The 71,185-nt window shown below is 36.5% G+C and overlaps 8 protein-coding genes across 10 annotated transcripts; 7 read left to right on the forward strand and 1 right to left on the reverse strand.

Moving 5' to 3' along the window:
• Positions 1–8,551: 8,551 nt before the first annotated feature.
• LOC116203237 (transcription factor HHO6) lies at positions 8,552–12,145 on the forward strand. The gene is made up of 5 exons (XM_031534914.1): positions 8,552–9,006; positions 9,502–9,761; positions 9,859–10,234; positions 10,600–10,676; positions 10,812–12,145. The coding sequence occupies exons 1-5, from the start codon at positions 8,793–8,795 to the stop codon at positions 11,100–11,102; spliced, it is 1,218 nt and encodes a 405-aa protein (XP_031390774.1). The 5' UTR covers positions 8,552–8,792; the 3' UTR covers positions 11,103–12,145.
• A 6,212-nt stretch (positions 12,146–18,357) lies between these two features.
• Positions 18,358–21,169, forward strand: LOC116203238 (la-related protein 6C). Its single transcript, XM_031534915.1, has 10 exons — positions 18,358–18,813; positions 19,097–19,178; positions 19,272–19,366; positions 19,460–19,531; positions 19,611–19,690; positions 19,785–19,863; positions 19,959–20,006; positions 20,080–20,148; positions 20,242–20,361; positions 20,629–21,169. Exons 1-10 carry the CDS (start codon positions 18,472–18,474, stop codon positions 20,881–20,883), a joined length of 1,242 nt encoding a protein of 413 aa, XP_031390775.1. The 5' UTR covers positions 18,358–18,471; the 3' UTR covers positions 20,884–21,169.
• Positions 21,170–22,357: 1,188 nt separating this feature from the next.
• LOC116203240 lies at positions 22,358–28,185 on the forward strand. 3 transcript variants are annotated; one of them, XM_031534918.1, is made up of 3 exons: positions 22,358–22,959; positions 26,605–27,025; positions 27,534–28,185. In XM_031534918.1, the coding sequence occupies exons 1-2, from the start codon at positions 22,901–22,903 to the stop codon at positions 26,990–26,992; spliced, it is 447 nt and encodes a 148-aa protein (XP_031390778.1). In that variant the 5' UTR covers positions 22,358–22,900; the 3' UTR covers positions 26,993–27,025; positions 27,534–28,185. The 3 variants fall into 3 exon arrangements, 2 of the variants coding, with proteins under 2 accessions (XP_031390778.1, XP_031390777.1); XM_031534917.1 differs by having other exon boundaries at positions 22,359–22,959; positions 27,640–28,185; XR_004156230.1 differs by lacking the exons at positions 26,605–27,025; positions 27,534–28,185 and adding an exon at positions 23,968–24,619 and having other exon boundaries at positions 22,388–22,959.
• On the forward strand, positions 25,326–26,598 carry LOC116203239 (putative F-box protein At3g17480). The gene has a single exon (XM_031534916.1). It carries the CDS (start codon positions 25,556–25,558, stop codon positions 26,345–26,347), a length of 792 nt encoding a protein of 263 aa, XP_031390776.1. The 5' UTR covers positions 25,326–25,555; the 3' UTR covers positions 26,348–26,598.
• Positions 28,186–31,396: 3,211 nt separating the features above from the next.
• Positions 31,397–32,538, forward strand: LOC116205591. The gene is made up of 2 exons (XM_031538223.1): positions 31,397–31,753; positions 31,996–32,538. Exons 1-2 carry the CDS (start codon positions 31,501–31,503, stop codon positions 32,262–32,264), a joined length of 522 nt encoding a protein of 173 aa, XP_031394083.1. The 5' UTR covers positions 31,397–31,500; the 3' UTR covers positions 32,265–32,538.
• Positions 32,539–33,514: 976 nt separating this feature from the next.
• LOC116202251 (sodium channel modifier 1-like) lies at positions 33,515–35,393 on the forward strand. The gene is made up of 3 exons (XM_031533723.1): positions 33,515–33,743; positions 34,141–34,569; positions 34,709–35,393. The coding sequence occupies exons 1-3, from the start codon at positions 33,567–33,569 to the stop codon at positions 34,754–34,756; spliced, it is 654 nt and encodes a 217-aa protein (XP_031389583.1). The 5' UTR covers positions 33,515–33,566; the 3' UTR covers positions 34,757–35,393.
• A 16,159-nt stretch (positions 35,394–51,552) lies between these two features.
• LOC116204971 (CDPK-related kinase 5-like) lies at positions 51,553–57,005 on the forward strand. The gene is made up of 11 exons (XM_031537371.1): positions 51,553–52,056; positions 53,825–53,955; positions 54,219–54,260; positions 54,353–54,461; positions 54,761–54,839; positions 54,946–55,242; positions 55,333–55,445; positions 55,708–55,815; positions 55,893–55,955; positions 56,082–56,249; positions 56,477–57,005. The coding sequence occupies exons 1-11, from the start codon at positions 51,553–51,555 to the stop codon at positions 56,615–56,617; spliced, it is 1,755 nt and encodes a 584-aa protein (XP_031393231.1). The 3' UTR covers positions 56,618–57,005.
• Positions 57,006–61,846: 4,841 nt separating this feature from the next.
• On the reverse strand, positions 61,847–63,396 carry LOC116202510. Its single transcript, XM_031534087.1, has one exon. It carries the CDS (start codon positions 63,269–63,271, stop codon positions 62,282–62,284), a length of 990 nt encoding a protein of 329 aa, XP_031389947.1. The 5' UTR covers positions 63,272–63,396; the 3' UTR covers positions 61,847–62,281.
• Between the last annotated feature and the right edge of the window lie 7,789 nt (positions 63,397–71,185).

A 71,185-nucleotide genomic window follows, 5' to 3' on the forward strand; every position in this document is an offset into this window, starting at 1 on the left:
ACTCGACCCATTGAGGAGTATGGAACCACAAATGGTGGTTTTGTAATTTCGATTAAAGAAAAGATTTTGTAATTAATTCCCTTTTTTACTTTAGTTTCCCATGATCTATGCTATAAATTGGCAGGTAGAAAAAATTTTGGGCGACTTTTCGGAGAAAATATCCTCATCTTTGATTTCAAGTTGACTAATTTATAAGATAGAGTTCATATTTTCCATTTCATATTTGTCGTGTCAACTCGTTCATAAGTCCTCATAAAAAAAAACCCGTTCATAAGCCCGTTTATTGATTGACTAGTGATATTGTTCAAGTATTAATCTAACAATTCCATCGGTAATCTAGAAACTTGCTATATAACTTTGCGCATAATTAAGGAGATATTAATAGTATTTGATACCAAAAGGTACTCATTTATCTTCTCCCAATAGACAAATATTGCACAATGGGAAGGATTCAAAACCCAACAACTGAGATTTATAAATTTATATGCAAATGGCTGGTGTCACCCTTTGCATAATAAGGAATTCGGTGGAGATTTTGCAGAAATTGAAGTGTCCATAAGACTCTTAGCATTCTAAATTTTGATCTAATTAGATCATACTTATCGATGATATAGCATACTAACTGAATCGAACTCTTTCATTTAATTTTTTAAAAGAAAAATAAAACGAACTTTTTACTTAAGAAGATGTGTAATCTTTTTGATCATTTTATTATTGTTAGGAAAGCTTATGTAAGATATGGCATTCAAGGAAAAAAGGACGTGGGAGAATATTTCAAGCATTTTCTTTTCCTTTAAAAAATAAAAGTAAAAGAAGAGCAGTCCTTTCACGTATTTTCAATAGTTTTGCATATTATAACTTTTTATTATTTTTTTTGTGTGAACTATGATGTTCGAAAGCCCAATTCGACCTCGACTATTTTAGTAAGGTCGGGTCAGCCCACTAAAAGGTAAAATTCTCACAGCGTAAAATTTTCTGTATTCATAAGGACTCGAATCCGAGACCTTATTTAACCAGAATAAGCGTCCGAACACTTGAACAGGCTCACGTTGATTTTTTTTTAAATTTTTAACAAGGATTTTATTCTCCAGAGCACATAAACAATCCACAAGTCATGGATCTAGGTAAGTCAATATGCAAGTACCTATGTGGGTGGTTTCACCAAATATTATGTGCGTAGGGAGAGATTTGGATTTACGATCTTATAAATTCCTCAAAATTTGATTTTTTTTTAATAATTTATTATTATTTCTCCTATTATTTCTTGGGAAGTGTCTTGGTCGGTGGGTAGGTGGGAAAAGGGGAAATGTCAATGAGACTTTATGAAATGTACTAAGCAATTTCATCGTTATTGAACGATTCATTACTTAGCATAACCTGTTATCAATATTCATAATTTGAGGACCGAATAGGATTGATCTCATGGTTAAAAGAAGCGACTTTCAAATAATTTTGGCAATTAAATTACTAGTAAAGTACATGAATTTTGGCAATTAAATTACTAGGAAAGTACATTCCCATCAATGTGAGAATCTACAATCTACACCACCTAATAGTAGTCTATATTACCATCGAGTGGGAATGTGAGAGTGGAAATATGGATTATCGTGTCCCAACTAAACATAGAAATCCTATGAGCCTAAGGAATTTAAATCAACTTCCCTAGGAATTCAAATAAAGTCTCACGTACCAACGCTTCCTTAGAGAAATTTCAATGCCAAGTCACCTAAAAAATCATGTAGAAGAATAATCCTTAGTGGGCCACTTGTACAATCTGTGTGGCCGAACTAACCTATCTCGTGGATTTTAGGATGTCACCTGAACCGTAGAGATTAATTAGGCAAAAACCAAAACCCCTCATTACTAAGAAAATACATATTATTCATAGTTTTTTCCTACTTTTATTAAGGTTTAAATTACGTTTTTAATCGTGTATGTATAGATGATTAAAATACATTTTAACATGACAAAAGAAATAGTTAATTGAGCTATAAGCTTCTTTGGATAGACCCTTCATGCTTTTCGATGGGCAAAATGAGTAGTATAAATTAAAGGGTAATGCTATCATGATTGATAGTAAAAATAACCTCCACGATTTTTCTTTTAGTCATTAGATCTCTTTATGTAAAATATGAGTTGTATATATGATTTTTTTATATTAAGATTCACCTCTCAAGTTTTACTATATATATTTTTGACCACACACCTTCTCGTCAACGGTCAGTCTCACCCGTGAATGAGCCAGATCCTCTTCGATATTATATCGAACTGAAATGTACCTTTCAATTAAATTAAAATATTTTAATCAATTTAAAAAAAAAAACACCCACGTGAAGCGAAATTTCAAGAGAACTCACATAGCGTAAAAGTTGTATTGAGAATTATGTATCAAGGGCAAAAAAATTAATAGAGTAGCTGAAGAAAAGGAGGAAACAAGAAATGAATTCATAGGTAAAATTTCATGAGGCGAAATGCTGTAATTAGGCCTTGGTTGTATGAGCCCTTAATTGAAATTTCTTTGCTTGAAAAGGGTTGCCATCCTCCCGGTCATTTGCTTTTCTTTTCTTTTTTTTTTTCGTTTTCAACATTTCAAGTTCTCTATTCAAAATTTTACTATTTGATGTTGGATGTATGTCTGTCTTCATCTTATGCTGGCATTTTCCTGATCGAGTCGCAGTTATTGTTTGCGTGGTGTTTGTTTACTATTTCTTTCTTTTATTAAAGCAATTAAATAGTTTTTAGTTTAATTGAACCAGTATATTCCGATCCAGTTTAATATCGAAGCATATATTGTTTGTTCACTGGTAAGACCAATCGTCGAAGCAAAGATATGTGGTCAAAAATATCAAAAGTAAAGAGAAATGTCTCCAAGGATTATCGGCGGTCTCGGATGTCCTTCTTTTGCAGCCAAGAGAAATGTCTCCACACTCTGGATTGGCGACAAAACAAAATGGCAGTAGGCTATTATACCAATTAAGCCGCGTGCCCTTCTTACTTCTTTTTCTCTTTCGGTTTTGCGTGTGTGTATTTAATGCCCCAAATTAATATATAAAACATATCCACATATATTTTACATAATGACTAGGAATCAGTTTGCAATTCATTAATTAATTCACAGTTGATTAATTTATTGTCAATATAATATCGTTACACACATAAGTTATCTTATGACCAAAACTTTAAGAGAGAAATACTATTACGTCCTCAACATATGTTTCCACATTTAGAGTTTCTAATTATGGAGACTTTCTCCCAAATAAGGAAACTCTTATGTTTCCTTATAAGGATTCACCTCAATATTGGATTTGACTTTAGCATGTGCTAGCAACCCTGCATCTATATTGCAAGTCTAATTCGAGAATTGATTCCTAATTAATTGCTTTAATAAGACTCAATTCATCATCGGTTAAAATACGTCCTATTGTGTATGACTAATTAGGTTTATCACTAAGTGGCAATGATATTATAATGCCAAACTCTTTTGACATTACCAGAAACTTTTTTCTGTGACCAAAAGCTTAATTTCCAAAATACCCTTGGTTTCCAACAATCATGAGTGACACCTAACAGCAGCATATCATGATAATCCAAATAGCGACGAATATGCTAATTATACATTCTAATGAACTTGTGACCATATATACTATGCACTCAAGTCCCTTCATTGCAGATTCCGATCTAATCAGAGCCATGATAAATGTCAAACCCTATTAACTGATCATATGAAATTTCCGAGCTTCCATTCATAGATCATCAGGACATAAATTCAAAACCCCTTTCTATTTTAAGTCCAACCATCTTAGCCAAGGATTTCCTGATCAAGAATAAAACTCAAACCTATAGGATCTTTCCCTGTTTACTCAGATTAATGAATTCTTTTTCGAATTGTCACTTACCTCCATTAACCAAGATCACTATTTGCCGAATGCCCATGCCTACAACAAGTATATAAGCATGAGTAAATCCTAAGTACCTATGTATGAGATAACCATGCCATCTCAAGTCTAAGGACTATATGCACTAATATGGTCTAAATATATCCATTAACAACAGTAAAACATCATGTGAATATTATCTATACATCACGTTCGGTTCACTTATCTCCAAAAGTATCTATATGTTTGTTTCGATATCTATTATTGAATAGCATGTGACCCACTACTCTATTTTCATTTTTATCTATATACTAATCATGGATATAGATAGAGGTAACGATCTAGCCGAAATAATAATGATTAGCTAAGATTCCATTGATCGTGAACAATTTAAAGAACTTATACCAGATAACTACGTCACGCATATTCTTAACTCTTTGATAATAAAGCATCTACCAAGTATCTTAAAGGATTATTCTAATAAACAATTCATGAATAATATAATAAATTTTATTGCTATAAATAGGAATTGTCCAATTGTAAATATTGGCTCTAGGGCATATAACTAACGGTGAATATATCGGCAAGTTGGTGCTTGATGGAAACATGGGGGTTGATAATACTTTTGGCCTGAATATGTGTTTTGTCCACACCGGGTGAGAACCCAAATATTACTTTAAATATTCACAGTCAAAATATAATGATATGTTTGATTTGTTACATTTACTAAGTCATGGCATTTGTTTTTCCTTTCGAAAGTTTTGAAGTCCACATTTCGGTTTTGAAAGCTTTAATTAGGAAGGTACATGTTGGTTTCGATTCCCACTAGTATGAGTATAATCGCATTCTAATCCTCGAGCTTTGCCAATGTCTATATTTATTATATGCTCCATGGACAATTGGACATGAATAGAAAAGGGGGAATTGGGGAATTGTTTATTCTCATAGACAATGTGCGGCTTGGCATCAACAGATCAACGGTTAGCATTGATTTCTAATGCTTTGTTGTTTGACCAGCTGGGATTGACCATTGACTTCTTCATCAAGCTTCCTCTTGTTTTCTTTTTCTCATCTATTTACGTATTCAATAATTGTTTTATTTTCTTTGCTTACGAGGGAGATCTACGAGACTATTGTAAAAAAAAAATCTAAATAAAGAGATTTAAGTAGTCCTATTAGTACTGAAGATCGAATTAGCATTGAACATCTTGATTCTTAGGTAAGAACGTACGCTACTGTACTCGTCATTTTCTCATAAGTTCTCGTATCTTTTATGTACTTCATCAAGATATCATCCTTCTAATAACAAGAGAAATGAAACTTTGAATAATAACTAACTTAAAACAAGATATTTATGCACTTAAAATAAAATATTTATGCATAAGATTAGTGTTTTATCCGTTTAATTAGAAGATCGGATGAGATGAAAATACTTATCGCTAGGCATGGTTGTGCTACTTTTCTTGAGTTAATTTTTGTTTTGGTTAATCCTTTGCCATTTTTGTTTCAATAGATAAAAGTATGTTAAAATATCTTCACTCGATAGATAAAAGTTGTCCCATCTTTTATTTAATAACCTTGTTTTGTGCTGAGCTTTTGCAGAGCAATGCATAAAAGAAAAGTGATAGGAAAAAGAAAATGTGCAAATTAACTCAAATATGGTAGAAATGAAAGATGCCAATCTTCATATAACAAAGAATTGCTTGAAATTCAGTTCAAATTATTCCATGAGACTGCTTGTTTTGTACAGAAGAAAGAAAGGACGTGAACTGAGTAAATGCTAATCCACGAATAAGGAGAAGAAAAATTGAAAATGATGGAGAACTATATGCAAGGCCCCTAATGATGGAGAAATTTAGTTAAAGTTATTTATTTTGCTTTGTCTTTTTTTTTTCCTTTTATTATATAAGAGGCTTATGAATCTAATGAAACAAAATAAAAATTTCTAATTGCTAGTAATAACTAATAAGTTACCGGTAGTAGTCCTACCATGAGAAGCAAAACTTTCTGTCGTCTTTTTTTTCCCCAATTCTTCCATTATTTATTAATTATTTTCTGTGTCATTCCGTAGATCTTTTTTTATCTTCAATTATCAAAATATATTCCTTCTAATTAATATAAGAGAAACTTGATCACACTAGTTCTTGGATCCATATCCATCATCCAAGACTTCTAGTCAATGATTTAACAACCATATATATCTTATATCTTATACATTATTTAAGCGAAAAATTCAATTATGTAACCATCACTTTATTTATCAGACCACCTTATTTATGAGACGTGGTTAAAAAGTTGAAAGTATTAATTATTTTTTTCAATGTGTAGCATGGTATTCAGAAGTCCAACGAACTCCGACTAATTGAGTTTGAGCCGGGTCGGTCGACCCACTAAGGGGTAAAACTTTCTCAGCATAAATTTTTTCCATTTATAAGACTCGAACCAAGACCTTATTTAAGGGAATCAAGTGCCGGATCATTTGAACCAACATATATTGATAGTATTAATTATTTTTAGTTTGAATATTATACAATTTAAAATAATAGAGATGAGTTGAAGTACAATCTTATTTGGTAAATACGATTCTCCTCTCTCTACCTACCACGTGTCAATCTCTCATTATTTTATTCTCTTCTCTTAACCTCTCAATCACTCACGTTCTATCTATTATTTTTCAAATTCTATTTCCAATTATATCTTCTTATTTTTTCTTACCCTTAATTTTTTTTCTTCCTCTCCCAAATTAATATATGCATGAGCATACTTGGAAACTTTTTTAGCATATATGAGACATTACACTCAGATCAGTGCCCATAATTTGTGGATTACATGCGTCGGACGGAGCAATCTGTGGCGTCGGGGCTGCCATGGCTCCACGTGAACAGAAGCACCGACGCGGGTAGGTGCGTCAGGTGGAGCAGAGATCCAACGAGCTAGGGCATTAGAGGGGGCAAGCAAGGGCGTCGGAGGGGCAAGGAAAGGTGAACATAGATGTCAGAGCACCGATGAGGGGCGTCGGAGCTATTGCGAGCACATGCATTGGTGCGTGCAGGTGCATTGTGTCGGGTAGAGTCTCGGCAAAGGCAAGTGGTGGCGTCAAAAGGCGCGAGCAGAGGCATCGAATGGAAGGGGTCTCGGGCGAGGTATTGGTGGCGATGGTGAGACGAGAGAAAGTAAGGACGAGGGAGAAGGAGAAGGAACCCAACTTATATGTTTTGCTGTGACTCTTCCGGGGTTTGCCAAGGGAATTTTATCTCAAAAATTTCCAAGGAAAATATCCCTCGACACCTCTCTCGAAAATAATTTTCTATCAGAATTTGGATCCAATAGAATACAGATGAAAAATTCCGTTATATTGTCAAACCATCTTTTTTATTTTCTATGTATGCGAGAGAACTCCATGGGCAGTTCTCTTGGAAAATTTTGAAAGGTTTTCCGAACAAATTTTGAAAGGAACCCAATTTCTTGAGCATTGAAAGGGAGAGTATGAAAGAGTTTTTCATACTCCCGCAATAAAAAAGAAAAAAACTTTCTCTACATAAGTATTTTATTCTATTTGACAATTTATACTTTAAAAATTTTAATTATTTAATTAAAAAAGCAAAAGAAATACTCTGTCTTATCTTTTTTGGTATTAGAATTTAGAACCCCTTAATCAACTGCATTTTTTTTTATCAATATTATTCTTCCTATGCTATATGGTATAGCAAAGCACAAATATGTGGAGGAGTTATACGCATTTTTGAACAAAATATTCTTGTAGAATTTTTGAATATATTGTACACCCGTGTAAAGTACGGGCTGCATTCTATTTCCCTATATTTTATTGACACTAATGAAAGCATGCCATTTGAAAAGAGCCTCGATGGAAATTCTGAAGGAGAAAGCACAGTTAACCATAATAAATTAATTCGCGTCGAAACTCGATCTCCATGAACTTTTTTGCGATATGGATCTCGTGACAAAGTACCTACCTTATGGAGGCACAAGTAAGGTGCACCTTGCAGCCACGGTTCCGACTTACTCAAACCGTTAATCCAGTCGCTCGATGCGCAACAATTATAATAGACATATGGCGCCTTGTATAAATCAAAAGCAAAAAGGCTACATTAAATCTACATGTATATATTGGAAGAATAGTACTCTCATGTGTTAGTGCAAGTAGATAGTGCAAATATATGCTTCGTCAGTAGTCTACGTGTCCGTGGTTTTTGAATCTCCTTCATGCGTAGCCTCAAACGCATGTTCATTTATTAGCTTGCCTGAATTCATGGACTTGTCAGATATTTACGAACAACGAAAAGGATAATACCTCGTTTGTCATATAAAAAAAATAATAGTTAATAATAATGATTTACCGAGAGAAAATAGCAAGAAAAACCGGAAAGTACCGAGCTGTACCTATTGAGGAAATTTATTTTTTTTAAGAAAAGGAGAAAAAAGAGCAAAAAAAGGTCCACCCGAAAAGTCATCGAGTTGAATCGGTGATTGACTCGCTCCCTCCCAACTCAGAGAGAGAGAGAGATTCTGTTTGGGGGGAGAGAGAGAGAGAGAGAGCATTTGCTTGAAATCTCTTCATTTTCTCCCACTCGGTTCGTCGCGTATTTTATCTCTCATCCGCCCGCCCGCCCCTTCCCCTCTCTTTGCATATAATAATCCCGTTCACATGAACGGTACTTCTTTCTCTCTCTCTCTCTATAAATAAACATCACAGATCCTCTCTCTCACTCTCTCTCGCTCTTCCCCCTTCCATTTCCTTCTTTCTTCTTCTTCTTCTTCTTCTTCTTCGTTTTCACCTGATTCTAGATTCGATCGAGGAGCTCTCCCGCAAGATTCCTTGAGGATTATTATCAGTCAGTCGATCCATTGGTGTTGGCTGGTTGTTGTTGTTGTTTTCAATCGATCCTGTCGTCCTCCATGGGTTCGCTTCCGCCGGAGCTGAGCTTCGACAACCGTCCGGCGTTCGTCCCCAGGACGATCAGCGACCTGGTGCGTGACATCGCCTCGGTCGCCGATGCTGCCGAGAGGTCGTCCAAGCTCGGTGATCTCGTCCGGCGCCTCGAGGACGAGATGAGGAAGATTGACGCCTTCAAGCGCGAGCTGCCCCTGTGCATGCTCCTTATCAGAGACGGTTGGTCCTCAGCTCGATCCTTCTTTTCTTTTTCCCGTCCACAGTGTCTCTGATTCCCGACGAGTCGGAGATCGCGGTGGATTTGCATTTGATTATAGTAGCTTGACTGCCTTTCATTTCGATCGGCGAGAGCTCAGCGGTTTCGTTTTTCCGCGCTTCTGGAAAATCGGATTCAGATTTTTTCCCCTTAAATTGTAGATTTCATTTCCTCACCTATCGTACTCCCATGGGAGATCTGCAAACACCGCCTTCTAGTTTATGATTCTCAAAGGGAAGCTCGACGAGCTTCTGCTCGAGATTAACACGATGAGGCTGATGAACACGTCGCATGAACTCTTACTTTTCACTGAAAATTCTCTGGCAAACTAGTCCATCGAGTCCATTATCTTTCGGAGAAAACTATTGTCAGGAGTTCAGTGGTGGTTTTTCGATGCAATGGCTGTTTTGTTTATAATTTTTTGGTTTTTTCTTGTTCTTTTCCTGCTGTTGTTGCAGCTATTCTGACGTTGAAACTGGAGTCGGTGCAATGCTCTGCATCTGCACCACTGGTTACTCAGCCAGTAACAGCAGAATTCATTCCTTTGAAGAAAGACTGTGACGACACTGAAGATGCAAGTCCCAAGGAGAAAGAGAAGGACTCCAAGGATGAGAGTTTGGGCCCGCTTGATCTTCAGCTTTGCACATTTGATAATAGCAAGCCCTCCACTGTCAACCCTCCTGATCATCCCCAACAAGACGCTAAAGTCGAAACTAAGGTACCCGAAGCATAGATTTCCCCAACTTGGCCCCCCTTTAACTGAATGCGAATTGGTCTGTTGGGAATATATCTGATCATGGACTTGCTTTTGGCAGAGACATGAACTTCTACCGAATCAATCTGCAGCTGAGGGTGCTCTGAAAGCATGTAAAAGCAGGAATGGGGCGAGGGAATTCATCCAGTTGAGGACATTTTCTCCTCCGGCAACTGCAGTTTTCCCGAGGAAGGAAGATAAGGTGGAATTGCCCGTTCATAGCCTTTCACTTCTCACTCCTGGGATAAAGAATTCAAGGGAAAAGCCTGTTTCTGCTGATACAAGAGCAAATTTTGGCCGATCACTCACGCAGACCGTCCAGTCGAACTCGAGGAGTGGGGCTCCGCAGCAGAGTGCGAGGAAGCAGAGAAGGTGCTGGTCGCCCGAGTTGCATCGGCGGTTCGTGAATGCTTTGCAGCAACTCGGTGGCTCACAAGGTTATAACTTAAAATGCTTATGTGTTGCTTATCAGTGTTACAGTTCTGATACTTGATTGTGCTTCTTATATTTTGTTTGGTGATGCTAGAAATTCTCAATCTTGAAATTGAATTGTGCCATCCATCCCTTTGACTAAAGCTACAGAGAAGTAGTGAACCCCTGAATCGTTGAACTGTATTGAACTGAAATCTGCTGGTTATATGAGCTTGTCGTGTTGATTCTCTTCTCTTATACCATTTGCTTCGGGAGATTGTTCCTGAGATTGATAAATGAGTCTGGGATCACCAAATGAAGCTATAATCTATATTCAAATCTTATCTGGGTTTCTCCAGTAATCTGACCTCAAACTATTAAATGCTTGCAGCTGCCACTCCTAAGCAGATCAGAGAACTTATGCAAGTCGATGGCCTGACAAACGATGAAGTGAAGAGCCATTTACAAGTGAGTGAATTTCATTTTCTTCTGTTCAGATCACTTCCCATCTTTGTTCATCTAAAGTTTGATGATTCATATTTGTCAATTCTTAATGATCATTATGGGTCGGAGACTAACTATGGAAGCATGTACCATTTTCAGAAATACAGGTTGCACACCCGAAGATTCCCAGCTGCTGCAGGTTCCCCCACAAACCAAACCGTATGTGTTTTGGGGAGTCTATGGCCATCTCGTGACCAATCAGATGATGCTGCTGCCTCAAAAGGAAGCACATCCCAGTCAGGATCTCCCCAAGGCCCCTTGCAGTTATGTGGAAGCGCAGGGGCTGCTTCAACTACAGGAGGGGATAGCATGGAAGATGATGAGGACTCCAAGTCCGAGAGCTTTAGCTGGAAGAACCACATCCAGAGAACCGGGAAGGTCGATGTATAGTACTAGATCTTTACCCCCCCCAACCCCCACCCCGTGAATTTTGCAGATAAGATTATACCTGGAGGAGTTAAATAGCTACGAGAAAATAATTACATCATTATTACTATACATATATAATGAGGAGGACCTTATAGTGCGGCTTCGAAATTTTGCAGGATTAGTCTTTCAGCTTTCCGTTTTGTGTCGAGAAGTTGAGCTTTCCGTTCATTCAGAGCTTTTCTATTGCAATCGGGGTTGACAGATATGGTTTGAGAGACCCGTTAATCCCCCTTTATCAAATTATCCTAAAATTTTCCTTTTATCGCATCCCTGACTAGAAGCTAGCGGTCTTGGCACACAACCAATGATCGCAATTGATCTGGTTTACGGGAATCTTCTTCGACATTACAAACACGGGGAAAAAGAGGTTTCTTGCCTTCTTGGGTGTCTTGAAGTTTTTCCTGATTGACGGATCACCAACCATTCTTCTCTCTCAATCTTTACCTCCCCCTCCCCCTACTTCAAGGACGGTAGGGGCTGTTTCGGTAGGAATATTCTCTGCTCCAGCTGTTTTTGAGGAGGGTTCCTGTTTCTTCTCCTGAAGGAGGAGAAAGTTTGGTGTGAGAGCTCAAGTATGTTGAGGGGAAGATCTTCTAAGATCCTCCATGTGATTGATGAGGAACATAGCGGAAAGGTACGGGAAATTTCCAATTCCTACAGCTAACTTTCCCCGGGGGGGGGGGGAAGGGACTGCAAAAGATTCTTCAGTTCTACCTACCCTTTGAATTTTACTGTCTCCTCGTGCTGCTCGGTAGTCGGTAGTCTGTACCGGCATCGGTCACGAGTCGAACCCAATTTATGTGGCAGGAGTATAGTTCCAGAACATTATAACTCGGTTGTCACTCAAAGGATGAGGTTTCGTGGGAAGCCAAGTCTTGGGGGTCAAAGAGCAATTTCATCTTATTGGCGGTGCGAATGGTGAGAATGATCAATCTGGGGAATCATTTCTTGTTGGAATTGGAATGTCACTGTTGAATTTCTTATAATGAGTGGGGGAGAAAAAAGAATAGTATAATAATTGAATAAGAAAACAATAATTTCAATTGTCGTGAGGTGGTGGTCTTGTTGGAAGAATCAAGCGATGATTTTTTTTTTATATTTATTTTTTGATAGATAGAATCAAGCGATGATGACTGGGCAAAGATCCGGCGTTATCTTGACCATGACTTTCCCTGACGGCCACGCCACGCGACAAGAGTCCATAAAGGCGTTTCCTAATTCTTAAGTAAAAAACTAAAAAAGTCTTTGTCCTAAAAAAGGATTTACTTGAGAGCATCTTAAAGATATATGCTATATAAATCACCGAATTATTATTATTTGTTTTTTTTTCGGGTAGAAACCCCGAGTTAATTTTTTGGCAAGAAATATGCTCTCAAGGCCCTGGTAGGAACTGATTCTCGCTCATTAGCTTAGCCTTGATTGCAGAGTTCATTTTGTTCAAATAAGAGCGATATGTCAAATGCATCGGTGTTCATTGTTCGCAAAGTTAATTGATCAAAGATTTACGTGGAATTTATTGTTACAGTAATAAAAAAAAATACCGAATCATTGGTCGCTTCGGAGTTTTTCTTTTAAGTTGATGAAAGAGCCTAATCATTTGGACATCCCAAGTTGCATGGTATTAATTCAAGCATTTAATATTAAACGGATGGGATAGATTCCCGTTTATATCATAAAATAGATAGATAAGAAAATGAAATATCCTCACTCGTCCAACAAAAGAAAGAATCCCCATCATTGTACGTGTGAAGTCATATTCAAATATTTAAAAGAAAAATATTGGGGGATTGTATCCGATTAGATGGAATTATTAGACCCTTCTGTTTTAGGCAGCGTGAGCTTTTGTGGATTCGTATCCGACCGCTAGATTGGAGGGAATCGATCGAGTCGTTCCGAGACAAGCAAAGTACCCTTAATTATTAGTCTACAAAAAAAAAAAATAAGTCTCTTTTTATAAAATTAAAAAAAATAGTCAAATCATATCCTTAGAATTTAATCTTTCCACCTAACCCCCAGCTATATGCCTTTTCTTTTTTAGTTTCCCCCCCCCCTCCCCCCCCCCCTAAAGAATGAACAAATATGAAATAATTACTTAAACATTGACTATGGAAGATGCTCATGGGGCTGCATGACGATGAGTCATTTTCACAGGCAATATAATAGAGAGAGAGAGAATCTCACAGACAAGATAATAATGAATTCATTCATCTCCACATTGATGGATCCTTTTCAAAAAAAATTTATGCCCTTTTATTTTCTTTTTTTTCCTTTTGGCTTGAGATTAAAGTTATTTAGCTAATTCATCATCGGAAGGCCAAAGACATGCCAGATCAATGGGAACTTCTCCATTTTTTTAAATTTTATATAAGATTTCGACGGAAATTCTATAAATTATTGAATTAACTTTATCTGATGAAATCCACGTTAAAAATAATCGATGATATGACAATTATTTATACCCAACCAAGCCGAGTCTGATTCCGGGCAATTAAGGACCCTAGAACTGATTATCTCAATAAGGCATCAAACGAGGGCACGTAGGATCATCTCCAAGACCCATAATCCATGGGTTAGCAAGTTCGATTTGTACTCCCCTTAATGGCATGGGGACACGACCACTACCCCGTCACTCATGGTATCGAATCCCACAACCTCTCTCTTTGGATGGTGATAGTTAAGATCACCAATAATCCATGAACGTTAATCAAACGCAATACGGGTGACCTGAAATTCGAAAGTGGTATACGACCTCAAGCACTCCAAAAACACGACAAGCCTCTAAAGTCACAGGACGGGGTCAACGGGATCAACCCCTCGAGCTCAAGGCCCTCGACCCTCTGAGGATTGAAGGATTCAGGGGATCAAGCCTCAACCCCTTGCCCAGGCTTGCCTCGAGGGACCCGACCCATCGCAGCTCGAGGGGTTCTACCCCCCGAGCTTACCTTGAGGCCCTCGACCCTCTGAGGTTCAAGGGGCTCGAAGGTTGGAGCCTCAGCCCTCTCCTGGGCTCACCTCGAAGGGCTCAACCCCCAACGGCTCGACCCTCCCAGGGTCGATGGGCTCGAAGGCTCGGCTTTTGACTCCTTGAGCTCTCGGGCTCGTGGCTAAGGGCCTCGAAGACCGGCCTGACATTCAAGAAGAGACCTCATCCCTTGCCTTGAGGGTTTTGGTTCCCCCCACCAACATCGCCTCTATCACCATGGGATGTATGATCCCAGAACACTGACCCTTTTGTCGGTGACCCTTTAGTCAAGCTATCTAGCACCGATTAAACCTGAGCTTTCTATATGGGCCGCGGATCCAAACGAGACCCATAACATGCCTAAAAAGAGAGATAAGTAAAGAATCTCAGCCCGATTACTAGATGACGACTAGGGAAAACCCTGTAAGTACTATATATATACAAAACTCCTTATCAAATTGAGGGTTTTCTCCTATATATTATCTCTACGCGTACTCTCTCGACCCCTCTCTGAAAATCTGACTTGAGTGTTGGAGAGGGCTCTCGAGGCACCGATTAAATCGGGGCATTCTATATGGGCCGCAGATCCAAACGAGGCCCATAACACGCATAAAACGAGGGATAATTAAAGAACTCTAGCCCGGTTACTAGATGATGACAAGGAAAAGCTTTATAAGTCCTCTATAGATACGAAACTCCTCATCAAATTTAGGGGATTCTCCATATATATTCTCCCTATGTACACTCTCTGTACGCACACTCTCTCTAGACTCTCTTTACCCCTCTCTACAGGTCTAATTTGAGCGTCGAATGGGCTCTCAGGCGAGCACCCGCGAGCCTTTCTTGCAGTTGCAAGATTGCGATCAGAGTTGCATGGAGTAACCCGAACATTTTTTTTTTGCATCAGATTCTATGATGAGATCCACATGCTTTTTTTTATTTTTCCCTAAATATGATACGATCCTTTGGCGTCAAGATACTAGGGGTGGCTGTTGGAAGGGATTGCAAAATTTCTCCCCGGTTTTTTATAGTAAATAATAAATGACAAGGATGATTGTGTTAAAAGTTTAATGAAAAAAAAGGGAAAAAAATATTTTCCGTCCTGTACATATGATGAAAATTGAAATATTACAATTTTGTACCTTTCATTTTTCTTTTTTATCAATTTTATCATGTACATTACTATAATCAATTTATTTACTCCATTAATCGAACTGTTAAGAATTTGCTGATGTATCAGCTAATTTCGTGCACATGTGCATCTCTATTTACATAATTTATATATATATATATATATATATATATCTTTAATATCAAATAATCAAAAAGTAATTGAAGAAAATCCATCATGAAGGGAGGAGGGGATAACGGTGGCTTGTCACTACAACCTCTAGCGTCCTCGATTGTGAGGTGGTGGCTCGATGACAAGCCACGCAATCGGATTTGTCCTCCTCTTCACTCGATCAAAGAGAAAATGGGCGCCCAAATCCAGTGGATGAGCAAATATAAAGAGAGGGCAGAGGGAGCGAGACCATTCACCCTCTTCTATCATGAATTTTTTTTAAAAAAATTTCTGAATTATTTTTATTTATTAAAAATTAGAAATAAATAAATGTATTCATTAAAATTACCATGCAAGAGAATCTATCACATCAACAATTCTAAATAGTTATATCGAAGAAAAAAATAAAATGAAAAGAACAAATTAAACATTCCACCAATCGTGAAGGACCAAAAATGTCCTTAAGAAAAAAAGGAATGCAAACATTAGAAGGGACGGTCACCTCTCACCCCAAGAACATCTAATTATAACGTCTTAAGTGTTTGAAAATTAGTAAAACAGTAGGGTATCCTACCCGCACGATGTGGCAGGTCGAAAAAATTTCTCATCAAACTTTTGCTTATCATAATAGTTTTGTGTAAAGACTAATATAGAATATAACTTAAATTAATGAGAATATTATGTATACCTAAAAATCATAAATTTCATGATTGGGAAGTAGATCGATCTCCCTTGAACCTAGATTAATTAGATCTAGTAGACTTTCAAAAATCAAGTGACACGCATAAAAAAAACTAGAAATAAAAAGAGGCTACTTACTTAAGTAGCTAACGACTTGATATGTGAGCTATTTTTAAGTGAATCGACCATTGTTATCCTTAGTATTTTTAGGTGAGCCTTTCAATTGGAAAGAATTTACAATATGGAGAAGTTTATTCCTTAGTGGGTCAACGGCCTCACTCGAGTTTAGATTTATTGGATCTAGTGAACTTTCGAATATCAAGTGTGCACACGAAAAAAGTTATATACCTAAATTTAATAAAAATCTCAAAATGTTGAAAAATTTAGGTGAGTCGGCGCTTGTTATCCTAGGCAATGCCACAAGTGCAAGTCTTGCTATCGGAAAAAATTTATGATTGGGCGAGATTTATTCTTTAGTGGGTGAACGACCTCGCTTGAGTCTAGATTGATTGTACGCAGTGGACTTCCGAATATCAAATGTGCACATGGGAAAAAATATTTATATACATAAATATAATAAAATTAAAAATTGTTGATCTTTTTTATAAAGAAGGGGCATGTCTTGTTATCGAAAAGAATTGACAATCGGGAAAGGTTAATCCCTTAGTGTACGCTCGAGCCTAAATTGATCGAATATAGTGGATTTATGAATATCAAGTAGGTACACTGACAAAAATATTTATAGACCTAAATTTAACAAAAATAAAAAGAATTGTTGAATTATAAAAAAAAGAGGTTTTTGGGGGGGCGCACCTCACTCGCCCCTCCTTAATCCTACCAACAACAGGTTTAGTTTATAGTAATGATTTGTTATGACGAAAAATTGAATTTGGTGTAATGGAGGAAGAAAGGGGGGGAGGAACATCAGGGCTCAACCCAAAACTAAAAACTTAGTCAATAGATTAAGTTGAATTCAAGAGTTACCGTTGGTCATGAAAAGTCTTATCGATGAAAATCGAATTTAGAAATTCTTAAGTCTGAATCGAGGACCAACATCACTATATTGAACAAATATTGAGTCGGTATTATCCACTCTCTTAGATGAGCAACACCTAATCAGAATATATGTAATTTGTAAACATTAAACCGATTCCCTAGCAATCCCACGGGTTCCCAGTTACAGTTATTTGGAATGGTTATTACTAATTTACCGTGAATAAGAAAAACCAGCTGAATATTTTTAAGACCCTCTTTCGGAAGCTTTACTTGTCGTGACCCTCTCTGATATAAAAATATTGGAGTGCGTTTCAATACGCACCGACAAGATAGGTAATCATAAAAAGGGCCAAACCTGGGCCTCTTCGATAGGAGCCCTCACCCAAGTCGGAGTAAGCTAGGCCCAAGTGAACTTTCAAACTGGGCCATCATCCCCTATTGATTTAATTGGTAAATCCGTGGGGTTTTTAACTTCACCTGATAATCTCATTGTCAAATTCTCACGCATTATAACATTTTCAGGAAAATTATTGTGGCAAACACTAGCCTAAGTAGAACCTAATGTCTGGTATCGTCGGTTATAATTGTGATATGCAGTTATGTATAAATTACAAATCCTATAGTTAATGCAAAAAGTATAAATATTCTTTTGGTGCCAGAGATCCGAAAGATGACGCGTTACGGGTTCGAATTTGTTCGTCATCTAAATGCAATTGATCATTCAGTGACATGAATACCAGATTGTGTATGAAAAAGGTTTACCATCCTTTAATCGGACGGCTCCTTAGTAACTCAGGATCTTCAACTATTGATCCAACCAATCCCAAGATTGTACGGTCGGCTGTACATTCATTCTTATATTAAAGGGTGCAATATTCAACAAAATCAACGTGGCCTAGTAAGCCCATTAAAAACTCAAATTTCTTTTCGTTACTATAAAGAAACTTCACTAGTCTAGTACAAATAGTTGAGAATCTAAATAAAAAGACACGATAATTTAAGAATAAAAATTAAATTGCTCGGAAATTAAGAACTCTTGATTCTTAAGCGATGGCGTGTGTCCCGTTCTCAAATAGGCATCGAAAACAAAACTTGACGAAGGTGTTAATTAGAGATTTTCGCTCCTCTCTCTCTCTCTCACACACACACATTCAACTGAAGAAGAGGATGTCCATATTTGCGCGGGAAAAGCGGGTTCAACGTCCACACAGTTACTACACTTCAGGAGAGCAAGCCAAAGCACCCAACCAACCCCCCTTCCCCTCCCCCACAAGAAACATTAACAACATCACCCCAGAGGGAAAAGAAAGAGAGAACAATGCCGACGCCATAATTCACGAAAGCCATCATCATCATCATCATCATTCCCTCCCTCTCTCCCTCCCGGAAGCATAGCAGCCCCTCCAACAATGGCGCAAGCCCAGCCCTGCGAGAGGGACCAAGGGATTTCGGAGACGGGCTCCTCCATCAAGGACACCTCCACCTGCGCCGTCTCCTTCAAGTTCAACGCCCAGGCCCCCGAGTTCGTCCCGAGGTCGTCCCAGGCCACCCTCCCCGATCTCTCAGCTTACTACTACCCCTGCTTCCAGTTCTTCAGCAGTGAGACCGGTGGGTCCGACTGGCTCTTCGTCGGGGACACCACCGACTCTGGCTTCTTGATCCACGGAGGGGCCTCTGCCGGCACAGCGGTGCCGGCCAACTGCTCGAGGAACGTCCTTGGCGACCATCTCCAGCAGAAGATAGTTAAACAGGTGCCCTCCGGGTCGCCCTTATTGTTGTTCATGTTGAATAAATTCCCCTGCTAATGTTTAGGATGTTTCGTGTTTATTTTATCCATATGCTTAACAAGAACTTATATAATCCGAGTTTGTTCTCCAACTTAGATCTATCTGTTATTACTAAAAATTGTCAGTCATATCACATCGAACCAAATTTTGTGAACTATTATTTTGCATTTTGCCTTCGATATTTTTTTACAGATAGAGATGTAATGATTTAATTTGGAATTGTTTCTTTTTCTCGTGTGGAAATTAGGTGGAGTATTTGTTCAGTGACATGAGCTTGCTCGCGAATGATTCTCTGTCCAAACATATCAGTAAAGATCCCGAAGGATATAGTAAGTATTCTTTGTTTGGAACAAGCGATCGGATTTTCTGTCGTGCTGCTTCTTGGTTTTACTAAGACCGCCTATTCCTGCGAATGGCAACAGTTCCGATATCTGCCATTGCCACCATGAAGAAAATCAAGTCCCTCACCACCAATACCCATTTGCTTGCTCAGGCACTCCGATCCTCTTCAAAGTTGGTTAGTGTTGATTCGGCTTGTCCACGACCATTCTTAACAGGCCATGGATGCAGTGCAGCTATTGATACCCATTAACTTATCCTCTTCTTGAAGGTTGTTAGCAGTGACAGCAAGAAAGTTAGACGCAAGCACCCCTTCACTGAGAAAGAGAGAGAGGATTTGCAGGTCCGTGGCTTGACGCCTAATCTTAGTAAACCAATGGACCGATATTGATCTCTCAAAAGTTTTTTCTTCTGTTTTGCAGTATCGTACTGTTCTCGTGGAGAATTTGCCGGATGATCACTCTCACCAAAACCTGGAGAAGATATTCTCTGTAGTTGGAAGGTTAAAAAAAACTTTAAGTGATTTGGGGTACAAATTATTTAGTTAACTTTATCCAGCAACTGAATCTCTGTCGTTAAATGCTGCGGTTGTATAGCGTGAAGAACATTCGAATATGCCATCCCCAAGAGTCCAATTCGTCCCTTTCAAGATGCGACTTTTTTATCAGCAATAAGGTAGTATTTATCAATCTAGAGTGAGTCCAACAGAAAGGGAGTCGCATTAATACATCCTTTTCGGTATTGATTATCCATGTGCTTGGTGTTCACAGCTTCATGCCCTGGTAGAATACGGGAGCACGGAGACAGCTGAGCTAGCGGTAAGCTCGAGGAAGCTATATATTTTACAGTGACTTTCTTTTTGCTGGCTCTGAGACGAGATTGTTTCGCTAGGCTGAGAAATTAAACGATGAAAGGAACTGGAGAAAAGGGCTCCGAGTGAGGTTACTGCTGAAGCGCTCGGTATGTCTGCTCTGGCTTTGAGATAAGGACTTACTGTGCTAAGTTGGCGGCTACTTGTTTGAATAATTAAGTACTGATACATGAAAAGTGCAGCCCAAGTCTGTCCTGAAGGGTAGGAGATCCGAGTTCGATTGCTTTCTCGACGATGATGATGCTCTAGATTCTATCGATGATTTCCATCCAAGCAACCCGGACAGTGCCCTTGAAAGCAATGTAAGTCTTCCCTTCAACTTGGTAACTGCTTGCAGTCCTGCTTTTAAAATCAGAGAACTGAGTCCGAAACTCACTCTGTCAAATTCCTTTCAATTTAGAGATTACTCAAAACGGTCATGTGAGCTTTGCTGGGAAACAAATTTAACAGGAGAGAGATCTAAAAGAATGTTTCAAAACAAGAGAATTTGGAACGTTTTCCGGTTCTCTAATTTATCGAAATCCTGAACTGTGGAATGTTCACGTGTCGAGTTATGAAATTACTGACAGGCTGAAGACAACGCAACTGGGTTGAGGAAGGGATGGGGTGCTAGAGGTCGGGGCAAGGCACGCGGGCGGGCCCTGAGCCACAGTGGTCGGGGCTTGCTGACTCCTATCCCACAACCAAACAGCAGCATTCAGTGTGAACCTCACCCGAAACTGACCGTTAAGGGCCCGAGAATGCCAGACGGGACCAGGGGCTTCACGATGGGCCGAGGAAAGCCAGTATCTTCATCATCTTCTCCAGCTTCACCTACCGAGTGATGTTGTGGCTCCCATAATTCTTCTATTTTCCTTAAGAATCTTACCGTTATTCATTGGTTTCTTTCACATCGGATACAGACTTACTTATTATCAGGCTGCTCGACGATTCCATAGTAAGGAGTCGATCGTACACGGAGTGATCTGTTATCACCAGTTAGAGAGATAGGGATAAATAAACCTATTGCGGTTAGTGACAACAAAGGATATTGATCCTGAGAATGCGCTATATTTTTTGTATGGATTCTTCTGCTAGTTTGAGTTTTAATCTTAAAATGGAATTCCATCTCTTTATAGCTCGAAACGTTTTGCTAAATCAAGTCAATTCCTTCCACGTACCATGGATTAAGCCTGAATTAGATTTTCCATTCCAAGTGTACTAAATAACAGTTAAACAGGTATCGGGATGGTTCAAAGAAGTCATAGTTAATAAATATCAATTAGTTCGAGTGATTCCACGTTTTTTCCCTTAAACAGGTTTCGGATTCACTTATTGACCTAGAGGTCACAAGTTTGATACCTAGTCGACCCGTGCCCATTTATTAGTTATTTATGATTTTTCTTTCATTGTATTAGGAATTGGACCTCTTTTGTAACAAAAAAAAAGAGTCACCGATTCGAGTCTTATCAATGAAAAAAATATGATTGAATGATTATTAACCTTAGTGTGCCTACTCGGCTCGAATTGATTAATTGAAACAGTTAGGCTTATGGGTATTTTGGTGCACACCTAAAAAAAGAAAAAGAGTTACGTGCCCACTCCTATGTCGAATCCGCGTTGTGCATCCCATACTTGCAATGTTCTTAATTATAAATGATATAAGATAATTGAATATTTCATATAGAAAATTGGTCAATGATAATGAAAAGAATTATTTTATAATATAATATTGATAGCAATGTAATAACATTGTCATAATATATTGGTCAACACCGTTAGAACTGACATAATATTTAACTATGTACTAAATTTCAGATTAAAATAAAAAGAAGTGACTTTTTGTGTTATTTTCGAAATGTCATGCCAGAATTAAAAATTTGAGCAAATGTCGTAACTTTTTACGTGATTAACCCGTAAAAAATCCTATTTATTAAATGTTATTCTTGGTGTTTATTCAAATGTTAATCACAATTTCAGAAAATTAAAGTCATTTTTAATCTCGCTCGTGCGCGGAGCGCAGAACGCTCCAATAGGTAGGAAAATAACACAAGTTTAATTTGGAAAATAGATTATAGTAAAGTTTATTTTTGGAGATTATTTTAAAAGAGAAGTCTACTTTGGAGTTTGGACGAAAGCTTTTTCTAGGGCACTCGATGTAAATCTATCCGAAAAAAGAAAATAATATTCCTTACCAAAGAAAAAGAAAAATAATATTAAGGAAAATAAAGAATATGAATAAGAATTTAGAATAGGCTATATAAAAGAAAATAATTCAATTTGATTGATATCTATCCACATGCTATCCTATTTTCCAACTATAGGAAAAGGCTCCAATTTTCCGGTCCACCGGATTATATCCAGTCTATCCAGTTAGAACATTCAGTTATCCTTAACTTCCATTTGTACCCCCGGATGAGAAGCCACCAAGGGTGACTTTCATGGTAAATCTGGAAGAAAGGCAAGGGCATTAGCGGAACTTCATCTTTTAGATGAGTACAGAAATTTTCGCCGTTCTCACTCTCGTCTTCCTTTCCGTGCTCCGCCCGTTACCCCTTCCTCTCATCAGTCACCATCCGCCCCGAACTGTTATAACGGCACAAGTCGGACGGAATCCGACTGTCTGTCGCCGGAGAAATCCCTTCGGCACCGACTGTGGTCGTAGCTCCCAGCAGTTTGTCTCGATCGACGCCCGCGAGGTTAGTCCCTGATTGCCTCTTTGGATTACCACTTAGACGAAGGACATGCGAGCCCTAGAGGAAGAGTTCTGGGCCATCTTTGTTTGCAAAGTGCGGAATCGGTCTGGTTTCCGACGGTGATTTTCATCAGCGAGCTGTGACGGCAGGCGATGGAACTGAATGGATGGAGCTTGGGGGATTTGATTATATTGACGTGCTTGCTGGTCGCGGGTGGAGCGAGAGGTAAGATTAGTTTGTGATCTCAATCTTGTATATAACTAAAATTTACTTGAGTAATCAACGTGGATTGGTTCAAGCATTTCAAGGTTAGTTCCGCTTAAGCAAAACTTGGTTGTACGCTGGAATTGCTTTACTCTTTAGTGGGCCAATTTGGCTCGACTGAACTAGTTGGGATCGAATTAGACTTTCGAATAACAGAGTTCACACAAAAAAAAATTTGAGTAGCGAATTGCTACTCGATAAATACCCTCAAATTAATGCAATTAAAAATTATCTTGATCTACTGCATCTTCCCACAAGTGATCATTCATTCAGGTTTACTCTGGTTTGGAACTATGATCTGTTAACATGTCAAAGGGTCCGTTTGGCTTGTGCAGAAACTTGTTTTGGGTTTCTCAATTGAAACCGGTGGTGAGAAACAAATAGCTACTCAACTTTTGTAGTGTTTGGCCTCGGAATTCTGATACATCATATTCTTTTCCGAGCAGCTCTTTCTGAGTGATTTTACAACTTCAGTCAATTTTCTACCGATAAAGAACACATACATTCTTCACATTGAAATTTAAGCCCTCTGTTTCTGTTAAAGAGTGGCCCAAAGGATTTGGCAACGAAAACGTGCACCTTGATGGACCAATGGAGGTTGCACGGGCAGTCGCCTATGACATTCCATCAGTTTCTTCTGAAAAGAACCCCCATATATATCCTCCTACATTCTCATATCGAGGATGTCTCAATCTATCTCACCGACTTCATATTCTGTTTCTCGTGGCGATGCAAAGTCCGATGTAAAGTGCTTTCCAGATGAAAGCAATTCTTCGCAATTGTATCGAGCATGAGGTGTTTGAAATAACCATAGCCAAACAGTTCAGGAGCTTAATTAAGCAACTGTGGTGACATAACATCAGTGATATGTTAACTATGTTCTATCCTAATCAGTTTCATAACCTCAGATTCTGTTTTTTGATTGCACGATTGACAAGTTAAGCCCTATGAGCCTCTTCTTTTCCACAGACACAAGTCCGTCTCTTTGCCTGAAGTGGAAATGAGTCGAGTCTGTCTGCCACTTTAAGACCCTGCAAGGTTCTCCAGGAATCAGACCATCTTGATCTCTCTGCTGCAAAGTTGGTTGCTTTGGGGAAGAAACTCACTCCCTTTGCCTCCCCATTGGTTATTCCTTACAGCCATGCTCCGCCCTTCTCTCTGATATTTGACCCGGGAAGAAAGCTGAGCTTTTGCAGTCTACTCGTCGGATTCCCTCCAGGGAGCATGCCCATACGGACTAAGAGACTTGGGTGGGTGTGAGAAAGTTCACTCTTTTATCGTTTCATCAGTCTTTGCTTGGAGCATGTTGTGACTGCAAGCTCTTTAATCATTCTCCGTTGTAATCGGTTTGGACGAAGCTGCTTATCCCGGTGGCTTCTTTGTTCTCCGAGAACTGGAGCATTCCTTCTATGTTATCTATGGGTAATTTAGGTATAAGGGCAAGTCTCGTAGGGGATCAGGCATTGTACCGTACTTCTGTTGTAGTGGTATTAGCGTTCGACAAGCTCGTCTCGAACTACCCCTCTTCCGGCTTATACTGAGGCCTAGTTACACACAGAGTGGCCGAGCGGTAACATTTTATATCTAAAGAATTTCAAACTTTCGCATATAGCCTACAAAATGCTCGTGCGCCTCCTTGATAGTTCTTCTTGTCGGCATCGGACTGTTTCCTAGATTAGCTCTAGATAGACGTCGATGAATATGAAGTACCCCAATTGATATGTAGGATGTTTTGACTGTTCCCAAAAAATTGTTATTTGAGTTGGCTTTCAGAACATCCTACAACTGCATATCAATTGGGAACAGTCAAAACTATATCTATGTATTTTAAAGAATTAAAAATTTAACCTAAAAAAATCGAGAAAATTCCATTCAGCAGTCCGAGCATTGATAGGCCATCTACATAAAATATTTTTATATTTTAAAATATTCAAAAAATAAAGAAAATTTCACTCAGCAATCCGAATATTGAGAGACCATCTATATAAAATATTTTATATTTAAAAATATTCAAAAAAATTGAGAACATGATGACTGGTCCTTAAATTTATATTTTCATGTTAAAAAAATTTAAAAATTTATTATTTATAAAAATTTCAAAATTTGAGAAAATAATAGTCGGTCCAAAAAATTATATTTCTATGTTTTAAACAATTTAAATGAGAAATTTAAAAATTATTTCTTTATAAAAATAGAGAAAATAATGAATGGTTTCACAAATCATATCTATCTATATATAAACATATCAATTAAAAAATTAAAAAAAAAATTGTTGTTCTAAGTACACTGAAAAAATCGAGAAAATTTCATTATGTATATGTAGGTATATAGATATACACCATATAGCTATATAGGTATATAGATATAGATATAGATATATAGATATAATGATAAGATGAGAGAATATCTTTCCTTCCAAATAAACTTAGAAATTATATTTTCTTCGGACATATATTATATTATTTGCCATATTTAAAATATATTGCTAGGAACCTACCGAAATATATATATATATATATATATATAAACACATGTCTCTAGGGTTTTGCTCACAGCTATGAAGACTACATCAGAAGTCTTCACGAACACATCGGACATGGAAGAACAGCAAGAGCAGTGTGCTACAGGAGTTGTTATTGACGAATTCGGCCTCATCGAAGATATACTTCGGAGAGTTCCCATCAAGTCTCTCGTTCGGCTACAGTTCGTCTCAAAGCAGTGGCGTTCTCTGATCTCCGATCCCGCCTTCCTCCGGAGACACGCTTCGGCTACCGGAATTTCGGTCCTCTGGAAGCACGCAAGGATCAGCAGGTCGCCTCGCCAATTTGGTCACCATGACAATTTCTCCCTCTGCACCATCGACGGTAATGGGGAGCATGGGTTTTTGAGCCTTGATAGCATGAATAGACCGGACGTGACTTTTAAGCCTGCGATATTTGGCTCGTGCAATGGCCTGTTGCTCATTAGGAGTGCCGAGTCGGAATTCGCATTGTGGAACCCATTTACCAAATCATCCAGGAGGATAACAGGATTCTGTCCCGACATGCTCCGCAATGCCAAAATCCTCTCTGGTCTCGCATATGATAGAGCAAGCGAAGATTACAAGGCGGTGGTAGTCCTATTTCCAGACAAGGGCCGTGGGGGTGCCCATCCCCTTATATTCTCCTATAGGAGGAACTCTTGGACAAACAGTGATACGGGTGGCTTCCCATTGCCTTACTGGCCATCAGGCGCTTTCTCTAGCGGACCTACGGTCAATGGGTGCCCTCACTGGGTCGTCACGGATTCTGTTTTTGATGACTCGAAGTTGCTGGTGTGCTTCGATGCTGTGAAGGAGGACTTGAAGTGATGACCAGTTAATTTGCTGAGGATCCAGTAACAGTTCTTGCAGTCTGGGTTATCTATTTGTTCACGCCCTTATGGTCAACCGGTCTCGAACAAATATATATCATTCAAAGCACTGAGGACTCGAATTGTTTATCGGTTTTGGTTTATCAGAGAACATTAGTTAAATTTACTCGGTTCTATGACTCCTATGGTTTGTCAGATATCGACTGTTCTGTAATGAAATTCCTTAATCAGTTGATATTTGTTTCCGTGGATCAGGGAGGTGCCCTTGCTGCCCGACATGCTCAGGAGGGAGGACCACTTTGAGGTCGGGATGCTAGACGGTTGCCTGAGCATCGTGGTGATGAGCTCAGTACGGAACTCCCGAGAGGTCAGGGTCTGGTTGATGAAGCAGTATGGAGTAGCAAAGTCCTGGACTAACGTGCACATATTGAAGGTTCCTTGCGGGACAAACTTCTTGAGACCGGTCGGTTACTTGACATGCCGAGGCCTTGGAGGAATGGTAATGGAGAAGGATGTGAAACAAGTGGTGGAGTTCAATGTTAGGAATAATATCCATACAAGGAAGACCATAGCACATTACGATGATCCAAATGAAAGAACTACTGTGTACGTCGAATCGATTGTATCTCCATGGGGACTGTGACCAACGATGGAGAAAATTGAGTTGATTGATTAGGTATGTACATACAATATATATACATCGACCGATCATGTCTTCCTTTTTCGTTGGAACGATATTTAATGCACTTTAATATATCAGCCAAGTCAGTCCAGCAGGGAAAAATTCATGTGTTATAAATCACGGCAAAGAAACAATTACGATATGCATGAAAGCATTGGCCCCTGGAACATCAGATAATTTTCCATCACGTCTTCTAAGAAAAGAAAGGAATCGCCGGAGCCGTCGATGAATATAAAGGCGACGGGGAGGAACATGCCTCTGGATCTATTATCTGAGCAGTGAATGGGGGGAGTGTTTGAGCAAGTTAGTGAGCGGTTGGCTCCCTTGCTGAGCTTTGTTTAGGAGGTTCTTCACTCCCTGTGTCATCTGTTAAAATCATTACACGTATAAATTGTCATCAATTATAAGATCAATCGTCATATATTGATTAAATCTTGCAGTCACTGATTAAGAGCTGAGCAAACAATCCTTGCACTGATACTCTTGAAAGTTTCCATTGCAGACTTTATGCCCAAAAACTATGTCCGGTGTATATGGACAACATTAGATGCTGGATCACATTTGGCCATAGTCTTGGCATAAACTGAATCTTCTCCTGGTTGTTGCAGAAGATCAAACCTAATGCTTCATCTGGCTCACCAGCATGACAGCCCAAACTGTTCCAGATACAAAGTAGCCCGACCACGACATCTGCAACCCTCAAGGAAAGCAGCCGCTCATTCAGTCCCCTGTCATCTATTAGCATGTTTCCATAAATCTATTTCTCGCATAAGTGCTATCTAATCTTATTGAGATTTCTTTTCGGTTTTATTCTTTTTATTTAAGCTCCTCAGGACTATATTGTCAACCATTCAGCCGTGGAAAATAGCAGGCCATGAGACAAATGCATCTCATCTGAACTATTAAACTGAACCTCAGTTTTTGAAATTGAGAGACTGCTGAGGTGGGACAGCTTGGGTTTGCTCGATTGAGAAGTCATAACTTGCGTTAGACTGGAAGTGGATTATTTCCATTCGTTATGCTTCAGGATTATGGCTTCTTCATTTCTTTCATTGGATCTATGTGCAATGAAAACTTATGAGGTGTCGGAATTAATCAACAAACAACTAATTTATCGGAACTAAATGCAAAGATTACATAGGTCCAGTAAAGCAGCTCTGTTGAGCTCAACATCCCTTATTTGACGTACATATTTTATAAGTTTGAATACAATGACCACATATCCGCTGTCTACGAAGTCAGAATTCTATTCTGTAAAATCATAGTTCTCGTACCTACTTCTACAGTCTCGGAGTTGAACTTGAGCCCCGATAGGTATCACAGGACAGTTCGATATTCCCCTGAAAGCCAAGAACAGGCAGTCCTTTCAGTGTTCTTATTTGGTCTCGTTCATTTTTCTTTTTCTTTTTCTTTTTCTTTTTTTGGTCTACGTACTTGTTTGGTGGCTTAGTTCTGCTTTCATTAAGTGTAGCATGATTGTTTGCATATTTCTCCTTACTCGAACGTAAACACGATAACTTACCACTCTAACAATTTATGGAAAGTTCACTGACAAATTTTCCTTTTTTTTGGAACTTTTAGTCATTAAAAATTTGTATACAAGTTCTCTTTGTGTTTAATATCATACACCATACTCCTGAACTGGTCCAATTATATGTACTAATCCGAACTAGTAATGAATGTTTCAGTTGAGATATTCATATATATTTTTCTTTTTCAAATACAAACGTTGAACAAAAATGTGATCTCAAGCGCCTAAGCTATACCAATTCAGTTGTAGTATTTCTAAGAGATGACACCTTGGTTTAAATGATCATGCTCCTAACCTAGCGTCGATTTTAATCGTATTTTCTCACCTTTGCCATACAATGTTGATGAAATAGTTCGCACAATTTTGCCCTCAACTGATCGTTGGTGAGAATCTGATCAATTTTCCTCATTTCTTGACTTCGAGGTTAAGGAATACATTAAGCATGCACAAGATTCTCATTATACAACTGTACAAATCTGAACTGTTCGGATTTTGATTTGAATATATAGAAACAATTCAGCATTTGGTTTCAAAGTATGATTTTAAAATCAGATTTTGATTTTGAAAAAGAGTGGTATAAATGATTATATATGGAGTTCGTCATTTGACTTTGTATGAGTTATTTTGTTTTGTTGTGGAAAAAAGAGTGGTATAAATGGGGTTCACCCTTTAACTTTGCATGAGTTATTTAGTTTTGTTATGGGTAGAATTAAGTTAAAGTGTGAATTTTAAAATCACACTTTGAAATCAAACAAGCCAAGGATCCAAACCTTCTAACTTCACTTTGTAACTTGTGGCTCTTTTGAGAAACGTATGTTGGAATCCTATCATTGTGCTTGAAGTTCTTCGGCCCTGAATAGACAATCTTTTTATTAAATGCAATAATATTTTGATCATTTGCAGTGAGATCAAATTACTGTTTGTTTGTTCAAATTGATTTTCGATGAAAGCGATACGTGAGAGAAAGAAAGTGTAGTTCAGTGGCTAACACTCTCGCCTGGTAACCTAGAGGTTCTAGGTTCGATTCTTATCATTGGGACTACCGTATTCATTTATTTAGATTTCATTTTCATTTTCTTGTAATAGGTCATGAGCATCCTATTGTAATCGAAAAAAAAAAAAGCGAAATAGATTAGGGGAACCCATTAAGGGTGTTGTAGGCCCCTTGCTATTGCACAGAAATCCTCTAATAAGTTTGCCCGACTGCCAGTGGCAATTTACTGCTTGATCGGCTAAAAGGTTGCAATAATCCTGATCAAGGTGGCACATCCAAGCCCACCTCGACCCTAACCGAGGACAATGTAGTTGTTGGAATATGTTAATGACCTTAATTAGGATCAGGTGGCTTCCCGGTCTAATAACGGGGGCAGTTATGTTCAATGCATTCCGCCAACGGTTACCACATGAATCGGTCCAAGCACGAGGAAGTGACTGTCATCAGTTTGGCCAAATGCCGAAAATAAACTACTTTCAGGAAATTAGCAAGTCATTTATCTATCCCTACCAAGGTAAGGAACCGGCATTTGATATCACATAACTTTTACACATTTTAATTCACTCAATTGCGTATTCGGGAACTAATTCTGCATTCAACCGAGTTCGTAATTGAAAACTAATTTTGCCTTGTTAGTGGGCGATTATTATGGCGTCAGTCTAATGTCACAAGTTCATCACAATCATCTGACTGGATTGACCCTCTGCCCACTGGAAGTTGAAAGTCAGAAATGGTAATTTTATTAGTTAAAGCTCCAATACGTCCATCAGACTTCTGCCTCCAAGTTAAATAAATCTTTTAAAATTAAAATGTTGAACTGTGCTTGGCCTTGATCCTCTTGAGTCAAAGCACTCCACTGAACGAAGGATCTCGAAATTACTAATTTCCAATTAAACCAGTCACGTCAAATGATTTTCTTTTTAGAAAACGAAATTTCGTATCATTCGAAGACAATCGAAATCCTTGAGCCATCTTGCTGTAAAAATGCCCTTGCTAAGTGCCTCCACGCACGAGAGATTCCGTGGCCCTGCCGAATCGAGATTGTGTATAGCACAGCTCTTTCAGAATTCAAATATGGTCCAATATCACAAATTTCTCTCCCTTCTGGTATTCATGTATTTGGAATATTTCTGAGCAACTTTTCTATGCGTTTGGGGTAGAAATGGGGCCGAAGTCAACGGCAGTCCAAATTTTGACTCGTTCCTGACAAAAACACATTATGTATATATCCCTTTCTGTCAACCCAAAACCCTCGAAAAAGGTTCGATTTGGTCGTTTTTCACTTCCCCCGCTTTCCTTCCCTCGAAGAGTTCATTGTCACTTTGGTATTCCAATTTTTCAATTTTCGCACTTCACTACATGAATTTTCAAAATTAAAAATTTGATCCTTCAATTTTCAAAAACTATAACAAAATAGTTCTTTTAGCCATTTTTTGGCCAACAGTTCGGTCCCTAAAAGTATCATTTTGTTATGATTTTTGAAAATTTAGAGATCAAATTCTTGATTTTTAAAATTCACGTGGTTAAGTACTGACAATTGAAAATTTTGAGAACTAAAGTATTGGTGGACTCCATCACCAAATGTCGCTAATGACTATGAAATTCATTTCCTATTCGTGTCATTGGCTGAACAACATGATATGACGGAAACTCTACGCATGGCGAATGCTTAACGGTGATCGACTAACTGTTTATAGTGCTAAAACTGTTCATATTCTCAACATGCGCATCATATTTTCTCGATGACGTCGCAATTACCAAGCAACTAAAGGCAAGTGCACGGAAGGAGGGAAAGTAAACTGTTGGAGCCCTATATTAACCCTCCCAAGGGATGCAACAATAATTCACCCAACTCAACTTACAATCAGATCATCTCTCCATCCCCCCCAATTGCCATCACTCCTAATATTAATTCTCTCATCTTTCTGTTCTTCAACTTCAGTCATGGGCTTGAAACTCCTTGCCTTCCTCGTAGCGGTTGCTGCGGTGGCCGCTTCTGCTGCAGCCAATTTCGGCGAGCCGAACAATGTTAACATGTCGAACTACTACTATGGTTGGGGCCGCCCGAGATCGGGTTCCAACTGCTCTCATAGCTCCAGAGAGATAATCGTGGGAGGAGACAATCGCTGGCAGTTTGGGTTTGATTATAACAGCTGGGCCTTTAAAAATAATCCTTTCTATGTGAATGACACCCTTGGTATGATATGCATGCGCATGAACCCTTTTATCGATCGACTACTATCTTTTTCCTTTCTTACATTTTTCTAACAGATCATAAAGTGTTCCTCAACCTATTTATTTAAGATGATCCCTATTCAGAAATCGATTTGGCTCTAATCGCAAAGTGTTTAAAAAAAATCAGAGTTATTTTTCAAAACCAAACATATATCAACAGCTGTAAATATACTGATATTGTTTTCTTTGTCTTCATTGTTGCAGTCTTCAAGTATGCTGCACCGAGCGAGAACAACACGCACCCGCACAGCGTGTACTTGTTCAACGATTTCTGGAGCTTCAGAAGGTGCAACCTGAAGAGGGCCACGATGCTCGCGAACACATCAGACGGGGCCGGGGACGGGTTCAAGTTCGTACTCGCCCGGACTTGGAAGCCCTACTACTTTGCGTGTGGCGCGAGCAACGGGTTCCACTGCACCAACGGCAACATGAAATTCTTTATCATGCCGAGGATCCGCTGGTGGAACAAGTGAACTGATCCATCGACGAAAGTGTTAGTTAAGATCGTCACCGGGAAAACAACTTTTCCTTCTCTAATTTTTCCTTTGCATCATATGTTCTGAATTTTAAATAAGTTTTCTTGTTGTCTTATAGATAGCAAAAGAGAATAAGTTTGTAATAAGCTCGATGGAGAACTTGTTATTTGTCACACGGTTATATTTTCAGATTGCTGTCTTAATAAAGTCATCTTTTGTTGGTGAGAATACCCTTAATACAATGAAATAGAGAACATATCTTTTTTTTTTTTATGGGTATTGGAGAATGTCTTTTTGATTATAAGGAAGGCCCTAATACAATGAAATAGAGAATAAGTCTTATTTTTTATTGGTATTAAATTTTCATTGGGCTTATATCCACTTAAGTTCAAACTAATAAGTTGTAATATCAAAATATCATATAAACCCATGAATATTCCTGCATTTTTCCATGAGGGGTTAATACTTTTTTCAACACAACTTGTGATCTATTTCTACCTATATATTATCACATGCCCTTAAGCACTCCCTCTCAACAACTGACCTCGAGCCGGACTCATCTTTCCGTGCTCGGGCAAGGGGAACTTACACGAGGCGCACTCTTGGCTGCACTCGAACATATTAGATCTGGTGTGATGTGGGTGCGGACATGCGAGTGGACGCACACATGCATAACCCGGATTCTGATACCATATTAAATTTCTACTGAGCTTATACGGATCTGAGTCCATATCTAGTTAAAAGCTCAAATTAATAACTGATGGTACCCAAACCTTATATAAACCCATGAATATTCCTGCATTTTTTTTTCCATTTGAAATTAATATTCTCAACAACGAGCACCTGTAATTTCTTTTTTAATTTTACATTTTGCTTTCTATGCCTTATTCTTCATGTATAAACCCAATTATGCATGTTATCAAGATTCGAATATAAAATTTCCAACCTACGCTAGCTAGGAGCCACCTCGATCAATATATGTTATTAATTATCAACTACTTTGTATAGCAATCTATTGGATATATTTCAGGGTGTAGGTGAAGTAAATACTAATAAACAGAAGGAAAAAATATGAAAGCTAGATTTAATGAAAATAATATGAGAACCGAATTCAATTAATTTTAACTATATCATCGAGAGAAAAAGGAAAATAATTGGGCTTTAGAAGCAGAAAGTCGGCCCATTAATTAAACTAGAAGCCCATCTGAAATCAGTCCCGCCGTATCATCTTTACCCGCCTAAAATCGTCGGCTTAAGCCCCGTCTGCCGCCGTGGACGGCTGATTTGCCGGGGAGAGAGATGAGCGTGTTCGGAGGAGATAGCTGGGCGAGGGAGCAGCACCACCGGAAGAGGAGAGTCGACGATCTCGCGATCGAAGGTCTCGACGGATCATGTTACAGGAAGCTCTCCAATGGCAAGTTCGCCTGCCTCGTTTGCCCTAACAGTCCCGTCCTCGATTCGCCTCTCATGCTCGCTGTACGTTTTATTTCTCCCCTCTCTAATTGATGATGAAGATGGTCTATTCTGAGCATTTTTCATTGTATGATGAATTGTGGATCCGTTACTTGATAGGGATGCAATTGCAGAGCTGATTGGGTTCTAATCGTCGATTATAATTCCGAGGAAAGATATTTGTTTGCGGTTTTCAGCTTTGCGAGTGGAGTAAAGAGAGTATGGCTTAGGGTTTTAGGGTGTTAGCTTTGCAAGGATTCATATTCTCATCAGTCGAAGGAACTCGATAATGTAGGACTATAGAATTGAGCTCGATTATGTCATTTTTCGGAAACATAACATGTTTGTTAGCTTGACGAAGTTTATGGGAGCAATCACTGTATACTCAAATATGATCTGATTGCGTGGTTTAAATTGGAAGGTGCATCGTAATGGATCAAGACACCGAGCTGCAGAGTCCCGTCTGAAGGAAAAAGAGCTGATCAGAAGGGATGAGATCAACAAAAGAATTGCCTTGTCCGGAGATTCTTCCACCTCGAGCAGCAGTAGGATTTCGAGTAAACCGTTGATTGAACAGACTAGGCATATCGCCTTCGAAGTCCTCAGCAGAAAACCTATAACAGAGGATGCTAAGGGCGAGTGCATTAATGCGAGATTCGCTGTCTCGGGCCCTTCTGTTGTGCAATCAAATCCTCAGGAAAGTGTCTCTCTCCCTGCAAAAGAAGCAAGTGCTGGTGCTGTTGAACAGCAGCAACTTGTGGATTTCAGGGAGTGTCGGGAAAGGGAGCTAAAGTTCACATCTGCTGGGTGGAAGCGTGATGGTAATGGCAGATGGTACAAAGACGAAAATGTAAGTATACGGCCTATCAAAAGCTATATTCGCATGGCACTGACTGATCTGATCTTCATTTTATATCCCCACAGTCAATGACACTTTGCAACAGGAAAATGTTCTCAGAGGAACTTATTGCTTAGACATTCTAATACAGGTCGAGTTTGACTCTGATGAGGAGGATCCAAACGTCTGCCTTGCATAGAAATGGAATGAAATGTTAAAAATTTGGAATCAGCGATGCAGCAGCTCAAAGTCAGATACATGAAACAGATTTTGCCATGGAGAATGCATAACGAAGACGAGCTATCCTTTCACTCGATAGAGTTGCTTCATTTGGTTTGGTCAGGAATGGTGATCAAGCAAAGCTGGAAGAATTATGTCAGTGGCAGATTCCCCCGAAGTAGCAGCTCAAGAAAACAATCTGCCCTTGATCTCCACGTACCACGGAGTCCTGCTTCTGCGACAGGAATAGCTTGTGATAGCGAAGCATAGAGATGATGGAAGATGGTTTGTACCGATTTCAGAGCTTCTGAAGTTTGTTTCATCTCAGATTTCGGAATCTGTTGGGGGATTGTAGGGAACTTCAGACTGCATCAAGAGTTCTTTTTTTCTCTGGGAAGAATTCCAGCATCAGAATTTCAGCTTAGTCAGGTCGAATGATGCTTGCCAAAAGCTTTTGTCATCTGTTCCTAACTCTGCAGAGGTCAGAATCAGCTCTGTTTAATTGTAATCGCACTTGATGTCTTAGCATTTATCCGATGTTGGTAGGAAAGATTTGAACGTTTTCGCCATGAAGCTTGGTCTTGTTTTATGTGACAGTCCATTGCTTTCTTCTCCCATTCCTTTGTACTAACTATGAGATGTTTACTTTCGAATCGGATCTCTTCGAAGATATATTAGTTCATCTTCAGGCGTGGGCAGAGATAGGTAGTTGAATAAATGAGATTAATTAGAAGCCGGACTATTAGGAAAATATTACATTAATGCATGGTTAGAAATTTTTAGAAAATTTGGACAATATTATTAATTAGAAGCATGAAATTTAACCATTGAGTTGTGCACCACATACATGCCTATCAAATTGGAGCCCACGAGGCGGCTTGACTCATTGATGATATATATCCTTGATGGTGATCATCAATCAATTTTATGAATAAATTCGTGCACGGGGTGTACGATCGCTAATATAGTTTCGTGTTTGCAATTCCATCTTTAATTTGTGGTTTAATTACCACAGGGCTCTTTAAAGTCTCGTTACCAAATTAGTTACTCCACTCTGACAAAGTCTTAGACGATCATGCATGTATGCTCTACCATAATAAAGACCAATACCACGATTCAAATCATTAGCAAAAAATTAAGAACTATAACATATCACTCATTCACCTATTTATTACAATCTAATTAAAATTTAATAACGTTTGTTTTGGCCCTCTCTTTTTGGCATTTAAGGGTGCATATATATGTATGTATATTATTATTTTGTATATAAATATATATATTTATTTATTTATTTTTTTGGAATTTTCATTGTGTCGTCACCATGCAAATTAGCAACTCTTTCCGTGTGGGGGGAGAATTTCATTACATATATGATGTGTTACTGTTGCGGTTTTTAGTGGGAAACCAAGACCAACCCCATGAAGAAGAAATCAATCGTATGATGGGATGTTGAGTTCCTTTTAATATATGGAGTCCATGATTCTGGATTCCCTTTAAGAAACAAAAAAGCAAACAAGTACTTGATTAATCGCGGCTCTTTCTCCTCTTCCTCCTCCACTTCTTTCATTTTTGCGCTTTTACAATATCTCCTAGCTCGAACATTATCGCGCTTTCGATCGGTTTAAAATTCAGGCATTAAATTATCTTAACTAGTACTTAAAACAAGTTAGGGTAAACCACTAAATAATTTTTAAACTCAATTGACTTCTCTTCCCATTCCTTTTATAACTAATCTCTCGAGCTTACTTTTTGGCACTTAGTGTATTAATTAGTATAAACGAAAGCTTAATCAACATGGGATATCTTTTGCGATAGGCTATCATTACTATTAAGGTCAAGCTTAGCCATACGTAACACTTCTGCACAGATATTCTAGAAGAATTCTAGAAGAAATTAAACTATATAAATCAAGTGATCCTTAACACAAGACGATTAAGGTCGTTATTTTCAATGGTTTAATTTTCCCGATCAGTAATTATTTTTTCCATGCTCATACTCTATGTTAATTATCTCGAGAATATATAAAAAGGTGGCTGATCTATTTATGGAGTAAACCGTTGCGAGGCACGAGGAGGAATCGGATTGTGTGATTTTCTTCTAAAATGAACGAGGAGAGGTCTTCTTGGCTGTTATAGATTTAAACGAGTTTGGCATTTGAAACTCCCAATCAATCTAGTTAATTATATTTAAGGAGTGAAATTATGAGTTATAGCAAAGATTTGGGATTACTAATCTATATCTATATATTAAGTAATTCAGTGTACTCTCACGAGAGCCTACGGTTCCGATGAAGAGAAGGTTCGACATATAAACACTCAACTTATTTTATCGAATATTCACGTTTCTTGTATTAAAATATATATACATAAATATATATATATATATACACACATTAATTAAAATGATTTTATTGTAGAATTTATTTAAGGGAACGTTTGGGTACAATGTAATAGCAATTACATTATGTATCTATTACATTTATAATATCGATTACTTTGTTGGTTGTGTCCGTAATTGGAATTCAGATTAATGATAGGGGTCCTAGTGTAATAGACATATAAATGTCATTCTCCTCTCTTCCACACATATTTAATAGATCCCAAATTACCAATATACCTTCACCTATTCATCATTTTTTTTTGAAATTAGCCCCTTAGCCACCTCCTCCTCTGTCATCCCCCCGCTACCTCTGCCCCTCGTGGTTGCCGTCACCCTCCATCGAGCATCCTTTTTCGGGCGAGCCTACCTACCTCTCTCGATTCATCTCGAGTTGAAGAAGCCTGATCTGGCCACTCAGTGACCAGATTAGACATTACCGGCACAGATCTAGCTCGGGAAAGATCTTGAGTTGAGCCCTCTGCTGAGTCCTAAGCTATCTAGCCCCCAAGGCTCGAGAACACTATGGTTCGCAAGGGCCGCGAACCCAGCCATGTGGGTCGTTAGCCCTAGACTGGGCAAACCCACGGCTAGGGAGACCTGAGCCTTGGGTTCACCAAGTCCAAGGCTCGAGAACACCATGGCTAGGTTAGCGAGCGTCGTGCGAGCCATGGCTTGGGATGGCCACCGAACCATGGAGGAAGACGAACAATAGATTTGTCGTTTTCCTCCTTTTTTTTAATTTAATTTTATAAATAAAATATTTTTAATGAATATTATTTAGTTATTATATTTTGGTCGAAATTTTATAATATTGTAATAATTTTTTATATTTAATACATTTTTACATTTGTGGGACCTGGAAATTTCGCACTTTATCTTAATCATCTCTATCTATTCTCTTATATCAAATTTCAGAATTATAATTCTTAAATCAACTATTATATCCAACCAAACAAATAAATTTATATGTAAAAAATAATTCGATTACCTACTATTTCCTATTATCTACTCATTCCATTCATGGCTAATTTCATTACATTTAACCAAACGTAGCATTAGTTGGAATTCCCACTACTGCCCGTGGGATTGTTGAAGAGTCTCATTAATTACCATCCCATTAATTTTCAAAAATTTATTTAGAAAATATAAACTAAAAATTATTAAATGCAAACGCCCATGAGAAGTCTCTGTTCATTTTACAAGATCCTTCCACGCAGATGTCACGGACATTCACTCAGCTTGTGATGGATCAACACATACATTTTCTGTGTTCTCTATAATTAGTAAATAAATTCATAAATAATTTATAAATTATCAACTAAATATAGTATAAACCATCTTTTTATTGTATTCTTAAAATATATTTCATAGAAGATTTACCAAAATATATAAATATAAACGTCCGTATAACACACGAGCAAGGGAACTAGTTTTTTCTTTTATTGAGATATCAAGAAGGCTCGAAATCAAAATGTACAAAAGGAAAAGCAAAATGCAAGAATTGCTAGCAGCCCAGAAAATCAGGGGGATCATGCCATTATTGATCTGGTTGAAAATGGGGAACAAAGCCCCATCGAAGCGTGCACTCTTTGTATAGTGAAGTTCATCGAGAACCCCAGCAATCCCAAAAGCCATGCATGCTCGAGCAAAAAGTCAAATATGACATCGCCAAGAAGATAATATCCCATCCATGGTGATCGATCATAATAGCCATAGGGGTTGACTTTCGCAAAGTTAAGCAATGAGAACGTCGGCTTTTACAAAATAAAAATATAAATAGTATATATAATATATAAGGTGTATAGTCCTTTTTTGTTTATTTTGGTAAGCTATATGATGTATATTATTTCCCCTTATATATCTTCCACTTCTTGTTCTCCCACAATGACATGTTATACACTGTTCAGATTAGTCCGTCATTATGTTTTTTTCCGTCATTTAAATAGATCTCGTGGAGATCTAATAATACTACATACGAACGTGGATATATATAACAATATATACATTCCAGGGTATCAAAAAATCACAGCCTAGACTAGTAAAAAGATTGTACATTCACTGGATATTCTAGAAGTGATTCTAAAGTTGCAAAGAAAGAACACATTGGTATGATTTAAAACTGCTTAAAGAAAAAACTCCTTCCAAATAGTCATTCCTTCTAATGAATTATAATATCAAGACGATAATAAAACTCTTATTATCCACCAATTGGAAAGTGATGAAAAAAATTTGCATTTTGAATCACTATATCGAGGAGGAAATTGGAGATTAGCTAGGGCCCGAGATAATACGACCACCTAGTGAGAGCCGTAAAAGAATGGAGCCGGCACGACATGTCCATGCAATGCACGTAAGCTCTGAATGTTATAATCAAAAGAACCGACTTATATGTATGTGTGTGTGTGTGTTTGTGTTGGCGATATTAAAAAAAACAGCTAATGAGTTCATGCATCACTTGACCAATCTCTTACAGCATTAATTGTGCTGAATGTTGCATGTGGCAATCGACTTGTTAACACTGAATTTGATATATTCCACTTTGCTTTATCATCTGATTTTTTTTATTTGTTAAAAAAGGAAATTGAAAAATCTGGCATTATTCTATTTCTGCTTTTATATATAACTACTAGCCTATTACCCGTGCGATGCACTGGATCGTTGATATATTTATTCTATTCAAATATATGCTAAAATATTTTTAAAAGATAAATGTTATGATTAAAACTTTCGATTTTTGACAATTTCGTATTCCAATAGTGTTAATAAACATAAATAAAAATTAACATAAGATCATAAATAAACATGTGGAGAACACAATCATGAATAATTTATTTTTAATTCATTAACTAAATAATTTCTCTAATAAGGTCAGATATATTTGCATAACTAAACCAATTATCATACAAATTATTTAATTTAAATTCTATACAAATATCATAGTAAACAAATAAAATACATAATAAACTTTTCTGAAATTAATCTCTTCCAATTAACATCACATTACAATAATATCTATAGATATGTAAATTTTATAAATATGGAGAATCATGAATAATTTATTTTTAATTCATTAACTAAATAATTTCTCTAATAAGGTCAGATATATTTGCATAACTAAACCGATTATCATACAAATTATTTAATTTAAATTCTATACAAATATCATAGTAAACAAATAAAATACATTATAAACTTTTCTGAAATTAATCTCTTCCAATTAACATTACATTACAATAATATCTATAGATATGTAAATTTTATAAATATGGAGATTCATATAAAAATTTATAATATAAATTACAGACAGAATTTAAATAATATTTCATACATAAATTTGCTACAGCAAAGTTATTAGTATTCTAAATTTAAAATATAGATTTTGAAGAACTCCAATAATCTATTTAGTATTCTAAATTTATATAATGAACTATAAGAACAAAATTAAATAAACTTTGGTATACACAAATCTCTTCATTATTACATTATTGACGCAAGATATATGTTGAGATGCTGCAATATTAATAAGAACAAAAGAACGACATGTAAATCTATTTAAAATATAGATTCTGAAGAACTTCAATAACAAAAACTTATATATATTTGGTGCATGAAAATTTCTCAATTTTTTTTTATTATAAATCATTTCTTAGGAAACAAAATTTAAATAGATTAAGTTTTTATAGAAAATAAAACTATTTGTTTATATTAATACATTTAGTACATAATTAATGTACCAATTCCACTTTACATTATGTATTATAGATTATTATTTCGTGCAATACACAGGATGCCAATACTGGCTAAGTAATGGGAAAAAGAGCGGACAATGGCTCATGTCTGTGTGAATTGTTTTCGAATTATCAGGGGCATCATATCACCGAGAATCCCGCCTCTGTAAGTTTAAAAAGATTAACGAAGCAAATCTTCATTCTCAAGCAATTAATATATATATATATGTGTGTGTATATATATATTGTATGTGTGTCTATGTATATATATACACAAACATATATGTATTTGTCTTAATGAATCCGCGTTTTGCTCGTGAAGGCTGTTGAGAATAAATTAATGTGTTTAGACTTTTCTTTGTTGATACATAATTAATGCGTTTAGGCTTGAGAAGGATAGAAGGGGAAGAAGCAAAAGGGTATTAACAAATTAATTACGTTGGAATCACCAATATGGATTGGTTTAGGTGCTTCATAAGGTCTCATCTTAAATGTTTAATGGAAAAAATTCACAATTGAGAAAATTTTACGTCGATATAAGTTAAACTAAATAATCAGGATTGAACTAATACCAGGTAATACATACACATCTAAAAAAAACTAATTACGCAGAAGTGGGGGAAACTTCATATTAATGGTTACACGGAAGGGCTCATATTCCTAAATTTTGACGTATAGAAACTTTTTTTTCTTTAGTAATGAAAGGTCTATGAGACTAATATAATAAAATATAAAAATTTTAGCTCTTTAAAAGCTAATAAAAAGATACGAGTAATCTCACAATGAGAATTCGAACCCATAAATTCTTATTACCAGATAAGAGTCATTGCGCTAAACCTTCATTTTACTTTCTTCTTAATTTTGGTTCATTTGATTTTCCACCTATTTGCATGATGCCCTATTGTGCTTCGCCAAAATTATGTAATTTAGACTTTGTCTAGGAAAGCCGTGTCCAGATAAGATCCTCTCTCGGATATCACCGCAGCATGCAATGTATGTCTACATATGTATAGAATTATTTGGTCCTTTGGAACCGTCCTTTGTGCATGTTTATCGGGAGAAGTGCAGCATAAATCAAAGTTCAGTTCAATAAGTTTTAATTTGAATTTTTAAGTCCTATATGTTTGCTCTGTAGCGCTCTTTTAATCCTATCCGTTAATAACTGTTATGGACGTGAACTTCATACTGTCAAATATATCATAGGTAATTGTTAATTATCCACGTGACAATTTTCTATTGGCAGAAAATGACAAAAAAGGAATTTTAGGAATTAACATAAGAAGTCCACATGACAATTTTCTATTTGTAAAAAACATTTTAAAAATTAAACTTTAATTAATTATTATTTTTAATAATAAAAATATTTTAGAAAATAAATAAAAATTTAAAAAGAAAACTGAAAGGGAGGCAGCAACTAGCGGTGGAGCCCTCGATTCCGGTCACCACCCCTGATTGGGGTGGTCGGCGCCCTTTCTCATTTGATTGTTTTTTTTATTTTCTAAAATATTTTTATTGTTAAAAATAATAATGAATTATATTTTAATTTTTTTAAAAGTTTTCTTCAAATAAAAAATTACCATGTGGATTTCTTATGCTAATTTCTGAATTTCTTTTTTTTTTCCAATTTTCTAACATTTTAATTTTCAGCCAATAAAAAATTGCCACGTGGACAATTAACAGTCACTTATGACAGATTTGACGTTGTGAAGTCCACATCAGTAGATTCCTAACAGTTGTTAACGGATAGGACTAAAAGTAAGCTATGGAGTAAACACGTAAGACTGAAAAATTCAAATTGAAACTAATAACATTAAAGTCTAAAAAAGTTTAAACTCATAGGACTTTTGCTGCTCTTCTCCCCATGTTTATATGTCGATAGGACAATTTTCAATTATGTGGGTCTCCTCGTAAAAATATGATATCAGAGGTTAGAGAAAGAGAGATGCATAACTAAAATTTAAGTCCGCACGAGATTATACGAGTCTCCGATTCCCGTGTGCCGTGCAACCCTTACTGTTTTCTGTGCAATTATTTTCATAGAAATTAATTTTATGAGTACAATGTAATAATGATACTTATTATTTATATTGTATAATAGATTTGCAAAACAATACAATGTTTTGAGGACTCTTACTTTTTTTTCTATGTTATTTTCTTGCAAATTAATTGTAGAAGTACTTTGTAATAATGATATTTATGATTTATATCCTATAATAGATTTGTGAAAAACAATGACAAATTATATTCATGTTCTTCTTATGAATTAATGCAGGGAAATAATCAAATAAATCAGCAGTCAATTAGAAATTCACAAAATTGCCAAAATGCTGACGTGTCATATTCTCTTCGCGCGAATAGAGGCTTCTCATGGCTAATTCGGGAGTGATAAACTTATGATAGATTTGTTAGGATTTAGTAAAAACATGCAAATATTTAGTTGGCTATTGAAATTACTAGAGATGGAGCCAATGAATATGCGCAAGTTAGAATGGTTGTGATAATCAATAAATTATTGTTTATATTAAACATTTCTGTTTATAAAAATGAATTTCATCTTCGTTATTGTTTTTATTAAACGTTTTGGTTAACTAATAGTATATATTTTCGTGCAAGTACCTCAACCAAAATGTAAACCACCTAGTAAAACATGAACAATATAGTAGATTTGTTATGTTTATCTTTTTTGTCTTCCAAGAATATTGCAAATAATTTCGATTTCATGAAGCGACGCAGCAACATAATTTTGTACTCCTTGTGATATAGCTATTGGCGGTCATATGAAGATCATGCAAGAAAGAGTTGCATTCGTCCTATGTGGTCGTTCCCGATGCTTTGACATTGCTTTTAGTTTATATATATATAAAAATTAATACCAAAAAAATAAAGGCCATAATGATCCATGTGTTTTACCTTAATTTGGAAGTTGTGCTAACAGGGAAGTGGCCACATGCAATTAATATATAAGGTGTAACGGATTAAAACATAATCAGAAATGATTGTTCCTCGGATTCGGCAGATGCTGAATCTCTCTGTCTAGCAAAATGCTCCTGCTTATGGTATTTACCTGCATGCCACATAGAGTGATTCGGCTGTGCCAAATTTGGAGGAAATAGAACTACTCAAACATAATCAAGGTAAATATTTTTCTTTTTTCGGTGAATCAAGGTAAATATTTAGTATTGCGATTTGAAGAACTAGCTAGAGTAAACAAATAAAACGATTTGAGACGGCCATTAGCAACAACATTATAATGAAGACCCATTTACCTCCTGTAAATTATTAACATGCTTTCATATGCAGAATGACGAATCGGTGCCTACTAGATTCCTATTTAGCATCGGATGCAGACTTTTTTAGTGCACCGCACCTCGGGAAAAAAATACGAACTTTTCATAAATAAGTCTTTATATTTAAATGAACTCCTAATCATTCAATCGGTGCAAAATGATACAAAAGTTGGTTGGAAGATACTGCATGAACATTTCTGGTCGTCAGATAAATAAATAAAACAAAAATATATGGATTCACCCAAAAACAAAAATATATGGGAATGAATGGATAGGGGAGGCAAGTGATATATAAATATCCATAGTTGATGGTGAGGTGAGGTCGGATGAACCACTCCATTAACTCTTTATTATTTAATAAATAAACATTTAGCTGAAGTTTTGAAATTGGAAACCCCACATGGACTGTTCTGCAAACACTAGTGATCATGAATTTTTCATCCATTTTCTTTTACTTTCTTCTAAAAAGAAATTATTACTTGGGTCTAACATTGCTGGCAATTCTTCCTGCAAATGCAACAAATCGAGGGAAAAAAGGAAAAATTTAATGTACCTAAACCAAAAAACATAACACCCCATCCCAATTTTTAAAATTATCTCAATTTTATCCTATTTTTTAAAAGTTATCTAAAAATATTTAACGTTTTTAATTCGTTCTAAACCTAACCTGACATAACTTTTTCAGTAAAAGATGGACTGAGAGGCTGATGTGGCTATTTTTTAACCAAGCCACGTAAGCAATCAACGTAGGCACCGTTACCCCCCTTAATTAAGCCACATCAACTACTATGCCTATTTTTGACATAGTCACAGTATAATAGATTTGGAATGAAATACAAGCATTGGATATTTTTGGGTAATTTTGAAATAATAGGATAAAATTGACATAAACATTAAAGGTTGAAATATACAGTGTTATTTCTAAAAGAATGAATATAATTAAGATGGTGTACATAAATGTTCATTAGAACCCGTATGAGATGATCTCACGTACTTAACATTTTCACAATGAGCTGTATGTGTCCCAATGTCTGGACTGCAGTGCAATGAACATTCCAATTTTTTGTTTTTTTAAATGAAAAAAAAAATGTACCAGAATCAGTTCATTTTCTTCTATCATCATTGAAAAATACTTGTCTTAAACATAAAAGTCTTAAGGAAAAGGAAAAAATGGGAAAATGAAAATTTTCTTTGATCGGTTACCAAATAAGTAGGGCTTTCATTAGTTAGAATTTTGTTAAATAAAAAGCATGGTAGAGTAATGAGAATGCTCTGTTTGGATTCCCAAACACCTCATTTTAACTTTAACTTTAACTTTAACTCAACACACTACACAACAAAAACACACATTTCCCAAGTCAAAAATTTTAACTTTAACTTTAACTTTAACTCAACACACTACACAACAAAAACACACGTTTCCCAAGTCAAATTTATAATCACATCTCATTTGTCCTTTTTCCAAAATCAAAATCAAAATCAAAATCAAAATTACTTCAACTCTGAATCCAAACGCACAATGATCATGTCTCATAATGATATGGTGAGGAAGAATCAATAAGACTCCTTCAAAATTTATCACAATTAATCGAGTGATTAAAACTTATTATTTAGTTTACTGCAATTTAATTAGTGCTTCTTTATGTCAAATGGCAAGGTAAGATCAGCAAATAATCTCTCATGAGTAATAGTTTAGTCAGACAAAATTCAGATATAGGTGTTAACAAAAGGAATGTAACTATGTCATAAGCCCTTTTTAATTTTCACACCAGAATTTTCCTTATATATTCACGTAGGAAAATCCAGAATAGGATTGTACAAAAACGTTGACTCCATCAAGCTGGTTCCTCAAATTCTAACCCAAAACCTTTTCTTCTCGGTCATCAATGAATATCCATTAATGATAAAAGTGAGTATAAGTTAACATGATCAAGAAAAAGATTATATGGGCATAAGAAATTACAGTAAATCCATCAAAATCATTGCAATGATGATACAATCGTAAGAAAATATAGCACGTTCACAGCGGAATTTTACAATAGGTAAAAATCAAATTTTTAACACACGCTTGATCAAATAAAAAATCCACCAAATAATAAGGATGTCCTTATAATGAAATAGATAACGGGGCCTAATGATTCTACAAGAAAGTCTTTACCTTTTCACTTACCCATGTAGAAATCGGTTTGCTCGATCGACCAATGGTACCATCCAAATGTCCGGTCTCTAATTCGTCCATACGAACGTGTTCTTTGCCAAGGATTGCCTCATCTCGAGCCGCCTACTACATTCCAGGTCACCCATCTTCAAACGGAATCATCACGGAAGGAAAAGAAAGCGTTGGGGTGGTCTTAGGCAACTCTGAGCGGCCAAGGGAAGCCGGGATGGCCTTTGATCAGTAGCTAAAGGGTTGCGGTTAAGCTAGGGTTGCTCAACTATGTGCCTCCTTCTCTCTCTCTCACTTTTCGGTCTTGAGGTTATGAGCACTCGTTAGGGTTTATTACAAGACACAGTTTCTATATATAGTTTCTTGAATTATTTCTAATTGCAATTATTAATTAATTCAAATTAATTAATCAATTCCAAATGAGTCCGCACACTTTAAGTCATCTTATGACTTTCCCTCCAAGTAAGAAAGACTATTTTGTCTTAGACTTGTGTTTCTATGTGTAGACACTCTATTTATAGAAACTTTTCTAATAAGGAAACTCTTATATTTCCTTTTGAGGATTCACCTTGATATTGGATTCGATTTTGAGATGAACTAGCACTCTGCCACTATATTGCAAGTCTTATCCCGAGAATTGATTCCTAATTAACTAGCTTAATTAGAATCAATTCAATATCAACTCAAACACGTCCTATTATGTGTGACTTACTAGATTCATTACTAAGCAGCAATGAGACTATTATCAACTTCCTTGACATTACCAAAAACATATTTCCACAACCAAAAGACATAATTCCAAAAATACCCTTTAGCTCCCAAAGTTTATGAGTGACGTTTAGTTGCATCTCATGACAATTCAAATAGTAACGAGTGTACAACTGATACATTTTGATGAACATGTGACCATACATAACATGCATACAAGTCCCTTCATTGCAGGATGCCGATCTAGGCAAGTGGTAAATGTCAAACCTTATAGCCTACCATATGGAATCTTTGATTTCCATTCTTGGATTGGTATGACTTAAACAAAAACTCTTTCATGTTTAAATTCAACTGTCTTGGCCAAGGACTACTTGATCCAGAATTAAACTCAAATCCGTAGGACATTTTCCCCATTTATTCATATTAAAATGTCATTTTGATGGATCACCTATCTCCATATATAACTAACTAGGACCACTATCCATCACATACCCATGCTAAGCACAAGTATATAAGCATTAGCAAATCCTAACTACCCATATATGAGATAATCGTCTGAGGTCTAAAAACTATATGCAGTAATATGGTTTAGATAATATTCATTGACATTAGTAAAGTTATTATGTGAATATCATCTACGCGTCACGTTCGACCTATTTATCTCATATCTTGTCTGCCTGACAACAGTTGCCATGGAGCATGAGACTTACTACTTCATTTTCATTAGTATCCCATACCAATCATAGATATAGACAGAGGTGAAGATCTATCTTGAGAGATAATACCTAGTTAGGTCGCTTACGATTGCAAATAGTTCTAAAGAAATTTGTACCAGATTACTCCATCACTTATATTTTCAACTATTTGAAAATGAAGCATTTGTTAAGTATCTTATGGACTTATTCTAATAAATACAAACAATTCATGAATAACATAATAATATTATTGCATAAATGAGAATTATCCAATTACATATATCGGCTCTAGGCAATATAACTAACAACAATGTGATAAAAAATAATAAATATGCACAAATTAATACAGTTGCAGAAATCCTTCTTTTATTTGTTGTGGTCTTGTTCTTGATCTCTTGCAATAACACTGTGTATAGACCACAGTCAAAATCGATTCTAACTCAAAACCAACCCCCTCTTAGCCTAATCCTCGGTGATCCAACTTTCTTTAGAAAGAGCCCGAGCATAAAAATAATTGAGAGATGATTAGGGGAAGGTCCTACTTTATTTGTTTATGTTCACTTAACTCCTCTTTACTTTTCCCTCAATTCAACAACATAGTCATTATTTTTTTTCAATTTAATAATAAATTATCTCACGTATTTTTTCTTAACTTGTATTATAATTATCTTTTTAATACTAAATTCTTATAACTATTCATTACTTTTCCCTCAATTCATCAACATAATCATTATTTTTTTTTATCTTTTTCTTTAATTTTAAATAAGAAATTTCTTTACTCTACTCTATTCTTCCATTAATTTAGCAATATAATCAATACTTTTTTTATTTTTTTCTCTTATTTAATAATAAATTCTCACATCTACTTTTTTCCAACATTATTATAACCTCATTATAATCAAATGTCACCTTAATGAACTTATTGTTTGTGGGTGAGTTATTATCTCTTATAATAAGCAGATATTTGCATATTATATATACTCATTTTATTGACATATGTAATTAATTATCACTTGCAATCAGAATCTTGTCAGACTTTATTGCTGCGTTTGAATTGTTAGTGTAATTTTAGAATCATGATTTTGATTTTGATTTTGATTTTGATTGTGGAAAAAGACAAATAAGATAGTATTATAAATTTGACTTGGGAAACGTGTATTTTTGTTGTGTAGTGTGTTGAGTTAAAATCAAAATCATGATTCTAAAATTAGTTTAACAATTCAAACGCAGCATATTAGTTCGGAACTAATCATCATGTAATAAAAATTTCAAAGATCTTTTTACTTATCAAATTTTCAAAGATCTTCACATCAGATGTGTGTGTATATATATAAGATGTGTGTACATATATATATATATATATAATATCAGATGTGTATATATCCATATATATAAGAAAAAGGAGCCTCTATCTCCTGCAAATATTTTCAAGTTCTCAAAAACTTTACAATTTTGACCTATGGGATAAAATTTTCTCTCGCAATTCGGGACGTCAGTTTCTTCTTTTTTTCTTTTTTTTAATGGTTAAGGGGACGTCAGTTCATGGAAAATACAAAAAGAACCTAGAAATTGCAAGAATGGCATCTATTTTTTTTTTTGAGGGAGAAATACATTTTGGAAATTAAATAGATAAAACCCAGAAAAAGGTTTGATTTGGATTGGCTTTATTCTGACAGCAGACAGTACTGAGGCTGCTTTTCATCGCTTGGTCATGGGGCCTCGCATTGATGGTCAAACCAGGAAACTAAGAGAAAGTCATGGAGAATGAAGAAGAACGAGAACAACGGATATTAAAAAAAAAAAAAAACAGAGAGAGCGAAATTGGTTAATTTTCTTCTATTTCTTTCAGGAAATATTAGTGGAATATTTTGAAGAAATTATTGTAAAGGGCCTTTCTATAATATAGGTAAATTGTATTTTCTTCAATATCAATAGCAGAGGCTAATTATTAATTTCCTTCCTGTGATTGACGCCAATATTGCTCTGTCCTTTTGGATTTCGAGGCCAAGAAAAATTGGTACGTTCATCTTTTGTTTTCTATCTGTTTGGATTTGGGCTGACAAGCTGTCAATGGTCCCATGTATCTTTGAAATGCATGTTAAGGAACGACACCCAACATATGGGAAATTCTACGGTACCCTCAAAGAATCGAGTTTCTCGCTTAACAACTGTTGGACTGCCCGTGAGTGACATAAATGAGTAGAGAAATCCAATGGTTCGATGCCGGTGGACATGCCATGTTGTGGCCTATGGCCTATAGGTACCATAGAAGTCCCCCCAACATTTTCAAATAATAAAAGATAAGTTTTTCATTTACAATATTTAGAGAAATAAATGATTCTAGTGACATATAACCACGGTAAGATGAAATACATGTATACAATTAATCATAATATTTATTAAATATTATATGAATTAGCGAAAGCCAATCTCCTCTATTTATTCCTATAGATGTGTAACATGCGCTATTGAATTAAGGAAAGATACCCTCCTGGTCCATTCCAACCCAAGTCATTAATTCACCCAAAAAAAAAAAAGAAGAAGAAAAATCCAACTTTTTTATAAGCCCGACAAATTATCATAAATAAGATGTACTCCTTAGAAAGTAATTTATCTTATTAAGAGAAAAGAGACGTGCAACTTGTAGTTATACGTGGAAACTGAAGACTGAATCATTTACGATCGTATAATAATTTCCCGGCCGCTGTACATGGTACTTTTTCTATGTCTGGTAAAATAAAAAAAATTTGCTACCTTTTACGACCATACTGAGCAGGTAGAGCAGAGACCTCAATTGATTAATATGTGGGTACGTGTGAGAAGTAGTTGGAATGAGAGAGTTGATATTCTCTTTTGGGAGGAATTAAATGCCCGGTTGTTTGCTTTGATGCTTTTACGGCATTTACTCTCTGCCTGCCCATTTTACAGGCACGGCTTTAGCATTCCACAATTCGGATTATCGGTTAAGATAATTTAATCTGATGGATCGAGATCATCCGGAGTAGCTTCTATCGAATATGGCATTTCGCGTTACCGATTATTAAACCACTCTTAGGTTGCAAACGAAGCAATCTTGCAATCTCTATTGTCACGCGTATTTGGCATGGACGTTCGTCAAAATAATTCTCTTATTATAGAGGAGACACTTAATTCTAATATAAATTTAGAGAAAACGAAACAGATATGCCCCAGTCATGAGGATTGAATTCGAGGCCTTTTAATTTCAAACTGGCCACTTATGCGTTGTGACATTGCGCTAAACCTTCTCCCTCGAACGCGATAATTTGGTTTCCACTTTCGAGCAGAAGTCCTACAAGAAAATCAATTACGGATAAAAGTGAATCAATTGATTAAATTAAAAAGAACATATATTTATTTATTTATTTTAAAAAATTAAAATTGGTCAGAACCACCTCGTTTTGCCACGTGGCAGGCAAGCCCCCCTCACTTCCACTGTAAGTTTTCCTCCTCTCTCTTTTTTTGCTAGGTAGTTTTCCCCCTCTCTCGCTTCTCCAGCAACAAATCCACTTCCCAAATCACTCGCCATCCTCCATCTTCAACCCTCTTCCCCTCCCCCCCCCTCCCTCTCTATCTCTCTCTCTACGCACACATCTCTACGTACTCTCTCTCTCTCCCCTGGTCACTCACCTTCTTCATCATTCATTGACACACACACACACACACTCTCTCTCTCTCTCTAAAAGCCACACAAAGGAGGAGGAAGAGTGCAGCTTATAGGCCGAGGAGAAGGTGAAGAAATGCTGTAGAGACAGGGAGTTGCCGAGTCGACTCAGACCCTCCGACCCGCTACAATGGGGATCTGCACTTCGAAGCAGCCGGAGAGGCCCAACCCCTACGCTGCCAGGGACGAGAATGAGCTGGCCCATTCCTCACAGGACCCTGCCAAATCCGCCCCAACTCCCCTCAACCTCAAATCTCAGTCACCATTCTTCCCCTTCTACAGCCCCAGCCCCAGCCCCGCCAACCCCTACCTGATCAAGTCCCCTGCCACCACAGCATCCACCCCGCGCCGCCTCTTCAAGCGGCCCTTCCCCCCGCCGTCCCCCGCGAAGCACATCAGGGCCGTCCTCGCGCGTCGGCAGGGGAAGAAGAAGGCCGCCGCGATCCCGGAGGACGAGGAGGAGGTGGCCGCCGAGCTCGACAAGAGGTTCGGGTTCTCCAAGGAGTTCACGAGCAGGCTCGAGCTCGGGGAGGAGGTCGGGAGGGGGCATTTCGGGTTTACTTGCTCGGCCCGGTTCAAGAAGGGGGAGTTCAAGGGCCAGCAGGTGGCTGTTAAGGTCATCCCCAAATCAAAGGTCTGTCTAGGGTTTCTTCTGGTTCTTCTCGTAGATCCATCTTCTGCTGATTCACTGCATTTCTGATTTGTTCCCTTTTAGGGCCCGATCAGATCAGGAGTATATAGTGAATTGCATGGAGATCGTGCTTTTTTCTGTAGAGAAAACATGACAAATTTAAGTTTTCCGCTAGATGAGAACAAGGGCAAGCTATTTTCGGTGTTTTCTCGTTCAAATGAGACCAAAGAATTTTACCCTCCGGGCAGTAGACTGAACGAGTAGACTATCATGACGAATTCATTCTGTTTTCCAGGATTTAGTCAAAGGTGCAAGAAAGAATGCTGATTTCTTGGGTAAACTATTTAAAAAAGAATGATTTTACGGGGACTTCTGAAAACGACTGGTTTTAGCAGAAGCCCCGTGTTCGATCCCGATCACCGGTTTTAATTTAATCGACAGTAAAAGTCAAGAACGTCGATTACATTTTTCTAGCTGCTTAATTATCTGCACTTCCCGCGACTACTTGTAGAGTTTTTGCTTAGTGGTTGATAGAAAGTGTCCAGAATATGACAGTTGCATCTTCTATTGAATAACAATTTCTTTTGGGTGAAAATAAATAAACAAATTTAAAAAGCTGTGGACAATGATGGGTTTTGGCAGAAGCCGGAGCATGATCTGGATGATTGATTCCAGATTAAAATAAATCTGTGGATACCGACTCATTAGTTTTAGTTATTAAATTATCTGCACCTGTTGAAATTATTTTTCATACAGAACACACCTAATTCTGAGTTATCTATTGGTTTGGTATCAGATTCGCTCTTGTTATTGGTGTGGGGTTTCTTTTGTTATTAACTTATGAATTTGTGTTGCTAATGTTCTGCTCTCATGAGTTCTCTATCTTTCCCGATAGAATGATCCAAGTTCTGCTTGCTGCACCATATTGACTGAACATAACACTTTGGTTGGAACTGGGTGACCTCACCTGAAAGTCATGAGGAAGCTAAAGTGACATTTTCATGGACATTACTATTTTGCATCCTTCTAGAGGGAGAATATATGGTGTCGTTTAGGATTAGCACCAGTCCACTTATTGGGGTCACTGTGTGATGGGCACATCAGGTGATCAACTTGTTTGTTTATTGGTTTCTTGGTCAATCTTGGAATCAATAGATAGTCCCACAGGATTTGGTCTTGTTTAGTCACAATCCAGGAAGAAGGAAAAGGCACATGATCGTGGCCGTCTTTGTTTGATTACTGTTGCAAATGCTTTCAGCCTAATTTAAAAAACCATTTCTAGATACAGTTTTGCCTTTCTGTAGCATAATTCATTGGTAATTTCCGGTGGCTGCTAATGGAGAATAGTGGAGATGTTTCAGCTGTTATTGTTGGAAGCAATGATTGTAAAGGATCACGGCAAACATAGGTCTTGATATGGGCCTACTGTGAAAAAGAATGCTTTCTATCAGTCAACTAGTGCCTTTAGGAGCCCAAAAGTTTTAGCCACCTGGGAACAGGACGAAGCTTGTGACTGGATCCTGTGTCCCTATCTGGAATACGTGCACGGTTTGATCTCACCCTATTGGGAATTGGGGCCATCTGTGGAGAAAGGGATGATTACTTAATCTAAGTAATTTAAATCCTTGTGAAGGAAGTACTGCAATAATATAATCAGTATGATTTGGATTATATATTTCATTTTGGAAGGAAAACTGCAATAGTGTTCTTTAATCTAAGTATATTTGTGGATTGCTTTTTTACCTGTTTATTGGTATATTCTTTTCTCCAGATGACTACAGCTATTGCAATTGAGGACGTGAGGAGGGAGGTGAAAATATTGCGAGCCTTGACAGGACATAGTAATTTAGTAAAGTTTTACGATGCATTTGAAGATAATGACAACGTTTATATAGTAATGGAGTAAGTTCAAACACTTGTCACTTTCCTGGTATAAGTTCTTCTTTTCAACTTTAACATTTTACTAAGTTAATTGAGTATTGGTTATATACACTCAGCGTGCTCAAAACTCAATTAGGAATGCTAGTTCCAAATGGTAAAATACAGCAATTTACTGCTCAATTTAGGTGCTATTTGTGCACATGACCATATCCGAGTTGTCTCTACTCGTAAATCTGTGACTTCAATGGCAGTGTTTTTTACTCGATTTAATATGGATATTGCAGGCTGTGTGAAGGTGGGGAGCTCCTGGACAGAATTCTTTCCAGGTAAATTTTAGCGGAATCTCTTTAATGTTATTTTTTAATGCCATGGGTCAGCTTCATCATTACCTCTTGTTTATTATTTCTTGTCTTTGCAGGGGCGGGAAATACTCCGAGGATGATGCTAAAGCTGTTATGGTGCAAATACTAAATGTAGTCGCATTTTGTCACCTACAGGGTGTTGTTCATAGAGATCTGAAACCAGAGGTGAGTTCTTTTGAGCTGCATGGATAAGAAAACCAGATGATTATTGGGTGATTGGTTGTATAATAGGTGTAGATGATTAAATAATCTACTACCATGATTAATAGAAGTTGTTGCTATGAGGCTCTCCCACCACTGACATATTTTAAGACGGATCTGCATCTGAATTTTTAAGTTCTCAATCAATAACTTTTTGGGGTTGATTAACTGTTGTTTTAGTTAATTTCTTCTTGAATGCAACGTTTACTGCTTTTAGTCATGATTTTTAAGTAGTATCTAATACTTACTAATTGCTTGTACAGAACTTCCTTTATACTTCTAAAGATGAGAACTCTCAATTAAAGGCGATCGACTTTGGGTTATCTGATTTTGTGAGACCAGGTTTGTCTTTTCTAGCAAGAGATGAATTGCTACCAATTGATAGCTTCCTACAATTATTCAACCTTATGAATTTGAATTGAAATTCTGAAACTTCATGGTTTAACAGATGAAAAACTTAACGATATTGTCGGAAGTGCATACTACGTGGCTCCAGAAGTCCTACATAGATCCTATACCACAGAAGCTGATGTGTGGAGCGTCGGTGTAATTGCTTATATTCTCCTATGTGGTAGTCGTCCCTTTTGGGCTCGTACAGAATCAGGAATCTTTCGGGCAGTCTTGAAAGCTGAACCGAGTTTTGATGAACCACCATGGCCATCATTATCTTTGGAGGCAAAAGATTTTGTTAAACGTCTGTTAAATAAGGATCCTAGGAAACGGATGACTGCTTGTCAGGCTCTCAGTGAGTATTTTTGGGACTCATGTAATGCCTGATTTCTTAAATGATTTCCTTCCTCAAATTGTTTATATCTTTCTCAATTCTCGTTGGCAGGTCATCCTTGGCTTCGGAATTACAATGGCATAAAAATCCCCCTCGATATATTGATCTTTAAAATGATGAAGGCTTATATGAGATCCTCACCTTTGAGGAAAGCTGCTCTGAAGGTATGTATATTTAATGATTGTATATTAACTGAAGATCTGCATTTCAAAACGATGAAATCCTTTCTTTTGCACTTCTAGAATTATTTAGACATGAGAAGAATGAGTCTTTTTTCCTGAATGTTGCAAGTAATTTAAAGGCGAAAATGCCGTTCTTGTATCTTCTCTTTCAAGTCCAAGTGTGTGATGAAATTACTTTATTTTGTTCGTTTTGCTTCATTGGGCTCTCTCACCAATTTTACTTCAAAAACCTAATTCCTTGCAGGCATTAGCTAAGACATTGACAGTTGACGAACAATTTTACCTGAGGGAACAGTTTGCTCTGCTGGAGCCGAATAAGAGCGGCTGCATTACTTTGGAGAATATTAGAATGGTGAGCATATTTTGTCTGCCTCAACCCACATTTATATTATGTGGCTCGTTAATCTCATTCATTGTCTTCCAATGTAGGCCCTGATGAAAAATGCCACTGATGCCATGAAGGAGTCCCGTATATCTGATTTTCTTGCCTCGGTAATTGAAGTCTCATCTATTGAGAGTCAAAGCTGTTCAATCGATATACTTTGTGCTAGCATAGATTTGTAAGCATCTAAGTAGCTGCCTCCTCCATTTTTACCTTTTGCTTTTTTCCTCCCATAGTTAAATGCGCTTCAGTACAGAAGAATGGATTTTGAAGAATTCTGTGCTGCCGCATTAAGCGTCCATCAGATGGAGGCACTCGATCGCTGGGAACAGCATGCTCGCTGTGCTTATGAGATGTTTGAGAAAGATGGAAATAGAGCTATCATGATTGATGAACTCGCCTCTGTAAGTGTGTCTCTTTCCTTCTATTTGAAGATAGATTGTCATTCACATGGTTCACATTACGTCTGATAAGTAGTGTGCTCTCTAGAAAGACAGTTCTCTGAGGAGTCAGGATCTCTTAGCTTCGTATTCTGGCTTTGCGTGAATCTGCAGAGATCTTTCACTTTACTGTACGAATCGTTTGATGATTATATGTCTTTACTTTTCGGGGGAAAACTTTGCATTTTCAGGAACTTGGCCTTGGCCCTTCTGTTCCAGTTCACGCAGTTCTCCATGACTGGATCAGGCACACGGACGGGAAGCTAAGCTTCCTTGGTTTCATCAAACTGCTGCGTGGGGTATCAAGCAGAACTATTCCGAAGCCACAGTGAAGAATTATAGCCATAAATTGCAAAACTCGAAGTTCATAGATCTTCCTCCGTGGCTCTTGGCCCCTTGGAAGAAAGTAATTGTGGTCATGCGGTTTGCAAAGCCTTCAGAAGGTTGATTTGAGGAAAAGGCAGGCACAGCTTATTTCCAGGTAAGCAGATTGGCTTGTCCTTCGCTCATTATTCCGCACTTCCGGAGGGAGAAGATTGAAAGCAAGTGTTCGATTCATTCATATGTAAGGAAGGAGATATGGTTAGCATTTACAGTGCAAAGTGTTTTTTTTTTTGGTTAGTTTGGCTCCAAAAGGGTTTATAAGATTTATGTACTTGAAAAGACACTTATGTTGTTGATGCAATATAGATTTCCAATCTCGGTTTGAATATTAACTCTGATTGCTCTCTCTTCATTGCATTTCTCGAAGTTCTTTCTGAGGCTTTCTGCTTGTGGCTGATTATCTATCCAGATGCCGATGGCGAAAAACTCGTAGAATAATTGACAACTAAAAATTTGTACTGGTGAGTCGATGAAAGAATTTCTCGTAAAAAAAAAAAGTAATGTATCTTGAGAAACCCGTGGCCTTTGCTGCAGTTTCCTTCTAGAAAGTCTTCTGCTTATTGGATTCTCTTCAGAGCATGCCGTCTTCACATTATATTACGTAATATGGATATGAATTAAATCAGAGTGTGAAATGTTTTTGACTTTGATGAAAGTTTATATATATATATATATATATATATATAGGCTACGAGCAGGACTTGCTTCCAAGTCTCTTAACTTGAATGACATTCAGACCAACGCACTCGACGAGTGGGCTTCTGAGAAGCCCAATGGATCCTCTTCTCATTATTGTCCTCATCAAACTGAAATTTCCATAATTTTGAAGGACCTATGTTTTTTTTTTTTTTTAACGTTAAGGTTATTATAACATTACAGGATAATAGTCCATGGTTTTAGGAAAATACTATATTTCGTCATAGCTACTTTTCAGGTTCTGTCCAGGGGCGGCCTGTGTGTTATATTAGGTCCCTAGAAGCCTTTGCTTAGGCCCCTGAAATGATAGGCTCTCAATCCTATGGCATAATTTAGAATTGTATTTAATATATCATAAATTAAAGTCTTTAATAACTTATTTAATCTTTAATAAAAAGATATTTCTCATATTTGTATAGGTTAGTTCACTATCACCTTATTAATTTTCGAAAATTCTTATTTTTATTCTCTATCATACCAATTTGTTTCTCATTTTCCCATAATACCTCATTACACTCCCCATTAGCTAACATTCAATTCTATTTCCCTTGATTAATTGAACATTTGAACTATCAATTGAAACTGAGGCAATACGAGCGAGCCTACACGTTTTCTTGAAAAAAAAAAGTTCAATTAAATCATATTGATAAACGGTAATTTTAATTAATTGGCCCAAAAAAAAGGGTCAATTAGCAATTGATTAGCTATATGCAAATCTTCCTGATATTCATCAATTAAGTGACACGACCAACGGCCAGTAATCTTCTTGATTTCCATTATTCTTCAATTAATTGGACAAGACCAACGGTCATTTCTTTTGAATTATAAATTTCAACATCTTCCTTTCAATTTTTTTTCCATTCTTATTCCTTGATTATAAAGATTTATTTAGTAATTTTTGCAGCTCAAAAAATTAGAAAAATAAAATTCACATAAAAGGATATATTAATTTTATGGAATAGATGAATAGTCACATCTTAAAATTTTGTCATAGACCATAATTTCTCTTGAGAGGCTCTTGGTTCTATCATCCCACGTGAGTCATGACAACCGTACATATCTTAGATAATATGTAAAGTTCTACTTACGTGACTCCAACAAATCCTATTTAGGCTTGGTTTGAAAGTGTCATTGCTGAAACAGAAATGCTAAGTCATAATTGCTGAAAAATAATTGTTGATTTTCAAACCTGTTGACTTTTTTGCATGCTATTTTTTAACTCTGCTGAAACTAAAGATAGTACTATATAGATGTTTGGAAAACTACTTTTGTTGTTATTGAAAAAAAATTAAAACAACTACTAAGGACATTGATAAAATAAAATATTGATTGGTAATTATTACATACATGGAAATTTAATATTGGTAATATGATAATTGAAAAATAAATAAATATATATATATAAATAATAAAATTATCAAATTAAAATAAGACAAAACTTGTAAAACAAAATAACTAAATAAATTATTTGACTTAATAAATACAACCTCTTGCAGGTTAGAGAAACCTTTTCCAACTAACCTAAACAAATATAAATAACATATCAAAATTGCATACCGCCCTTATATTTAGAGGTGATTGACTTTTCCGTCTAATATAAAAGCACTTGAAGCACGGTGAGTATCGATGCCTCTGCATGACTACCATCAATACTACCAATATCTAAAACATATGCAAAGATTTCGTAAATTATCTCGTCCAAATGTCGAAAAGTTTCTTAAAAATCATGTTACAAGTGTAAAAAAAAAAACATTTGCAAAAATAATGAATAACAATACAACAGAATTATTCAAACCGAAAGTAAAAAGTAAAAGGATTAACAAACTGACTGGGGGGAATAAAATTTATACATGAAGTAAAATTGAGAAATGACAAAAATAAATTTGCGGTGGTTGGGACAAATTTCAAAAGCAACCTTCCTCATGCTTTTCAAATTTCCCCGTGGGCCTTGGTTTGCGATGGAAATAGTAGGTAATAAATGCACTCCCACACAACAATTAGTTAGAACCAATTTTATGTAAATGCCGTTTGGGAGTATCTACGACACTCCCAAACGAGCGCTTAGCATCGAATCTATATGGTTAAACAAGAGTCCGTCTCGTGTTATATGAGTCGAGTCATTTCCTTTCGCTCTACGTCCTACCCTATTCGTTCTTCTTGAACCCTGCGTCCCGCTCATCCTAGTTCGTAGCTTCTCTTGTCCTTCTCCTTTCATTAATTGAAACCACTATGAGGCTCCAACGATCCAACGGCCATGAGGGGCTCGTGAGCTATTTAATTGTTGAATGAGAAATATCCCTCCATACTTAGGTCACACACCTGGTGGTGCTGTCGTCTCGTCTGGATCGGAGGTCATGTAGTATTTGAACAGGACACCGCGTTAATTAGAACTGGAGCTTCCGTACAATGGTCGGGGGGCCCACGTCGCAGCTTTTGCAAACTCACGAGTCATCATTCCCAGTGTGCTGTTATTGGGGAAATCATTGCCGATTCTGTCACCAGAATAAGAAGAAGAATTAGAACGAAGAAATAAAAGCCGATCGAAAAGGCAAGTTTTGTTGCTTTACTGGCTTCTTTTGATTATTTCCTTTTCTTTTTTATCAATTTAATATATTATGAAGTTGGCATGATTCCTTGAACTTCCTCACCAGCTTGAGAACCTGTTTGTTGCGACATAAAATAACAAAGGACCATATATATCTATTACACATATGTATGATTGCGTACGTATATAGACATTGAAATCTTGAGATGTTATCGGATTAAATTTGAGATGTTACAACCGTTTCATATATGCGTATTAATTAAATGGAAAGCGTATGCATACACGGCGTATATCGAATTTGAGCTCTAATATCAGGTGAAATTTTCAGATATCATAATCGTCTATTTTAAAAAAAAATTGACCTTATTAGATACGTACGTTATGATTTCATTAATTTATTCACTAACATAAACTATGAAGAGATACGGTGCACCCTCTTTTATCCTATGCAAAAGTTCTGTGAACTAATGATTATGGCATGCAGGGCACTCTCTTTAATTCGCTTATTAACCCTTGTGGGGTTTCACAACTTTTCCTACTCCTTTCTCTCTCTCCTTTTCTTTTTTCTCCCTCAGCTAACCCTAAGTACACTTATTTATTTTTATTTTTATCCTTTTGTATTATATTAGAAGAAGCAGATGAAGATGATGATGAATTTTTTTTTGGTGTGAACCCTGTTCTTCGGAAGTCCAATTGATTCCGGTTATTTCAGTTGAATCGGGTCGGCTCACTAAAGGGTAATTGAAAGTTTCTTTATAACCGAATTTCTTCATATATTAATGTTAGGAGATTTAGCTAGCTGGTCAATAATTGCCTGCCCGTCCCTCTTGATCAGTTTTAAATTATTCGTTGAGTACTAGGCCACATATAATCATTTTTATCATGTGAATCTTCCGTTTAATCGGGATGATTGCCTAAATTTCCCAGACCAAGATGATCTAAGTAAAGCTTTGCATAAATATGCAACTTGAACTCTTCGGACGACTAAATTTTCTCTCGGATGCTTTGTTCTTTCTAACTTTTTTTTTTCCTCGGTAAGATTGTTCTTTCTAACTTTGATCTAATGTCAACTAGGCAGTTCAGAAAACTCGAGAAGTTATTAGGTGATCCTACCTCGTCACGTGGCGAGGTGAAGCACCAATCAAAATGTATGAAATTAGGAACTTAGTGCTAATCACTCAAATAATTGTCATAATTATTTTTTATTAAAGTATTATTATTGATTCTTCGTCACCACGTCATTTGAGGTATGATTATCTAAAATTTTCTCCATGGTTAATTATCATCAATATCGATCATTTCAATCATCGAGTAATGTTTAATAGTCTTAATTACATGAAACGATAAACACCGCAGTACTTATAAGAAATATCAAAAAGAAATTGCTAGTAATTGCGTCATCTGTGCTCCTATCATTGTAATTGTCTACAAATATAGAATTAAGGATCTCATCTCTTCCAAAGAAATAAACCAAAAGAGATATTATCGCTCCGTAGAACTGTTCATGCACAGCTTGACAAACATGATAGCCTTTCAACTTTTCTCCCTCTAAAAATCTCTTATGGAGAATCAATAAGGATACCGATCCAGGCGTTCGATGTGTATTCCTCTTAAGCATTCAAATTTGAGTCTTGTAAATGAAAAAAATCTACAATTGCAAGAGTTTTATCCCTAGTATGCGACTAGGCTCGAACTTGAATTAGTTAGGACCTATATAAGTTTTGAATACCAAGGCAATAAAAAAAAATTCTGGGATTTCGGATTAAAAGGGAGGATTCACGGTCTAATAAAGGAAGGGATAATTAGAAATTAAGGAGCATATTAAGTTCCCAAAAAAAATTTAGAACCTTTCAATTTTGTAGTGATTGTCTGTTGAATTTTGACCATCCCCCAAAACCACCGATGCTGTGGAGATAAGAACAGGAGGATGAATGTGTTCATGTGATTAGTCAATGATATATATGCATTGGCCAAAAACTGTACTCAATGACTTCCCATGTTAACAAACGAAAAGGGACCAAGAAAAGGGCAAAAAAAGAAAAAAGAAAAAAAGGAAGCGCATTCACAAGAACAATCTTATCGCGATGAATTCTGTCCAATACACCATAATCACAACCGTATGGGTATTGATATGTCGATACAGCTGCACCTCGAACAGTCGAATGTATCACAGGAAAACGATGCTCGCCATAGACCAACCACAAGACGTATTGACTTGAAGAGAGCATAACGGTGGATTAATTGACCTTCCAAATCACGATCGATATGGAATGGATCCTGTAGTAGTAATCGACAGTTACTATCATTTGAATGTAGAGGCATGATTGCAATCGCAGCCCGATAGTCTCACGAATAGAGAGATCCGGCCTGATCACCCGCGTGATAGAGACCCCAAGCCACGGCCGAGATCATGGCCCCCTGTCGGGTTTGGATTGAAGCCCAAGCAACCCCCGAGCAGGCCCTGCTTGTACGGTAAGGCAGTCCGCCGCTTCATCTCCTCCGCCACCGCCTTGTTGGCCGAGTAATACACCTCGTGGGGCCCTCTGCTCCTCTGCTTCCTCCCCGAGCTCTCGTCCCCAACAACTGTGGTAGCCTTGAAACTCGACCCCCTCATCGATTCTCCAAAGCTGTCTGATCTCCCGATCTTCCCTCCGAGAGTTGGAAACTTCCTCAGGGGATCTTTGCTCGTTCCCCTGCCTTCTGATGCGCTCCGGAACAGCAGGAAGTCCCTGAAGCTCCATTTCCGGTACCCCTTGGGGTTCGCAATCGATGAGAGGAAGGTCGAGAACGCTCTAGAACTCGACGATGGGGCTGATGCCGCGCTCGCTAGTGGAGCATTCTCACGTTCATCCTCCTCCGCTTCATCCTCTTCGGTTAAAATGTCCCAGACTCTCTTAGTGGTAGCGGTAGTCGTAGTAGTACTTGAAATCGAAGGCTCTGTTTTGCTGCTCTGTTCTTGCGGAGGTGTCATCATCGTCAGGGGCTTGATTCTGCCTCGGTCGAAGAGCTCGTCGGCTGGAGCGGGAGAGGATTCAAACCTGTCGGACTTTGACCCGTTGAACTCAAACTCGAAATCATCAAAATCGATGAAACCGGACGAGCTGTTGGGACTGTTGCTGGGGAGTCCCGGGTTCTCTTCTTCCCAGAGAGCGGGGTTTATTGAGAATGAAGTGCGGGAGAGGTCAACGGCGTTGGCGGTGGTGGTGGGAGAGGAGTAGAAGGGGCTGGAGAAGACAGCGGCGGCACCGAATCGCTGGGGGCTGGAAGGGGCGGTGATGTAAGGGGTGGAGGTGGAGCTGTCGAAGGAGAATTCCGGCGAGGAGGGCGGTAAGGGGACAGGGAGAGCTACCTCGATCTCCATTGGCGGCAATCAGAAGAAGAAGAAGATGATGATGATGATGATGATGGTGAGGTGAACAATTCAGAGAGAGGAGGAGAGAGAGAGAGAGAGAGAGCAGAGGAATGATGATTGAGAAGCCTATAAATCTTCCCGCTTCAAGTGTGAACATCAGTTATTTGTTATTCTCAAAATTAAAAATTAATAATATATAGAGTTTCTTTTAATTAAATTTGGACAGAGGCTTATAATTTTTTTCTCGACAACTAATATAGATTTATTCCACGATAAAATGCGAGTACAAGAAATAAGATGCCTAAGAGAAAATTTACAAATCAACATGGGTTGACTCAAACAGTTCGACACTTGTTCTGCTTAAGCAAGGTCACCGGTTCGAGTTCTTATGAATGCAGAAAACCCACGCTGTGAGAACTTTATTTCTTAGTCGGCCTATCCATGTAAGATAAACTCGAATTCGATTGGAGTAATCCTTCCTTCGTCATAATTCTAATTCTCGACCTCCTAAAAGAGTTCTATATGGATCTCATTCAAAATTGGGAAGGGGTATTTGCAATCTAGTCCATAAATTCATATCGAATTCTACTTGTTCGTGGTAGCATCACCCAAGTAATCTTGACAAAGGATAATGATCATTTGTATAAATTTTTGGATTATAAATTTAGCGTCACCTCATTATCTATTTGAAACTTTTTGCAATTAAAACCATAATCCAGTGATTCTCGGGGTGAAACGAAGCGTGATTTCATAGGATAAGCTAATTGATTACAGCGATGAATCCAAAACCCAAGCGGATAACAAGTTTTACTCGTAGATTATGATCAATTTACGTGGCCACGAACCCGAGTTGGTTAAAGCACAAATGATGTCTGTTCTTTAAAAAGTGAATGTTAGTAAAAGGTCTCACGGGTCCAACTGTGGTTTTCACAAGTTCACAGGTGAAGAAAGCACCATCATCATTACAACTTACGAAGATATCGTCTAGCTACCCTCATAGGTTTTTTTAACCGAGTCGGTCGACAAACCGTTCGAGTTATAAAAGTCGTAGATTCAGTTGTCAGTTCAGTAAATTTTATCAGATTCGTGAAAGTAATTTCAAAAAGTAAATTAATAAACATTGTCCTGGGAAAAATAAAAATAAAGATTGAAAGTTTAAGTTGCAAAAATAATTATTAACAGCCATTTCGATAGATTTTAAGAGGAGAAAAGGTCATTCGTCAAAAAAAAAAAAAGAGAGAGAAAAGGTCCATTACTAGTATAAAATTAGTTGGCTCACAAGTTGAATCGGTCTCAACTTGTCTCTTCATTCGTAGAATCAATCTTTTTACGTGAAATAGTTTGTACTACGTGCTTGATCCAAAATTTCTAAATCATTATTTGTGTATAGTAATATTATTTATTTTTCGGTCGCAGTGGAGCGCAACAACGTAACTTCAACTAATTTAATTTTTTTGAAGTGATATTAATACAGTTTTCCAATGGCATTCCTTTGGATAGGCAATGGAGCCGAGGCTTGAAAAAAGCCTACACTTGAAAGGCTATTCGATTGTTTGTACCCTGAATCTTTGTCCCGATCGATGACTAATTGATATTGACAAATAAGTAATATATAATTCGAAAAATAAAATTTATTTTTTATTTGGGGGTTGGAGTACAAACTACAAAAGACTAACAGGAGGTGATAATTTTAGTATTAGTATTTCCAACTTTCAACAACGCAATTGTCCTAACACTTGAGTAGTCTTAGTTGGCTAAAGGAATGTATGCTTCTTTTCCTTTTCTTTTCCCTCCTTATATAACTATTCTCCTCTATTAATTTTTTAAATTATATACATATATATTTTTGGTTTGCTTGAAATGTTTTTGGGATTAATCTCAAGGCTAAGGCAGGTAGGTTTCAAATTTCAATATATCCAAACCTCATATTGATCGACAGTATGAGCTCATGGTGCAAAAGTATGATATCATTCTGCTATATAGGAAATATGCAAATTCAAATTCGATCATCTTGTCAAGTCTTTTTGAGTTCCATCATTTTCATTTCAAAGAACTCGTGATCTAATGCTGCCTCAAATAAATGAAACTTCAAAATATACACCGAAAGTTTACTCTACTCAATGAAAACCTGTGGTCCAGGTCGGTGACTGTTGCATATATTGTCCTTGAGGTCATTGAATGATGCTTCAATCACCATTTATCTTTGCATGCATGTATGTATATACGAACACCAAATATATAATATACTTTGCCGGCATTTGCCTTCCATATTAATTTGCATGTATGTGTTTTATTCTTTTTTTTTCCAATTCTTGCTTAAATTTGTGTGGTTTGATTATTATGTATAGTAGAATGCACAAAGCAAGGAAGTGAAATAAGAAGTGTGGACAGCAGAATGGATTTATTTTGGCTTGTCAGAGTTTTATTTATTTTGAAATGGGAGCACAGGCACAGCACAGCACATCAATGGCCATATTGCTATTCAAGAAGCATCAGAGAGAAGACTTTTATGCCAACAGATCAATATCTCCCATCCTGACAAGAATTTGACAATTGTTGTCTCTTCTGGTTCTTAACTGAAGATACTTCGCACAACGGAAATCCTATGATTCCGTGGCTTCTTCTTTTTTTTTTTTTGTCTTGGTCACTTATATGAAATTGTTTGAATTAATTTTGCATTTTAGTTTAACAGTTTCTTAAAAATGTAATCATTCTTCTTATAATTAAGAAACTTTTGAACTAAAGCGTGAAATTTGCAATTCTTGTATTGAAAGAATTTATTTTGTGAGAAAGTATTGAATTAAAGTGCGAGAAATTTTTGTATTGAAGGAATTTCTCTTGGTTTGTTTGGGAGTTTTTTAGGTAGGGAGAGGAGAGGAGAGGAAATGGAGGAAAATGGACTCCCTTGTTTGAGAGTAATTAGTAAAGAAAATGAGAGGAGAGAAGTGAAGAGAAGAAAAAATTATAAAAATTATAAAAAAATTATTATAAATAAAGTTGTGTAGAGGAGGAAATAAAAAAATTACATGAATTTCTTCAAATTCCTTCAATTTAGAGAGTTAAGAGATTCTTAACAATGAGAGAAATTGAGGGAAAGTGTTTCCCTCCAAATCCCTCATTCTCCCTTTCCTCTCCCTCAAATAAATCTCTCAAATAAGGGAAATACTTTCCCTCCAAATCATCTTCCTCCATCTCCCTTTAAATCCAACTCCCAAACACACCCTTATACTAAACTATTGAATTAAAGTGCGAAATTGAACTAAACTACGAAAAGTTTTCACACTTTAAGTCAATAGCTTCATGCAAGAGAATATGAAAATAAAAATAAAAAATTGGCCACGAAACCGTAGAATTTTGTTTCACGGAAAATTATTTACTCTTTAGCTGCAGACGTCAAACTAATATTTTTGTCATATTACTTTCGTTACAAAAGTTGACTCAATAACTTGCGGATACAAAAAATGGTCCCTTGTAAAAACCGAATAAGCTCTCACGATTTCATTTACAACTGGCTGTCATGATTGGTGATATATTTATTTTACCGTCTTCTCCTAATAAGAACTTCAGCTACTACCTTCGCTATGATGAGAGCATGTTGGTAATAATGAAAAAGATGACTTCAAGATATCCTCACCCGTAAATCATCCTCTGATGATTGATCAAAATTGCTCACCGCGAGTATCGTTTTACTTTTTCTATTCAGATTTTTCATGGCGATTATTGTTTTAGCTTGAAATGTCCGCAATAACTTTACTTTCCTCTTGTATGTAAATATCATTTACTCATAATTCACGCGTGAAAGGATATATCTGTATATGTGCATATTTATTTGTACTGAATTTGTGCTACATATATATGCATATGGCCAAATATTTAAACTAGGTTCAACAATGGGCGGCCTTCGGATATTGTTTCTCTGAGTAATTTACCAAATTAATAATATATATATATACATTAAAATGCCGCCATATGAATAAGCATGTGCGTACATATTATAAGGGTCAAATCAACTGAGCTTTCACGTCCAATTCATGATTTTTGGTTTTATTCATAAAATGTCGAGAGAAAGACGGCAGCAGCAATTTAACAAAGTCGATCCCGAGAACTTGCCTTGCTGCATATTTAGTACGAGACAAGTAGCAACGGACTTTTATTGAACAAGTAGAAGAGACGATTGTTTTCCCGAGCATAGTACCTTGTCTAGAGTTTTCCAAAGCTTGAATACTTTGAAACGTGTATATATATATATATATATATATATATATATAAACTTGACTAAAAGCTAATAAATGGGAGTAGAATTGTAAAATAAGTAACATATTATGGCCAAATCATGAATTATTTGAAACTTATGTGTATATTTATATAATTAATTCATATAAACATAATCACATCATTTTCAATAAGTACAACATTAATTTTAAATATGTTAATAATACATAGTAATTAAATTGTAAGGGATCCACCAATTAATTAATATAAAAATATTTTACATTGATAATTTTCAGTATAATAAATAAACTTAATACAAATTATTCTTATCCAAATTTATATATATAGATATATATGAATATTATGAGACGTACATTACTCTTAATTTATTTACATTGACTGCATTATATTAAAATTTTTTAGAAGTATGATATAGTTAATCTTATTAAATCTTTACTTAAGTAAATTTTCCATCAAAGTGATTGGATCATTTCATCTAAAATTATTTAAATTCATGAAATTTAATTTATGTAATGCAGAAGAATAAAAAAAAGCGAAACTAAAATTATAAAATTCTAAACATTTTATAATCATCATTCTTTCATTGAATAGAAACTAAAAATTATGAACTTTTAGGAATTAATAATTGAAATTATGTATATAAATGTATTTATTACATAAATTATTTATTTATGAATTAAATAAAAAAGCTTTTGCATATCAATATAAATTACAAACTCATATTGTATATTATTTTCATATTTAACTTCTTACTATAAAAAATTTTCTTCACAAAAATCGTACAACACACAGATTCAATAACGTAGTATTATTATAAGTATAATGTATTTCGTGACAAGTTTTATGATAAGGTTTGTTTTATAGTTTAAAATTTTCATTTAATTAAATGTTTTTTATTTTTCCAATTTAGCCACGTGCAAATTCAATATTATCTAGAAGGGTGAGAAAATAATCAAAATAAGGGGCGGTTGGAAGTTGGTTTTATTCCAGTTATAAAACAATTTGGATGTTTGGTAATACATTTTTGGACAAATTTAGGGGGAAAAAAACAGTCAATTAAACAAATCGGATCAAGGATAGACCGGTCTCTTTAACGATAGCTGCTACCTAATCAATTTTGAGTATAAGTTAACAGCTATATGATTATTTTTCTCGCACTAATCGACACCTTATGATGGTTATCGTGCGTTTTTTAATATTAATATCCTTGCTCTTTTAGATCGAATCATAACACGGTAAACATTGTTGTTGGTTCACCCAAAAAAAAAAAATCGTTGTTAGTTTATTTGTGTTTTAACCCTAATGTCTAACTACAAGTGGGTCTTAGTAATGCTTGTGATGAATTAATTGTGTTGTGCATAATCCGTTGACAATTATTGTAATAATTATTAACAAAGATTTTATCCTGTTTGACTTTTTGGTGAAATTTATTAACCAAGAAAAAAAATGTTAACTTTTTTTTTGGAAAGATGAACAGTATTTTAAAAAAAAATCAAAATTCAAATCAACGATCAGACGGCTATAGTTAATTAACCCTACCATGTGGCTTTCCTTTCTGTTTAAAATTTCGGGCTAAAGAGAATTTCTTCTTATGAGTCGGCAGATTTTTCTCCATAAAAAGAGTTAAGAACATGCTGATTCTTTAACCAAAAAAAAAGAAAAAGAAAAAGAAAAAGAAAAAGAAAGAAAGCTAAAGCCTTTTTTTTGCTTGGAAAGGTAATTAAAAGATGAAGCCATTTGCTTATTGAAGTCTTATTAATTTGTTATGCAATTTGAGTTTCCGATCTTTATGTCGTTGTCATGGTGAGCTCATAGCGATCGGTTCATTGCGTAATTCGGACCCTTGGATGATGTGAGAAAGCAAGTGATTCTTTTGAAAGTTGGGAAGAATTATCTTACAAAAAATTAGGTTGTCGTTCTCATGATTATTGATTTGATTGTGATGTTAATTAAACAAAATTAGAAGCGTGGTTCTCGCCTTCAAACATGCCTAATTAATTGAGCAGCCCTTAAAAATATTTTTTTCTTTTCCAGTGTAAACCTTGGTTTCCGGAAACCCAATTGAGAGCCGACTAATCTAGTTCAAACCGAGTTGATCCACTAAAGGGTAAAGTTCTCATAGCGTAGATTTTTTCTATTCACTAGACTCGAACTTGAAAACTCGTTGAAGAGGAATAAGACCGAATCATTTGAATCAATCCATGTTAATCGGCATTAATTATCTTTAATTACGCAAAAAAATGCAACTTCCTAGGATGGAATTTGGTGTATTACTAATTGAGATTACTGGTAATTTAGACTCCCTCTAAAATAGATTTTCACTTTTAAAATTATTGATAATTTTCATTACCATGTTTGATATGCACTAGTAATGTATAATCTTGCTGGTAATCTGGATAGACACTCTTTGCTGAAAAAGTATATTACGAGAAAGTGAATTACTTTGAAATCCATATTACTAGTAATATGCTTAAGTCAAATATGGTAATCTAATGAGCACAAAGAATTTACCAAACGCCCTCTAAAGTATTTGTGGAAGTATTTTTGAGAACTACATTTCCATACTTTGTCTCTAAAAATTTAAACTCGAAACAAATTTCACAATTTAGTTTCTGGTGATTTCGAAGACAAAAACTCATAATTTTCGCACCAACAGTCGTATTCCCCAGTTAAATGACGAATCATCCCTAAAATGGACGTGTTATATCAATCGAGTCCCCTGCACGAAATTTATATCACTTGGATCCTTGGTTACATCAAACTGGTCGTTGGTAATATTATTTTCATCATTGATTACATCAAATTGGTCATTGGTTGCATCAAATTGATCCTTGATTACATTAACTTAGTCATTGGTTACATCAAATCAGTTCCTGAGATCCCAACTCATCCTTGCCGTGATAACTCCGTCAAGGACCCAAATGTGTTAACTATTGAAAAGGTTCTTCACTCTCTTTTTTTGTTAAAATTAATTTTTTTTCATCATTTTTTTTGTTGAATTTGTTTTTTCCGTTTATTTCTTCTGTTGTTTTACATCAATATAGTCCATCTCCCCCTTCTTTTATCCGTTAGACATCCAAATACATTTTAAAATCCCTAAACCCCAAAATCACAAGTGAAACCTCCCTCTCTTCTTCTCTTCTTCCTCGCTGACTAGTGACAAATCAGAAATAGAAGCTCACCCGCTCCCATAATCTTTCATTTCTTCCTTCCTTTTAGCTAATCTGTAAGCATGAAGATGCAACATGCTTCAGGCGATCTCACCTTGCTGAAAAAGTATGTTACGAGAAAGTGAATTACTTTGGAATCCATATTACTAGTAACATGCTTAAGCCAAATATGATAATCTAATGAGCACAGAGAATTTACCAAAAATTCCCTCTAAGGTATTTGTGGAAGTATTTTTGAGAACTGCATTTCCATACTTTGTCTCTGAAAATTTAACCTCGAAACAAATTTCACAATGTAGTTTCCGGTGATTTCAAAGACAAAAATTCATAACTTTCGCACTAGCATTCATATTCCCCAGTTAAATGATGAATCGTCCCTGAAAAGGACGTGTTACATCAATCGAGTCACTTGCACTAAATTTATATCACTCGAGTCCTCAGTTACATCCAACTAGTCCTTATAATATTAATTCCGTCCTTGGTTACATTAAATTGGTCATTGATTGCATCAAAATGATTC

The sequence above is a fragment of the Punica granatum genome, chromosome 4 (assembly GCF_007655135.1).
Source record: "Punica granatum isolate Tunisia-2019 chromosome 4, ASM765513v2, whole genome shotgun sequence".
In the NCBI taxonomy this organism is placed as follows: domain Eukaryota; kingdom Viridiplantae; phylum Streptophyta; class Magnoliopsida; order Myrtales; family Lythraceae; genus Punica; species Punica granatum.

Coding starts and splice junctions, on each gene's coding strand:
- LOC116203237 (XM_031534914.1), top strand. CDS start 8,793: ATGGGTTCGCTTCCGCCGGAGCTGAGCTTCGACAACCGTCCGGCGTTC. Junction 9,007..9,501: donor CATGCTCCTTATCAGAGACG/GTTGGTCCTCAG, acceptor CTGTTGTTGCAG/CTATTCTGACGTTGAAACTG. Junction 10,677..10,811: donor AAGTGAAGAGCCATTTACAA/GTGAGTGAATTT, acceptor TACCATTTTCAG/AAATACAGGTTGCACACCCG.
- LOC116203238 (XM_031534915.1), top strand. CDS start 18,472: ATGGCGCAAGCCCAGCCCTGCGAGAGGGACCAAGGGATTTCGGAGACG. Junction 18,814..19,096: donor AGCAGAAGATAGTTAAACAG/GTGCCCTCCGGG, acceptor TGTGGAAATTAG/GTGGAGTATTTGTTCAGTGA. Junction 19,179..19,271: donor TAAAGATCCCGAAGGATATA/GTAAGTATTCTT, acceptor GAATGGCAACAG/TTCCGATATCTGCCATTGCC.
- LOC116203240 (XM_031534918.1), top strand. CDS start 22,901: ATGGAGCTTGGGGGATTTGATTATATTGACGTGCTTGCTGGTCGCGGG. Junction 22,960..26,604: donor GGTCGCGGGTGGAGCGAGAG/GTAAGATTAGTT, acceptor TCCGTGGATCAG/GGAGGTGCCCTTGCTGCCCG.
- LOC116203239 (XM_031534916.1), top strand. CDS start 25,556: ATGAAGACTACATCAGAAGTCTTCACGAACACATCGGACATGGAAGAA.
- LOC116205591 (XM_031538223.1), top strand. CDS start 31,501: ATGGGCTTGAAACTCCTTGCCTTCCTCGTAGCGGTTGCTGCGGTGGCC. Junction 31,754..31,995: donor CTATGTGAATGACACCCTTG/GTATGATATGCA, acceptor TCATTGTTGCAG/TCTTCAAGTATGCTGCACCG.
- LOC116202251 (XM_031533723.1), top strand. CDS start 33,567: ATGAGCGTGTTCGGAGGAGATAGCTGGGCGAGGGAGCAGCACCACCGG. Junction 33,744..34,140: donor ATTCGCCTCTCATGCTCGCT/GTACGTTTTATT, acceptor TTAAATTGGAAG/GTGCATCGTAATGGATCAAG. Junction 34,570..34,708: donor GATGGTACAAAGACGAAAAT/GTAAGTATACGG, acceptor ATTCTAATACAG/GTCGAGTTTGACTCTGATGA.
- LOC116204971 (XM_031537371.1), top strand. CDS start 51,553: ATGGGGATCTGCACTTCGAAGCAGCCGGAGAGGCCCAACCCCTACGCT. Junction 53,956..54,218: donor AACGTTTATATAGTAATGGA/GTAAGTTCAAAC, acceptor TGGATATTGCAG/GCTGTGTGAAGGTGGGGAGC. Junction 54,462..54,760: donor ATAGAGATCTGAAACCAGAG/GTGAGTTCTTTT, acceptor TTGCTTGTACAG/AACTTCCTTTATACTTCTAA.
- LOC116202510 (XM_031534087.1), bottom strand. CDS start 63,271: ATGGAGATCGAGGTAGCTCTCCCTGTCCCCTTACCGCCCTCCTCGCCG.